Below are 71,500 nucleotides of genomic sequence, written 5' to 3'. Positions count from 1 at the left end.
AATACCTAACCTACACTTGGATTTTCCGCTCCAAAAGTTGGGCTGGAAACTCCAGTATTTGGATGAAACACTTGGAGCAACCCTGTACTAGTTTAAGGAACAGCTAGATGATTTATTATGCTGCTCCTAGCTTAAATGCAAATGAGATTATAATGCCATAATACAATGATACCTTATACATTATGGTTCCGTAACATCTTTTATTCACATAAAGTAAAAAGAACTCTATGGTAAGCAGAAGTCAAACATTTCATCTGCAGCCTTAGTGGACTGCACATTTGAAGGTACTTATTACCCACAAAGATGCAGGTATATTGTGATTCTTCTCTGCAGGAAAAAGGAACCAAGACCTTCTCTGGGGATTTTATGAGGAGTTTGTGAAAACCACCTCTTTATCATTTTAGAACAGCAGTTACTAAACCACCTGTATTATCGAGTACCAGCAGCTGCCTACCTTTTTCCTGGAAATGTTAAAAGTGCAAAAAAACACTAGAAAGATCCTTACAAAGCAGCTGTGGATTATTTATGGTGCCTTTACTACCCACAGTCTCAAATGAACTGTTTCACATTGAAGGAATATGGCTGACCTGTGAATGATCTATGAAAGAGACAGTCCTAGCAGCCCATTGCTGAAAAAGGGATCTACTGAGGGAAAAAAATACAGTGAGAGTCTGTTCCAAACAATAAAGTGCATTCAGGACGAATTCATCTATAAAGTTACCATACGAACAGCCTGGCTAGATCCTCTTTGGTTATTGTCCTACATGCCAACGCAGTGTTATTCAGGGCTGCCGGCTCGGTTAGTTAAGTACGTAACAGTGTGGTATATGACTACGTGTCCTGGGGTTAGGTACGCGCTTCACTTTCTGTGTACAAAAAATCTAACTCAAGCCTGTGCTAGGTTTGCGATGCCATTCTTCTCATGCATTTCTCACTCGTGTTTCAAAAACCTGGCTGAAGTTTTAGGTCTGCAGATTTTCCTTCAAGGCAATCATTTTGCTACCCATCACACCGTTACTGGAAAGGGACAGCAACTCTTTCCTACCCAAGATGAAGTAAGGGGAAGAAATAGCCTCAAAAATCAGACCTGTTGTCATGGAAACCACAACAAGGATTTTTGAGGCCAAACTGGACGCATTTATAAATCAGAGATGAGGAAGATCCTACCCATTTATAACAATAAGTTAGGTGGAAAATGTCTTTATTATAGGAAGTCAGATATTTACTGATTGACAAATGCTGCAGTGTAAAGCAGTACATGAGTAATTATTTTCTATAATACAACACGGTCTCATCAGAACCAATGGTACGTGTGTTTGAGAGGAAGGCAGTAGTAGCCATAGAAACAGCCTGCTCTTCTGAGCAGCATGAGGTACCGTGTAACACACAGTTTCGGTGGTGGCTTCACGCTCCTGCCAGCTGTGTGGCTGCTTTTGTGTGTGAGGGGGTTTATGGCGAACCTCAAGCCACTGGAACCAGCACGTTTTATTCTGCACAACTTTGCTTGGCAGGTGCGCCGGCTCTGGATGGAGGTACCCAGGGGAGGGGGCTTCCTTCTGCAGAGCGAGACTGAAAGGTGGTTCCAGGGGTACTTGTAACAACAATATTGTTTTCTCCCTGTGTTGTTAGGACATGTATTGCTACAGCACTTGAGTAAAATCAGGGCCATTATGCCCTGCACTCTTTCAATACTTGTACGGACATTCTCTTCCGCAGCGCACTTGCAGCATGACTCCAACGAGCTAGAGAGATGTACAAGAAAACAACTAACCTGCCTGAGGCCATGCAGCAAGACAAGGACAGACCTTGGAAAAAAATGTTTTTTTCATTTTTCACTCAGACTTTTCCCCACCTCCTAGTTCAGGAACTTATCGTTTTTCCCCAGTGGCTCCCAACCATTCGCACAGAGTGTTTCACCGCTTCACCTTCTTTTCCCCCCAAACTTAAATCTCCTCTTCCCCACTTCAGCTGTGAGCACAGAGCCCAACCTAAAGGCCTGGCAGAGTTTGTTGGTTTGGGCTCTGATCTGTGACATACCTCCTGTTTAACGTTGGAAATCACTGCTTTAAACTGCAACTTGAGCCCTGTCTGGGGATGCACACGCTCTGAGTCACGTCCAGCAGCAGATGACTTACACGGTAGCCCTTCAAAGCTATTACAGCTTTCTGTTATGATCTTGATCTCACTGGCACCTTACTTAGTATAAAAGCACATTTATCCTCTTGCTTGTGTAATGCATACTAGGGCCCCAGCTGTAAAAAGCCAATCTGACCTTCAAGACAGCTCATTATACTGAGGAGAATAGTTGGATTTACAGTTTAAGACTGTTTGTTGTTAACGATGTTTTCACTCTAATGTAATAAAGTGCAACTTGAAAACAGAAAATAAAGAGAAAGCTGGTATGTTCTGCTCTGGAGAGCATCTGTGAGAGACAAATCTGCCACACTTGTTTTGTGAAGGTACTGGACTACCCACACAGGGGATAAAGACAGAGATAGAAGCAATTTACTGCCTTACCTTCCTTCTAGAGCCTATAGCTCTGGTAGGCAGGACAGCCGGACCACTCAGGAAGCTGCTTCAGGACCAAGCTTTTATAGCCCAAAGTTCTGAAAAAACCACTGTGACGGATTGGAGTAATCTGGTGATGCTGAGATGTACAGGGATGGGGACACATACTATTACTGCAGCCATGGAGGCAGCCACCTCTGGGAAAGGCATGAGGCAGGAACAACTTCATCTCTCACACTTTAATCTGGTGTCTCACCTTTTGCCAAATACTCTTGGAGCAGAGATCCCAGCAATGAGCAGTCAGCAACAACTGGGTGCTCCCATAATCTGCACTGGTTTCGCAAGTATTTCTTTGGGCAATAACCATCCCATCATGGGCACTTGTGTACTGAGTGAAAGGTAAGCCAAGGACTTCGGACTCAGACAGACACACTCCACTTAACCTGGACAGAAATATGGGAAGCAGTCAAAATGATGAGCTACGGTGGAAAACAAACCGCACTGCACAAAAAGCAAATTAATAGATAACATCCAGCCCAGGTGGTAGGGAAGAAGTTAGTGATATGGGGAAAGAAGCTGCAAGTAACAATTAAGCACTACCATGCTAGTTGCAAGGAATTTATTAGTTTACTTAATGGCTATTAAAATCACACAAGCCCTGATCACGTTTCCATCGCTTCTTTTCAAAACCTAAGAGTTTACCATACAGCAGATGACAAAACACTGGTTTCTTGTTACATGGTGGGTGTAAATACTGTACAGTGCCAAGAAACGCAGCTGTCCTGCTGAAAAAGACTTCCTTCACTAGTAACTACAAATCTAAGATGTTTGTACGGGGTTTTCTCCCACTGTTTGGAGAAAGAGGGAGAGCCTGTATGCATTAAAGAGGTGAACAAGGGTGAAAATGAGTTCAGGAATGTTACCAAGATTTTCCCATCTCCTACTCAAACATGTTTTTGTTTGCCAGATCCAATGCTTTAAAACTGTTTAATTTTTTTCACTGTATTTCCACCTTATTGTCTTTGCTTGTTAACACTTCCAGGGTTTTGGATTGGTAGACCAGTCTGGCCACAAGAACGCAACTGTGATAGCACACTGTGAGACTGTGTTCATATCCAGTTCAAAAAAACTGGGCCACAGTGCTACTAAGCGTAATATTGCCCACATTACAATTGAAATAGATGAAATAAAGGCTGTGCTCTGAAGAAATGAGATCTCTGTTTCCCTCTGGAGCGAAAGGATCCTCTGCGTTTCATCCTGAAGTACTATATATGGTTAGTTATATATGGCAGCTAAGGTTACAAATTGTCAGACTCTGTGGAAAACTTCCTTATTAGAACAAATACCCTGAACAAATTCTAAAATTCCTTCATGGAAAGCAGCGTTTTTAAAAAACAAGCCAAACCAAAAACAAACAAAAAAGAAAAACAAACAAGGACTGTTGATATTCAGCGAGGGACAGAATTCTCCCATTTGACTCCTTTATTCAGTTACAGACTTGCTCCACTCCTCTGCAGTTTTTACTAACACAGATTACAAACCGTCGCAAACATACAAAAGAGTTAGGTAATGCAGTAAGTAATCAGGCGTATTTAATTCAAACCAGGCCTGGGCTAAACAGAAAAGAAACAGAAGTGTTCATGTACAGTTTCTAAGCATCACAGACTGCATATTTCATGCAGAACGTTCCCTTGTTAAGGGTTATTTGCCTTGTTAAATTTACTCTAGTTTATATGAAGATTATAGCAGATGGTTTCTTAAAGTAAAAGGTCTCATGCTCCATAGGCCTTGTTATGAAATAAGTTATAAGTGCTGTATATCAAACTACATTAAAAACATGTTAAAATGGCCGACATAAGCATCCCAAAACAGGAAAGTGCCAGAGCTCAGGACAGCTTGTCAGCTAGTCTTATCACTGGATGAACCAGGAACTCCCTCTCTCCGTTTCAACAGGTACAGCCTCAGAGCAGCACAAACCTGACACCTGGGGCACGTGAAGGCCTTATAGTTTCCACCATGCAGCCTGTAGAAGTGGAGAGGACTTCACTCGTGTATCCTGGCTAAATTCTCTCTCCCAGGTGAATCCTCCTTCAGTCTGAAGTAGATGGATAGTCTTCCAGCTTGATGCACAATCATATTTCTCAGTTGCATGAACAATGACAATTTTATGCAGAGCAAGAGGAGCTGTATAAACAACTATACTGCTTACGTGCATATCTGGTGAACATCTGACCCAGACTATATTCTCTCATATTTCAGCTGCCCTGCACTTCCTACATTTGATAAACTGAAAGCAAGTTGACTTGTAAAAGACATTGGAATCAGCTTTTTCTTTATGTAAATCTCTTCTAAGAACAACAAAGTAAATCCTAGTTCAACATTTTTGATTGTTAAACTATATATGTATTTAGGCTACCTGATAATTTGCAGTGTTTTTTTACAAAGACAGACTGGAAAACAAAGGAGTGATGTCTTCCTCCAAATTCTACCAAAGTGGAAGCAACAAAAGCATCTCTTCTCCTCACTCCAGAGAGCTTGGTTTCCATTTCTTTTAGTTCTGTGGAGTCCAGAAGTCAGCATGGTCAACATCTGCTATCTTCATTAGTGCTCCATACATAAGCCCTAGAATGTTTTTGCAGCTTTCGGCTATTTGATCTAGCCATGTAATAATTCCACCTAGCTCTTCCCATGAAACAGCTCTGAATCATAGAATAATACAGAATGGAAAAGATCTCTGGATCCAACCCCCACTCAAAGCCCATGCTACAGCATTTTAAGGAAGACAAGTCCAGGGCAGCCTAGGAGAACTTCATATTCACATTCTCCTCTCACTATGGATCATCTGTTTCTTCCAGTCACCAGGATCTAGTCCACAGCCCAGAGTAATCCTTATGATCTATATGCATGCAAGACATACTACAATTTAATTTAGTGAAGTTAGGCGTTGCAGTTTTACTGTAGACGTAGAGGCTGCATCTTGGCAACAACATGTGAACAGGCTCTGACAGGAGGCTTTTATCTCACCTGTGAGTATGTTTTCTAAGATACTGCATATTACCATCTTTCCCCATAATCAGATTCAGCTCTTCACTGCACCCTTTCTTTCTCCTTTTATAGGAGGGAGTTGCTTGCCAGCAGGCAGAGGTGTTTTGTAAAGGAAAGTGCAAAGACTTGCAAAACCCAGAACTTCCTCGGTGACTACCCAAGGACGCGGTTCTGATTACAGTCAGACTCTTTCTTTTAGCCATATATGGCAATCCCATAAAACCCAGGAGACCAATCGGGTAAGTAACTGCAAGTTTATAGCTGTCACAGCAGCCAATTAAATGCCAAGCTGAATAATACGTATATAAAAGGGCATCGGTGTGTAGCTTTGGACTATACATTTTCAAGTCAAAGGGCTGAGGTCACACTACAAGACAATCAGTGGGCTGAGCCTACAACCAATTTCATCAAATATCAACGTTTTTGCAGGATTTCACTTACTGTGACTGTAATTGGCTTGTAAAAACTCAAGTCTACATCAAAACAGGAAACACGGAGCCTAAAGGCATTAAAAAGAGGTACGATGACTTTTGCGTTCACTGGACCCTAAAACACGAACAAGGGTCTTTTATAATTTAACTCCACTGTTTTCAAGAGGTCAGGTTTGACCTCTTTTGCAAAGGCCAGAGTTCTGCAATATAAAGTAACTAAATTGCTGAGTAATAACTGGGAATTAAAAGTATCAAAGGCATTTCCTCCATGTTACTTAAAATACTGCTTATTTAGGCTATGGGCTGGAAGAGAGTTTTGAAGCCCAATGGCTTGTTTGGAAGTATAGTCCCAATCTCCCCTTCCCAAAAGGGGACTATACCCCAAAAATACCCTGCTGAAAAGTGCCACTGATGTGATATCACCATTCTTTGGTGTTTGTGCCCTGAGAGGGCTGGTTTTTTGCTCAACGCATGTGTGAATGCAGCTAACTATAAGCTCTTTGGAACAGAAATCATCTGTATCTCTCTGTCTGCATAGTCTTTGGCACAGCAGGGTCCCATTCTCAGCTGGTCTTTAAGAAGAACACAGGGGAAGGTATGTATGATATCAAAGGTGAATCAGAACGATTCTCTGCATCACTGCCACCAGAGAGTAACAACCTTAATATATGTATACAAGACTGATGAGCAGCAAAATTTCTCTCTGTTCTAACTCAAGATAGGAAAAACAAAAATTTAAAGAAATTAAAAGATAAACTAAGTAAAACAGATGTGCTTCATATAAACACACAGCTGCTCAGCTCATCAGAGCATTCTAGGTTGCTACCTTGCAATAATTTCCTTTAACTGAAAGAAAGTATTATTAGAATTACATGGAACTAAGGCCATTTAGATTTTCTATAGTCTTGGCAAACTAATAAAACTAAACCAACTCCATTTTATGCAAGTCAAAAGTATACAGTGTTTGAAATAAAACAGTTTGGGGTTTTGTGGGTTTGTTTTTTTCACCCCGCAAACAAATACACATCTATCACTAGTGCACAAAATTAGCCACAATTGCTTCCAGAACCCTCTTGTGTCTTCTTCCTCTTTTTCATATACCAGTGTATTCTTGAATGTCCTTAAAAGGCTTCTTAGCATATTCTCTCTTTCTTACTGGCAGAAACAAAATGAGACACCTAACTAGCTCAGCTAGAGCATCTGAAAATACACGTGAGGAAGTGACTAGTCATTTAAAGAGTGTTGCAAACTATTACCCTCATGGACTAAGTTTCTAGCTTGACTTTATACACTCTCAGTGCAAAAAGGCTATGCAAAGGTGTTAGGCTGTGACCTGGAAATTCCCCTACAGTAGGAGCATAATCTATGTGATTTAGTGTTAGTATCTTGTGGCTTTAAGCGTATGTATACCCTGCAGATTACAGCCTAGTGTTACAGGCAAGTGACAAAACGCCATCCAGTAGCAGCAGGAAGCTCCGTTTAGATTGACAGGCAGGGCAAATACACCCACAGTTCATAGTGTCACCTGTTGTTGCAAATGGGCAAGACTCAAAAGAAAGAGGGCAAGCAGCACACGACTTCTTTGCAAAAGTGACTGCTTGGAGCTAAGGAAGGCCAGGTACCCTTCAGTAGCTTTTGACTGGTTCTGAGCTCAATAGTTAAAGTCATGAAGTCACCATATGTTTGTAAAGATGATACTGGTCAGTCAGTCTGCCAGTCAGTCTTAGCACAAGGTCAGTTAGACTAGAACCTCTAGTCCTGTATTTCCAGACTGAAAAGATATCCTACAGACAGAGCTACAATATGAAATGCAACCCGTAAAAAAACCAAAAAAACAACATCCAATTGCATATGAAACAATATGTCCACAGAAATATTAGTCTTTAAAAATAAATTAAAGAAAAAAACTAACTACAATTCAAAAGCTTTGTTTTCCTTATTCTGTATATTTTAATTTTCTCCTTAGGCATCAGCTGGAAATTCATTAATACCGAAACCAAACCATCACAGCAGACTTTCCAGGACCTGCTTACATAGCCTAGGGAGGAAGCCTCACCAGGTTTGTCCTCGTGGTCCATATTATGTTTGCAGAGTTAATGGGAAAGGGATGAAACTAATTTCTTATACGAGTTTTACTTTACACACATGCAGTCTATAAACGTGGCCATCTAAACACACCTTCAGCAGTGTTGAAGCACTCGGTGTAGGACACAGCTAACTTTCTAAACATATGATGCCACCGTGTGGACAAATCAATCCCAAGCAGTTTCCGGATGAGCTTTGCTGAATTTGTGCTCACATTACATAAACATCCCATTCATTTCCTCAGGTTTTACTTGCTATTTCCTGATCCTGCTCATACAAGCTGGTTAACTTCTGTAGCTCTAGTGATGACCATAACAAACCTGAATCAGTATCCTTTATTCAAACGTGAACACCTTGGAATTCTGGTCAATGCGTTTCTAACTCTGAGAAGGCAACAAGGAGAATATTCTACAGGTGTTTATAAAGTTTTGCATGCTATGAAGATTTAAAAAAAAAAGCAAAACACAAGCAGGTATTTTTGTAACTTAATCAGGATTTTTACTCAGTGCTAAAAGAAAAAAAAAATGGGACCTCTGCCATGGCTAGTACAGATCATTTTCTTTCTTTTGCATGTATGAAGGAACATAGGTGCTTTTTGTTGAAAACACACTGATCAGACTATTATTGAAAATTAAATGCCAAAGCTGCTAACCTGTTCCATGGTATCTGGTTGCAGGAACACGAACAACGCCAGCTTTGTGAGAACCCGCAAGTCTTCCCCCCTGGCTGGAAGGAGGCTTCATTCTGAGCTCTGTCTGCAAACAAACCAACCAGAGTTAGTCAAACCGTGGGCAAAGGAGGGGTCACTGCTATGGAGGCAAAGGCCTTGATGTACTACAGGGTGCAAACTCTGTGGCTGAAAGCAGAAGGGGAGTGCTGCTCAAGTAAGGTAAATGATATGGGAAATTGTTGATCTGAAAAAAGCGAGTTCTGGGACCAGTTTTGCAACCCACTGAGGCTACAATTTTTTCCCATAAGCATTCACATCTATCACTTAAGGCATGGTCGATCCCTAAGCGCTGTCCCTGTAACCTTGTGTTTGTCCCTCAGCATTTTTACTTCTCAGCCTGCAGACTGGCATGATTCTGCTAGCCACGAGATAGACATTTAACCTATTCATTGAGAAGCCTTCGTGTTTTCTCCCCACTCCCTATTGCCATGGAAATTCCCCAGAGCCTGACTGTACACCTCGAAAATGACATAGATGTGTGTATATACATTACACACAGGCACACACATCTTTTTCCTTCCCAAAAGCCAAGAGCTGTTTCCAGCACAGACCAGAGCCGACAACACCGCCTCCCACAGACCCTTCTGGGACCTGCCCCAGCACTTTCTAAAAACTGCTTCAGCGCCGGGTACCCAGACACTTTATCTCTCTCTGACAGGGGCCGCCGGCGCCGCTCGGTCTGCCCCAGCTACAACTCTGAATTTTCACCCTCTTTTTGAACGACATTTTAGGACCAGGGGGGCCTGAGGGAGGAGGGTCTCCTCGGCGGGGACAGTCCCCTCAGCGTGCAGGGCCGCCTCGGCGAGGAGAGGAGAGGCCACCGCGGCCTCGCTCGACTCCGGAGCTCGCAGACGGCCGCCCCACCGCTTTCCACAGCGGGCTCCAGCACCGCCCACCTTCCCCCTTCGCGTGGCGGAGCCAAGGGCGCCGGTCCCTCCCCTCCGCCGCCTGAGGGGCGGCACCGCGCGGCGCCATCCCCCGCCGCGGCCCAGCACCCGCCCCCGCCGCGCTCCGCCCCAGCCGGGCGGCCCTGCCGGGCTCCGGGCCTGTTTGTCCGGCTGTGTGTAAAAGCCCGGGGGCGATCCGGGGGGGGCGGAGAGGGGTCGGGGTTTCCCTGCCGGTAAGCAGAGAGGTGGGCCCGCTGTGCCGCCCCGCACCGGGGCCGGGCTCTCTCGCCTCACGCTCTGCCTCGTCGCCGGGATCGGGGAGGGGGGTGCGGGGCACGACACAGCAGGACTGTTGACAGCCGGGTGGGGAGCGATGGACTAAACGTGCCGGGAAATAAACCGGCAAAATGGCAAACCGCGAAGCCTTTTGCCCGGCCCTGTACCCATCCCGCCTCGGCGGCGGTGCGGGCAGCGCGGTGTGCCAGCGGCGGGCCTCGGCCCCGCTGCCGGGCGGCCCTGTCACGGCGGGAGCCTGCCCCCGCTGTGCTTCGCCGGCTGAGGGAGGGGTCAAGGGCCGCCTTTCTCCGGCGTGCGCTTTGGCTAACAGTGTTCCCGGTTTGTCTTCCAGGTTACAGCCGTTTCCATTCGCCCTTTGGTGTTTACTCCACGATCGACGTCTTCCTCACGGGCAAACAGGGCTTTTGGGCCTGTACTGTTCAGTGAAGGTAAAGCAGCCCAACCCAGCCTCGTATGTACAGTTGTTTATCAAAGTCAGCACCAGTGAATGGCAGAAAGATTGGATTAGGCTAAGCAAAGAGGCCTTCTGAGGCCACTGAAGGCTGACGCGCTTAGATGTCTGCAAAAAGATTTCTGTGGAACTCAGAATCCCGAACCAAAAGCGAGGTTCCAGAAACAATGTGGAATTTGTGGAAAGAAAACCACAAAAAGGATGTTTTATTCCGCTTCTCATCTTTTTTATATTGTCACGCCAGGAGTGTGTCTACCCCAGGTAAATGGGAAGCCCATTTACAGTGGTGACTGCCATTGCGGTCGTGGTGGAATTTGGGATTTTAGGTGTGCTGGAATTTGGGATTTTAGGCACTATTAGGTCTGTGCCGTGCTGCTCCAGGAAGAAAGCCAGATCACATGGCCCAGACAACACAAAAAAATTAGTCTCTGTAATGCAGGTGTATCCTGGGACAGTGAGAGAAATCGTAGCTGTACCATTAAATGTGTAAAAGGAACAAAAAGACCCCAAACCAACCTTCCCCGCCAACCTTAATTTTGTGTGTATCAGGTCTCAACAATCTGTTGACTTCCTCTGAAGCTGTGTGTTTTTGATGTGTCTTGAATAGTCATCTTAAATGTTTTTGTTACTGTGTTTCTTGGCAGCTTTTTGAATGATTTTTGTTATTGTGTCTTTAGAAAAAACATTCTCATGTCATCTGCAGACAATTTAGTGATGGTGTTTTAGTGCCACATATTATTGGCAGATTTCGCTTCAGTCCATTAATGCATCAGAAAGATGTAGCATAATCTGTCATAAATAATCCATAATCAGGCTGTTCCCTTCATGTTACTGATGTATTCCAGCTGACAGACTCGTGGTCACTTTGTACAAGCTAATTTAATCATATTGGTTTTTCCATTTGATAAGACTTGAATGAGGTTTTAATTGGTAGACAGGGTGGTTTTAGCAAAGAGCTGGCAGACTGTCGTTTTTAAAGTATGGTTACCGTTCATGGATGTTCTTCAAGTTCATTTAGCCTCAGTGAATACAGAGACTAAACAGCAATATTATTAGTCTTCCAGAAAGCTCGTAATTTGTTCTTTTAAAACTTGCACTGGTATGTTAGTCTGATTGATATGTCTTTCATGGCTATTGTGATACCTTTCCATGTTTACTGGTTTTTTTATTCCTTTGGTTCAGGTTGAAAAGATGGGAAATGCAGAAAGCAATGCCTATCAGAATCACCTTTCCAGATTTCTTCCTGAGGAGCAGTCTGACATTGATGGAGTATTCGATACTTTATCAGGATCAAGTGGCTCAGCTGGAACAAAAAATGGCAAAGCTACAAAGAAAACTGTGACTCTGGAAGCACTACAGGCAAGACAATTTTCCTGATATGTCTGGAATGTAGTACATTGAACATAATTCCAGAAAGAAACTAAAGATGGGGCAATAATTACTTTTTAAAGATTGCTCATCTCCATTGAATAGTTAATGTTTTGGGGCAGGATGGATATTTAACTTTTTCTTACAGTTTAACATGAGTAGCGACTTTCAGGTTTGTATTTATCTCGTAAATTGCACTGTTGGGTCAATTTGCAGCTTTACTGATTCTGGTGGGGACATATGAAAATATTTTTACAGAAACCTGAAAAATGGGAAGAATGTTCATCCCTCTGGAGTCTATAGTGTGTGATTATTTAGAGATTTTCTTGAGAAGCTGTCAGAAAGTCAATTTGTATTTGCTTATATCTTTCTTCCTCAGTTACATCACCATCTCTAATCTTTTCACTTGCATTAAAAGGAGAGAATTCAATTTTGCTTAATTAAGCTGTGACTCCCTGTTTTAGCTAATTAACATACCTTATGCTTTCTCTGATTAACTTTGCATTCATTTTCTAATCAAGAAAAAAGAGGAAAATGATTCGTTGCAATACTTGTAACTTCAGTTAGGCAGGAACCAAGTGGCCAAATTAATGTAGTATTAAAAGTGTAAGTTTATATATATTACACAGTTAATGGAATCAAATTAAAACTCGACAAAAGAAGCAGGTTATTTTAAGGTATTTAGCAATGCATCTGCATTCAGACCCACTTTAGACTTCCTCCAGCTTGGCTGTTTATGACCTATCACCCATTCAGAAACAGTGCTCCTCAGCTTTTCAGCCCTAATACATCCAAGAACCTGGTCCTTGGTGTCTGTTACTTGATTGGGACCTGGAAGAAGTTCTCTTTCTAACTTCACCCCTAGATCACTGTGAACGTTTGTCTTTTCCCTTCCTGCCTTTTTGTTTGCCAGCTTAAATTAAAATCTTTTGAAAGACTGCCTGTAGGTGCCTAATTCCTTAGTGCAAGGACTATTGCAATGGCATGCCTGACCTGCATTGATATATGGCAGATTTGATCTAGCAACAGTCTGGTAAAATGGACGAGGCCCCCAACATAACCTCATGTACCCTGCTTAGGCTCAGTGCTTTACTAGAAGGAAATTACGTAGCTTCTGGACCAGAGCAGGCTGTACTGCATAGCTTGGAAAGCAGGTAGAGCAGGTATCTCTAGGTACTTTCTTGAAGCCAGTTTAAGACAAGGATTCTAAACTCTCAGAGTTGTGAGTTTGTTAGATGTTTATTAAAGATTCCCTTTTTACAGTCCTCCTTTTTCGCACACCAGGTCTACTCATTGGAATAGCTATAAGCATAACAAACCAGTGCAACAAAGTTAGTGGTGGGTGGGAAAGGGTAGGGAGTAGGTAGGTAATACTGTGAAGTGAAAAGCCCTTGAGTATGGTCTTTTAAATTATGTTCCTTGCTGCTTCAGGCTCATGTAGCAGTCTTAGAAAGCCTCTTAAAGACAGCTGTACCCCCTGTGACCGTCCCTCCCTCAATATGATGGACTCTAATGTGCAAGACTGTGACTCCTAATTCTGCTTCTACTGAAATCAATGGGAATTTTACCACTGACGTCAAAAAAAAGCAGAGTAGAGCTTGGCATATTGGATCTCGCCCTATAGGCACAGCAACAGCCATTAACATCAAATAGGAACAGCCCCGGCAGCTTCAACAGGAGTGGTATTGAGCCGGCACTAGACTGGTAATAGCAGCTCCAGTGAGTAGAGCTGGAGTGCTTTTACACAGGTGGAGCTCCAGTGATTTCAGCATGGTCCCCACTGGGCTACACCCCTGTATGTAAGAGTCAAGTCAGCTGTTCAACATGTTATGCACAGTGGTTTGCGCAGTGCAGGCACTGTGGAATCATGTCCTAGTGTATGGATGTATTTTAGATGATTTATTTTTAAACTATGTAATTATTTTGAACAGTGAAAGTTTTTTGGAAGTTTTTTTATTTGTGAAAGTTTCTTGAATCCGGAGTCAGATCTTTCCCACAGTGTTGTGATGCGTGATGATGTATACCAGTTAGATTTCAGTTCAAAGGGCCAGTCATGCAATTTAGATGAGTAAGTTTTGATTTTGACTGTCTTAACATCAGGGATGCCTTATAAAAATCAGGTGGTCTCAATTTTGTTCTGTGCTTGAATTAGATGTTGCTTTGCAGAGTGAAACTTCTCAGAATTGTTTCTGTATATGCATGTAGGGTTAAACACATTGCCTGCATTGTTTTGAGGCCAAAACTGAGATATGGGGAAGACTTCACTTTCTCTTTGTTTTTAAGTAGCTGTGAGCTCGACTATCAAAAGCAAAGTTGAAACACAATTTTAAATGTTGGACTGGCAGAGTTATAAACCCTTACAGAGTTATACAGAAATCCTTTGCTAATATCCTGTTAACACTTTACAGTGTCGGGTTTTTTTTAAAGTCCATGGCATTTGTAGAAAAACAGTATCAACTTAAATCACTAAGTAGTATTGGGAAGGAGATACTATAAAAACAGGGAATTTTTTTTCTCTTGGCAAACCAGTCCTTTGACAAAAGTTTGTTGCTGATAGTAGACACTTGGTATTGAAATCCTTCATTCATAGCAGTATATCTCAGCTCAGATTAGCTGGGATATATTAGTTATTCTGCACTTGTAAAATATGTTCTTTGTTATTTTTCTCATCGTAGGTGTATATGCGGGAGCCATTACCAGAGCAAATGACTGTTCGGTTATACAATGGAATGAAAAGTATTGACCTGACTGGGAAATCATCTAGGCTGAGTGAAGAGATTGCTAAGGAGCAGTTTGTAATTTTTATGTCAAACCTCTTAAAAGGGAATGCAGATGAGAAGATTACCATAATAATGAGAATGATCTCCAAGAGAGAAGGGCCTGTGAAGGGCAAACAAATCCAAGAGGTAAACAGGCAGTTAAATGTGTGTTAGGGGGGCCAGTGAGAGAACAGAGTCGGGTAGGTAATTTGAAAGTAATTTTTAGAGCACAAGATTCAGAAACGGTATTCCTGACTTTTGTACATTTAAAAATCTCTTTACCACTAACTTTCTGATCTGGAACAAACAATGCAGGCACACCAGGCTATATGGGGTGACCGTTTCAGCTGCGGGCTTTTCCATGCTGACTTGCCTACTACCAGGATCTGGATTTTGCAGAGTACACTGTCTGTTCTGTCTGATGGTTCACAGGCTCACTCTGAAGGGTGCAGAGACTGTCTGTATTTAAGAGCCAGCAAGGGTTGTGGTGTGGCTGGTGCTTCTGGGAAGTTAGCAAAATACTTTCTAGAGCTTTAGTTGCAGGGTAGATGGGTGAATCAAATACATAGCTTGCGAAGTGGAAGAGTGGGATCTCACAAAACACTAACTCACTAGCAGCTCCTACCACTGCAAAATTTGGACCTCCCCTCCCTCTTTTATGCCATATTTTATGGAGAAGCTTTGTGAAGTAACAGTTACAAAATGTCTTGAAAAAGGATACTTTTCAAGACCTATGACACTGAAATACCATTTCTCTTATTTCTGACTCGTCACAAGAAGACATGTTTCTGCCATTGGGATTACAGCATCAGTACTACTTTATTTTCAGAAAGTCCTTTGAAGCTCTTGGCAGTTTTATTTAAGAAAGGCCAAAATAGTGATGTTTTAACTTTTTAAGTTCACAGAGGATCTGATCATGTCTGTAGTCCATGTCCTGAGCTACAGGAAGGAACTCAAAGGTTGGAATTCAGAGAATACTAGGGATTCTGCATGTGGCATAAAGGCTCTGGCTTCTCAGCTGCTATCAGAATTGAAGCTTGCAGGTAAGCAGCACTGACATAGTATGTCCCAGAATAGCACAGAGCTCATGTAATCATTGATCTTACAATAATTTTACTCAAGTCACACCTTTGAATTTAAATGTTGAGGCCAGTATTTCAAGCCTAGTGCTTTGCGCATGACTTGGGAATTTTATTTATTTTACCTTACCCTCTTTCTCCCCTAAATTCAGGAGAGCTTTGGTTTGGAGTCCCAGATTAAGTGGAAATGCAAAACTGTTTGTGATGGAACATGTCAATTTTACAAATACCTGACTTGCAGGCGACGGGCATTTAGATGCATATATTTATGACTGTATGCTTTCTAAAAGCATGGGCTTATCTTTGCACTGTTGTAACAATAGATTTTGCTGTCTTGCAAAGAACATCTCATAAGTTGTGACTAGGAGTCCATGTTGCTTAATCATGACAGCCAAACCAATGGATGTCACACACAACTGTTTCTCAGTTCTGTGTTAAGAGTTAAGCATCTGCTTAATGTAGTTGACACTTTACTGACACTGGCTCCTTTCATGTGTGGTTTCATGTCCATAAAAATACTGTGTTTACGGAATACTGTGTTTACACTTAAAAATCAACTGATCATTTTCCAGACTGGGAGACTTACTACTGTTCCCGTTTGACTTACTATTTAGATGGGACAAAACCTGTGGGTCCTCAGCTGATGGAGACAAATTTTGATCGAAATGTCATTGAGGATTGGGTGTACCAAGTTCCACAGATCTCAGTTTTCCTCAGTGTTGTTATCAGGCAAGGTCTCCATGTTCTGCATTCTCTCCCAGACCAAACCAAAGACATACTCAACCTGGTTCCAAGCTGCAAAGGCATCAAAGGAAGAGGACTTGTCAGTCTGTTTGACATCCCATCCATCATATACATCAACTCCCATCTGCCTGCAGAGCTACAGCACAAGTGGCAGCTTGTATTTTCTTCTAGGCTTCATGGAGAAAGCTTTTCACAGTTATGTGGGCACATAGTGAACAAAGGTCCTTGCATAGTGATCTTAAAGGACTTAGATGGTTATATCTTTGGTGGGTTTGCATCTCACTCCTGGGAGATGAAGCCACAGTTTCAAGGTAAAACTCGGTTTTCTTTTTCTAGTATCTCATGGCTCTGCTAAACATTGCCTATTCTGTACAGGTACAAGAATCCTGCCCACTTAATGGGTACTGCCATTTTACTTTCATGACACACAGTATTTCTTATACTTCCAAGTATATTTTCCTGTGGCAAAAATAACACTAATTTTTGAAAAAATATAAAATACATGCTAAGCCATTCCTGCTTTGTACCCAGTCAGGCATATTACTGATTAATGTTAATAGGTTGTCTGTTATTTGATAAGACTTTTAAAATTGCAGGACTTATTGATCATGGAACGAGTTTTCTTTTCAGTGAAATCTATCAATGCCTGTAGCTGCCTAGGTTGAAAATGAAATGAAAATGAAGGAAATGCAGCATAGACGATGAATTCGAGTTTAGATAAGATGTCCAGCAGATGGCAATCTTCCATCTCAGAACAGCTGAGCCAAACACCAGGTTAAGCCTCCTGTTGCCTTTTGTGCTCTGTCTGTCTTTGTTGCCCTTTTAAAATCCAGCAGCAAAAGGGTCCCTTGGACAAGCTGAACTTTTTGTTCCCTTGAAACCTCTGGGGAGAAGAGAGATGTTTTTCATAACTCTTTTGTGACGGCTTTCCGAAAAAGTTACGGATTTTGAATAATCTGTCCTGCTGGGAATCCTCACGTTTGCTACATTAAAAACTCAATTCCTATACTTAATTAGTATTTGGTAATTACCACTTCAGTCAGTTAACATAATGTAATGTTACATCGATTGCACATTTTCCTTGTATTTTTTCCCGATAAAATAACACATGTAGCATACTAGACAATCATACCACAGGTCTCTCTGAATACCAAACTGGGCATGATGAAAATTGTACCCTAAATCATTGACCTTAAACTGATCCATATATCAATACAGTCAGAACTAAGGGTGTCTGCACTTGTACAGGTCTAGCGGCTGGCCAGTTTTAGATGATACAATGCAAACCTGTGATAGGTGTACCCTTACACAGTAATGTAATGTACTAGTCATGCCTCTGACTCTGCCCTTGGTCACAGCCATATAATCACATTGATTTCTGTGACCCTGCACAGAGTTAACTGAGAATAAACAAGATCTAGGTCTAGATCTTGATGAGAGACAGGTATTGGCTTTCTGAGATGGCAGCTGCTGTCTTTGATTTATTCAGCTGTACTTCAGTATCTTTTTTCCTTATCCTATTTGTAGGCAAGTTATTGCTTGGCCAGTTGTCTGACTTCAGATGTTTTTCTGTTTACAGGTGACAACAGATGCTTTCTGTTTTCTGTTTTCCCCTCTCTTGCTGTATACACATACACAGGGTATAATGACCACTACATGTATTTGAACCATGGCCAGCAAACAATGCCAAATGGACTTGTAAGTATTAAGAAATTACAATTTGGAAATCGGATTCGTGGCTGGTGTTTGAAAATGGTTTGTGTTTTTTGATTCTATTACTGTGAGCAGATTTTTTTCACTTGTTATTCGCTGAGGAAGTTTTCATCCCTTCTCTGTGAACTATGGATAACGATGGAGAACTGCTTACAGTACTGATAGAGTCTATAATTTTTACAGCTCATACGTATATTGAAGTGCTGAATCAGCTAAGATGGAATTTATTTGTGTCTAACCCAAGTAGGTGGGCTTTATGTAGGTTAGATTTATGGAGGTTCTGGGAAGAAATCTTGCCAAGTTTGGTTATTACGGAAGCCCTTCTAGCAGTCCTCACTGTTGTGTGGAAGAATTGACTGCATGTATCCACATCACTGAAGCAGCACAAGCTAGCTGATCTATGGAACTGAGGAACCTTCCACCGTCTGTTCTCACTGCCACACTAACTGCTTTTTAAATTATGGAAGGCTGAGGAAGCCCAACAGAATTGCAGTACAGGAGTTCCATGTAGGCTGCTGCTGTTGTGTAAGTACAGTGGCAGAAGCTCCTTTTACTCAAGTCCATGAATGAGCTCTCCAGATGCGGAGGCGTTTCTACAGAACTACAACACGCTGCCTATTTTGAAAAGTGCCTTACAGTTTTGTGGCATTCTATGCCCATAACTTTGGGAATCGCAGCAGCCTGGAGTAAATTTGCTCTAAAGAAAGCAAACAACATCAAATTACATTATTTGTTTCTGTAGATACTTTTCTAAATGGAAAAGAGGCAGCAAAACCGAGCACTTTCACCCTGTTTAAAATGGAACTGTTACTTAATAATCAAAAGGCAGTCAGCTAAATTTCTGGCAGTTTCTACCAGTATCTGCAGCTGAAGAGCTTGCAGATACTGGTATCCTGTAAAGTGTAGAGGGAGGGCAGTATCACTCAGGTAAATTCTTTTTTGGCTTCAGGAATAGTGGATTTTGGTACAGAATCCCAGGTTCACTCAGAATACCCTTTTTTATCTACCCATAGAGTGTGGCAGAAACACTGAAATAGCAATTTATACTCTAGGTTTCATAACTTGCCCAGTCTATTTCACATGTGCAGCAAGTGTTTAGTGTGCTGCTTTGGTTCACAGGGTATGGGAGGACAACATGACTACTTCGGACTCTGGATAGACAGTGACTATGGGAAAGGACACAGTAAAGCAAAACCTCGATGTACCACCTACAACAGCCCCCAGCTGTCAGCTAAAGAGGATTTTACACTGGATGCCATGGAAGTTTGGGCAGTGGGAGACCTCCCTGAAAGTGCAGGGGTAGGTGAACAAGATTGAAACCTGTGAAATTGTGTCCTGATTGGAATGGGAGATGCAAAACCAAAACTTGGAGCTGCAGTTTTCTGATTAAACACTGTCTCTCCGTTGTAATGAATAATGTTTTCTTTAACTGGCTCTGTGATGCCATATATTTTGTAACAAGTAAATAGCAAAACAGTAGTGGAATTATTGAGGGTGCCAACAAGAAATAACATCAGGAGCCATGAGGTGATAGAGTGAGAAGAGCCATACTTTATGCTGAATTTCAAAAGGCTTTTCTGATATTGAGAATGGTTTCCAGAAGGAATGTCCTTGGAGGGGTTCATTAAAACCCAGTATTGTAAAACAGAAAGCAAACTCTGGAAGCTCACAAGTAAAGCCTAATCTATAGTTCAGGAAGAGAGCCCAAAAGATTTCTTTATCAGTAACTTATAAATTTACTATAGTTTTACAGTAAATTGATGTCAATAGATTTATGCTAGCCTTTCTGCACCTGGTTTGTTTCTGGGAATGAGTGAGAGACCTCTTTCCAGTCTCCTCTGTCCCTGTAATTTATTCTCTTCTTAAAGTGCACATTCTGGTGTTTTTTTTTTTTAAATAATTTCTTTCTTTTCATACTAAATTCATGTGCTGTGTCTGCTCAGAGGACCCATACCTCTAAATAGAAACAGAACAAATTGTTTACAAAAAATACTGAATTGTACTTGAATCTCTTCTTCATAAAAAAGCTCAAATCTGCACTTCAAACTGAGGTCAGTTTAACCAGGATGTTCTGGCTGGCTTGTAACCTGAATAAACTTGAAGTAGTTCGCTGTCATCTTAGGAAAAGTTTATGACTGTTTTGCGTACCTGGAGCAATAAAAATCATTTGATGTATCCTAGTGAATCTTAAATGCCTTACTTGGAAAGTGTATGTGCTTCATTGTGACTAGGTTGCAAACCAGATTACTTTTGTGTATGTCTCTTTCTTGCAGCCTGATATTGATTCATTCATAATGACATTTTAAATTGACTATATTTTATTTTGTTTTGAAGACAAAAGGTAAGAAGAGTATCCTGGATGCAGATCCTGAGGCTCAGGCCTTATTAGAAATGACTGGAAAAAGTCGTCAGAGTGAAGGTCTACGAGAACCCATTGAAGAGGATGATGATGATAACTAAAAGAATCACAGTAACATGAAAGTCTTTTTTTTTTTTCTTTTTTCTCCTGAGTGTTAATGTTCCTTGGATGGAATATTTTTTCCTCTTTTTTTTTTCCTTACATTTGCCTAATTAAGTGGGACAAAGCTTGAGCCTCGTACTTAGGTAATATTTAGGTCCAATACAATATCCTGCCGGAAGGATATTGAACCCAAACCAAGGGTTTTGTTTGGGGAGGACAGAAAAATTAACCTGGTACTTAATCATTAGACATCTCTAAGGTCTAGCTGAATATGAATTTCCTAGCATTCCTGACAGATCCTGCCTGCATACAGAATTAAAAACAAAAGACAAAGTTATTGGGAGTACGGCTTATTGACTGGGAGAATTGATATGTATTTATATATAGACTGTTCAAGACACTGATTAAGGCTCTTATACCTCAACTGCACATATTTATTTGCATACAATGAAATTAGTCAGTGAAGCTTGCAAATTGTAATGATGTCTTACGTTGGTAAACAGAATAGTCCACATGATTCCATATGAAGGTTGCTATTAATTTGCATTGCTCCAGTTAAAGCATTAAATATCATGTTTAAGTCAGATTTTCAGGAAGTGACTATATGGGCCGTAAGATGTACAGAATGCTAAGTATGCAGTATCCAGTTTTATACTACTACACTACACCTTAGTGCATTTCACTTAAGAGCTTTCTACAGAAATTTTCTTTTTAAACTTAGTGGAACAGAGCCGTTGGGAGTCATTCAGCAATATTTATCCTAAGAATGGGCCATACCTCCAGCAGAAATTCTCCAGGGAAGGTGCCTTTTTTAGTAGCCTCACTTGAGAATGGAGTAAAAGATCAGGCTGTAAAAAGGATTAAGTAAGAAGCATCCACAGTTAAGTCAGAATAGTATCTGCAGATACCTTGTAAAAAAAAAAAAAAATCAGAGCTATGTCTGTAACATGTTTAAAGGAGACTGCTGTACGCTTTATTTCCACACAATTACTATATTATGGAAAAAAAAGTGAAATGTAATTAGTGAGTTGGGGTTTTGCTGTGGTGTTGGCTGTTCACCAGTCAATGCCAGTTTTGTCAGGTTTATACTCAGGACTTTTTCTACTTGAATCCGTTTGCATCTATCAGTAATTATTAGTTTGACCTTGCTAATTCTGTGTGTAATTAACTTGTCAAAAATAACCCTAATTTCTACCAGGGCCTGTCATTTCTACCTCAGCAAATTGTCTTTGGTTATTAATATGTAAGATTGTCAGTCTTTCTCCTCTTAAGGAGAAGGACTGTATCAAGTCCCCTTTGTCCTAGCATGAGTTCATCTGTGCAGCATAGAGCAAAAAATGTGCTGTAACAATCTATAAATGCAATTCCTGATCATGTGGCCTTCCTTCAAATTCTTTCCCTTAGAATTTTCTTGTGTGTGGTCTTTTTTTTCTACCTGACCTTTTTTGTAGGGAGACAGATTTGAATATTGTGAATAATCTGCACCTGTGCCTTAATGTAGATCCCATTTAAAAAAAAATTATTAAGCAATATGAATTTACCCTTGAAAGGAGAGCATGAAGAAATCGCTACAGCCAGACATCGTAGAACTCAACTGTGCATTGTGCATGCTACCTGAACTAATGATGGGGACATATATGCTATTTGTTTCAGCACAGGGTATGCTCTGAAAGCCTGAGATAATGTCCTTTTATCTTGTATTTGCTTAAATAAACCAGATAGTGTCCCAAGTAAGTAACACATAGAAAAAAATGTAAGCATTAAAACAGTTACACTGATACTTTTGTATAATACACATGATGCTCTCTGTAAGTGGGGTGATGCTGGCTTTTATTTTAACATTCTCAAACTCCCACCGTAAGTCTCAGAGGTATTCTTCACTTAGGCATTGACTAAATACTTGAAGTGGATGGCATACAGGGATGAGATATAGTTGAATTTCTGCAGTTAGAAATAAACAACTAGACTTTCTTTTCCTTCCATTACAAGGCAGTGACTTTTCTTTGACGACTGAAACTATTTGCAAGGATTTAAAAAAAAAAAAAAAAAAAAAAAGGCGAGCAGACACCTTTGCAGACTGTATCTGGGGAAGGTGAATTGCACAAAGCTACTCTTGACCAAAAATACTTCCATAGCCAGGTTTTCTTTGATTTAAAATAAGTATCAGTATAGCTGGTTCTTTCTAGGCTCTGAATCCAAAATGTAATCCTGTTTAAACATTATCTTGTTAAGATCAGCATAGCATTTTGGCCTGTGAAATTGTATTTTTTGACACATTTGTATCTGAGACTCTTAATCTTCACTTTGAAGTGAAGGTGTTTGTTAAACTGCGGCAAGAAGAAAACTGGCACTATGGCGCTTTCAGCAAATGTATCAGTGAAGCATTACTTACTAGGACACTAGTGATCCAGCCAGCTGGTGGGATTATTCAATTTTTTTCTTTAAATGTAAAAGATTGGCTTGCAAGGGATCCAGGTTTTTTTTCCCCTGAACCTAATGATTAAGCAGTCTGTGCTTCGTGTTCATGCATCTAAAAATGCCCAGAAAGTGTTGGTCAGCAGTGGGCTTAGCTATGATCTAAACATCTCTTCATCACTGTTATGTGCTGTTGATCCAACTGCAAAGCTTAACATCCCTGCTATGTATGTGAGTCATCTTTATTCTCATGCGCTTGTGAAAGTGAGTCCCTTCCCTATTAAATCCATCCACTACTGTGCATCAGATCAGCCTTCCCTTCGCTCCTATTAATCATATAGGTACGAAAAAAATCACTGCAGTGCTCGGCAAAAGCTGAGAGCTGAAGGTTGGCACTTTAGCTCTCTCTGCTTTTTTTTTTTTTGATGTCTCCCCACAGTTTTCTTGAGATTCTTGCTGAATCAAGGCTAGATATCTGGGATTCTAGAACCACTATAGATTGACTATAGGAAAAGAAATGCTAGGGAAAGCAGGTCCTTTCCATTCTTCTAATCTAATATAAAAGGAAGGGTCTAAATCAAGAGTCTTATTCAGATACTTGTCAGTAGCATTTTAAAATGTAGATTTTATTAATAAAAATCATTTTGATTTAAATAAATAAAATTTCAGTTTACACACAGTACATTTTTCTGTATAGGTATGAAACACTATTATTTTATCTGGGACTATCACAGCATTTTTGACATATAGATCAATGCTATAAAAATATACCTGATCTTGGTTTAAAACAGAAGCCGCTCCGGAGGTTTCTGTAGACAGCTCAAAATAGTTTAGGTAGAGCGTGTAGAAGGAACAGATTGGTGTAAGGAGGACTGCCGGTACAGATTCACGCGAGTGTCTTCAGAAAGGATGTGTGGTGTCAGAAAATGGTGCATTTGAATTATCCAGCATTGCAGCTCCCTTCCAAGTATATCGTTAGAGGAAGTTTGCATCAGTTATGACATCTCTTTGTGTGCTTTGGTCGACAGCAGCGTTTTTCACAGAATTTGACGAACTCGGACACAATGAAAACTGAGGAAGCCAGTCCGGTGAGAAACAGCAGGTCTGCCGAGAGGAAACAGCGTGGAGATGAACATAGCGGGCCAGGATTTTGGATTTTGTGCTGGCCAGGAATCCCCAGTTAAGGGCCTTCCTGCAGTAGATACTTGTGCTGGTGTATCTCCATAGATCTATGGCCTAGCTCTGCTTTTGCTAGCTGTAGAATTAAAGAAGTGACTGCAGTAGACAAGGAATACCCATAGTTGGTGTAGTCCTCTTGATGCATGGAAACCTCTATGTTAACCATTCGGGATCATTGAACCCTGCTTCTAACAACATGCCTACTGTAGATGCAATACAAAGCCGTGGGGTAGAGTTTGCTTAGACAGATTCAAATGGTAAAATACGTGTTGCATTTCATCTAGGAAACATTCGCCCTGCTTTTTCAAAATGGAGTGACTGCATAATCATCCTAGATTTATGTAGAGAAATAATCATCATACAGAGCTCATGGAAAATCTTGGCATGTCTCCATTTACTTGCATTTTATGTGCAGTAAATCAAAATTTAAAACCTAGGCTGGGATAATTAAATACTACTACTATTTGTGTATAGCTATGTGTATGTATATAGGTATAGGAGCTGTTAATTGATTTCCCCTACCAGCAATCGGTTGAGAGCTATCGTGTAACAATTTGGCAATCGCATCTGCTTTTTAAGGTAGATTTAATGAAAAAAAAACAAACCCAAAACCGAAACACATTCTTTATTTTGCAACTTACCCAGCACTCCTAAATTCTCTGTCTGGAAGATCTTTTGTAATGGAGGGACGTATATAACAGCCAGCTGTCCCAAAAATGACCCAAGCGCAGAATACAAGAACATGCGGTTTCGAAAAAAGCCTATTTCAAATATCAACTTTGTCTAGACAAGGGCGGGGGGGAAAGAAAAAAAAGAGAAATTTAACATTTCCCAATCTCCTGTTGGTACTCAAATGCTACACTGTTTTTTTGCATGTAAAATACATTACTTCTTGAAGTTACATGAATGCTAACTTAGGCAGAGCTACACAGTAAGTGTAGCTGCAGTTGAACTATGATGGATATCTTTATTTATAAAGATGATAAAAATCATGCTGCTTTAAATGACAATAAACCCCTTCCTGTGCAAAATACTAGTATTCTAATGCTTATGTTAGTGTTCTGAGACAAGAAATTATTGCTGACAGAGCAATCTCACCTGAGAGCGGCATGTCAGGGCATTGAAGAGGTCAAAAAACACAAAACAGGTAAAAGTCATTGTTGTGGTTCGAGGAGTTATGCCACTTTTTGGATTCTGAAAGCACATGTAAAAATTCAGGGGTTAGTTAAGCCTTACAAAAATATGTCAATTCAACAGATGAATTAAATAACTGCTTTTAATGATCCCAGTCAACTCGAAGGGTAGTAAAACAAAGGAATGAATCTAGTTCTAACCATTATAGATAGCATTAATTTCTCTCTGCTAATTGTTGAGTTTATGATCTTATCAACTATGTTTTAAATTCTTAAACCGATGTGGAATTTGAGTAAAGAATATTCTAAATTAAATTACTTAAACTGCTGTAGTCACTATTTACTAGCAGCAATTCATACTTGGCATTTTCTACTTACGTGGAAAGCTAGAGGTGAAAAGTACCTTAAAGCATAGAAATCATATCAAGTAATAGATTTCCCATTCTGGATAGGAAGCTCCAAACTAGGGGGAACACAGGAAGGCAGAAGCAGAGCTAGGAGCTGACCCTGGTTTCTAAGCCCTCTGCCCGTACTGGTCCTTCCCCACTGGGTGTATTTCGGAAAGTCCTGGCGTGTACTTCAGAAAGTGCCCTTCACTTTGTCCTCCACCCTGATGAAAACAAGATATGACTGCAGATTTTCCTCACCTCTTTCCAGAAGACAAAGAGGGTTCCACTGATGATAATTATAGCTGACATGAAGATTTTCAGGATCAATGATTTGCTGAGTATAGTATCTGTGATGCATCGGGGGGGCTGTTTGATAGTATCCCTATCAACAGGTTCAACTCCCAAGCTGCCTCAAAGAGAAGCAGAGGGACGCGTTTAGTTAATGCGGATCATCCCGAAACGGTACTGTTGATAAAACAGGGTGGATCTGGAGGATAAAATTCTTTGAAGTACGGCAGGAGAGATACCAGTATTTCGGCAGGGTTACATAAGGCCCCAGATTCGTCCCAGATCCCTACGCCAAAGCTCTTTTTTGCATAATAAGCTGCTAAAATGACATATTAAACTAGTGCATCACATCAGTATCCCATCCCAGCGGGAGAGCTAGCTGTGAGATTGTGGCCAACATCTCTTCCACGTTGCGGAAGCAGTAATTGTAATTAGCAGTTGGATGAGGTTCCTAAATCGTGTGATTTTGGGGCATATACCCCCTTGTATACCCAGCATCCCCTTGCCAGTCAGACCTGCAGGGCTACCAGCAGGTGATGCGCTCAGGATAACAGACCATTCCTAGTCAAAAAGTGGAATAGCTGTTAAGTGATTCCACCACAGAAGAGAAACACATAAAACCTGAAGTAAACCTGAAGTAAATGCTTTTGGAGGGACCAGGAGGGAACAAAATACAACTTGTTCTATCTAACCAACAAATGTTTGACACGTTGATAAGAAATCGTAACAGCTTGTGTTCCTAAGCCAAATTCAGACAAACTAAAACCAAGAATATTTTTCTCATTTGACCCTTCCCTACCTCTGGGCTGGTGGCCCATCCATGATGATGTTGATCCATAAGATCTGCATAGCATTGAGTGGATTTGGTAGGTTGAGCACTGTCGACAGAGTAATTAGGCTCAAAGCTGAAATGCTCCTGCAAAGCACAGAAGAACATTAATTCTTCAAGGCCTCACCCAAATGGTGCCTTCACTGGAATCGAAGCAAACGGGAACTTACGTGCTCAACTGGAACCGGACAAAATTTTTTATGTTGTAAAATATTCCTTTTCCCTCTTCTATTGCATTCCTGGAAGGGACAGGAGAGTTTATTAAGTAACTAGTATTCACACTATTTTACACTGAGCTCTGTGTGACACTCAAAATACAAGTTGTCTTCTCTAGCACTTATTTCAGTTGAAATTCAAACCCCAGCTTAGGAGGAGGACATCAATGCAGCTTCTCAGTTAAAATGACTTTATCAGAACTAGTAGATCCAAAGATGTGGTTCAGACGTGGTTCATATGGCTGGGTCTTGGTTCATAAAGCAGGCATGTGACCTATTTATATCCGCACTCTACTCTACCTACTCCGTTGTTATGAATCAACAGAGCATTGCAAATTATGTCTTTCCTCTGAGCTTCCTGGATGAGGCAGAGAGCACAAGTTACGATCTACTCAGACTTCCAGGCACTTTCAAATCCCCGGTTAGCTATGACAATGAGAAACCAGGGCTTTCGGATGAAAGGTAGCTTTGTCCACTTGACTACTTGAAACAAAAAAGTCATTGCCGTGTATGCAATTGAAAATGAGCCAGACCCACACCAGGTAATCTCCACTTACTGCCTGTTGACTGATATGTCCTGCGTCTTGTGTTATTTCCAGGACTAGTCACACAACAGCCAGAAAGTATCTGAAGTAAGAAAGTTTCTGATAGCAAGAAAGTCACTAAACCTACATTACTGTTGAGAAGTCGTCATCCACGAGAATCATGTTGGCAGCCTCTTTGCTGACGTCTGTACCAGCTTGTCCCATTGCAATCCCGATATCGGCAGATTTAAGGGCCACAGCATCGTTAACACCATCTCCTGTCATTGACACGATGGCACCAGCCCTCTGCAAAGCCTGCGAGAGTGGAGAGACCAGAGACTCTGAAGCCAGGAGAAGATAAGTAAGTCCTGTTGGCAGTCACAGGACTTGCACATAATACTGAAAGAGAGGAATTAGACTCAGCAGCCCACTGAGGACAAAACTCAGACTGAAATCTTAGTTTATTAAGATTAATTAAGAGACTGGATTTTCAGGAGTACAGAGAATTTCACAACTCCAGCAGGAGTTAGAAGAGGGGAGTAAAGTCCTCAGAAATCATTCTCCTGGTATTATGCTTGGTAATATCTCATTAGTGTCTTTCAAACGACCCAGGCCAGATCTGCAGAAGAAATGTTAATGCCTTCAGTTTAAATAATGCCAATGGTCTAGCTGGGGTTTTATGGTCCTTTAGCTTCAGCTGATCCTGTCTTGGAAGACCAGGTGGTCTAGAAAACCAAGGGACACTCCCTACACCTTGTTTTTGTGAGGCAGAGAATGGATTCGAAAGGCTCTCGGTACCTTTATGATTTTTAATTTGTGCTTTGGACTTGTTCTGAAGAAAATGGAAACCTGAAAAACAAAAAATACAATCTTGTATTAGACTGCTGCTATTGGAAATGGAACCAGGCCTTGTTTTTGTAACCAAAAGCATTACATTTTTGACAGTGGATGATAGTTCTGCCTCTGCCAGTTGGTCCAGCTCTTCCCCAGACATGGCTTTCAGCTTCCCATTGCAGAGACCAATATTCTGTCCTGCAAAGAAAAGCCCAAAATAAGATCTGCCTGTCAGCTCTGGAAAAAGCCAACTATTTCCTGACTCAAAGAGTAGAGGCAGCAATTAAAGAATTTACTGGGAAATACTTCTGAACATGGGGCATCTGACAGGGCACACAGCTCTGTCGCTGAGCTGGGCCGGTCACCCTGTCCTTGCTCAGCTGGAGTTATGGAAGCAATAAAACACCCAGAACTGGAGCTGATGCTAAATCTGTTGCTCTCCTCTCTGCTGCTTGCTCTAAAGGCAAAATGCAGAAATGGGAAGCGCAGAGATACTCACACTCCAAACGTTAGCGGAGTCTACAATCCCGGCAATGCCATCTGTCTCACTGAAGGGTCTTACACTGAGATTTTGCCATTTTTGGTGCTAAAATAGTGGAATTAAGTTACTGGAATTTGGCCCATAGTCCATAGCTGCTCTATTACTGCATTTAATATGATTTGTTTCGATGGAAAAGCAAGAACTCAGTGGCATTTAAAACCTCTATTGCACACACAAAAAGATTGATAAAGTTGATTATTAAGCGACATAACATGTGACTGATCTGACAGACAGAATACAGACCCACAGGAAAGAGGCTAAGTTTGCTACCTATAGCCACAGCGGTTTCCAGGGCATCTCCAGTTACCATCTTTACTGATACACCAGACTCAAAAAGGACTTGAACAGCTTCTCTCACTCCAGCCCTTGGGGGATCAATTATTCCAACCAGACCTAAAAATGTTAGTTTGCCAAGTTCTGGACCTGAAGCCAAAGCAAGTACTAGAAACAGAGGGAGAAAAAAGACGACAAAACTAAATTATTAATAATGTGTTTCCATACATGAAAATGAATATTTAGAGGAGATATTAACTTGCTAGTTTTACAGCAGAAAAAGTCATTAAAACCAGATCTTTAGTCATTAGATTCAGATCTTGTATAGACATAAAAATTTGGTCCATGCAAACAATACCAGTTTATCTGAATCAGAACATAGCTGTTTCACATGTTTCTTTTAGGATTTATTTCTGTCTAATTTAAATCTGTCTACCACATCTTGCCTAAATGCAGATGGATTAAATTGGGACAGTGCAATGTTAGACCAGACTGTGTTAAACAACAGTGCTCCTGTAAAAACTTCAACTTTTTTTTTTTTTTAATCTAAAAATGTGAAACGTAAATTAAGTGAAACCAGTGAAACTTTCATCGCGTAAACATCAAGGCTCTGAACGTTTTGTTTCTGTTCTTGGTGGCTAAGCATATCATTCAATCACTCTTAAATCACTCAAGGATATTTTGCCAGGGGTTCATGTCAGCGTTGCTTTGATGATTGGATCACAAGCTCGCAGCAGCTGCCTGAGCTAATCGCTTTTCTTCAGAGCAGTAATTTGCCGTTCGCAATGGCAGATGATTCAGATATTGTAAAGCAAGCTCCGTACATGAGTTACTAACTGCAAGACGCAGGGCTGGAGAATATATACATTAACTATACCATCTTCCAGACCCAGCTGCCAAGACTTCTTCTCATCTAATTACATCCCGGGAACACGCACAGGAGATGGTGTCTTTGTTATCGTGTGAAAGTCTAAGAAGCTTCTGGAAGGATGTTTCTAGTGATGAAGGAAACGACACGCGTATAAAGACGTCTGTGGGCTGTGCGCTGACATGAAGTCAGGATCAAAAGGAGATCATTAGATTTGGTCCTAATAAAGAATTGAACCAAACTTCAAATAAAAACCTCAGTGCCCAAATCCATGTTTTGAACCCCTTTCAAAGTTGCCTTTTGTTGCTCTTGAAACAGCTCCTCTAAAAGCAAAGCTTGGCAGAGCAGCGCTCAGATCGGGTTCAGCACGAAGCTTTTCAATGCGACATTCAGACCATATCCCAAGCAATCACAGTGCTCCGTGGAAGAAAAACGTTCACCACTTCCCGTGCTTATTTTCAGCTCCTTTCAATCTCACTAATTTAAACCCAGCACAAAAAGGTCAGTGGAAGGCAAGCCTCCAGCAGCCCGAAGAGAGACTGCTTGGCAAACTCTCACGAGTATTACGGAGAGACCGTGCAAGTGATGCTGAGGATTGAGCCTTTGTCCATCCTGACCAGAGCGGGGAAGTACTGGGGCAAAAAACTGTAAGCTTAAGTGGCACAGAATGTAATGACTGACCCCGTAGACCCGAGGAGCCCATTCTTTTTTCTTCCTGCTGGTAGAAGGCTTTCTGCTGGGGTGTAAGGGATAATGAGAGGCCACCAGCGTTATACAGAGTGCAATATCGAATCACTTCTTCAAATGCTCCTTTCATAAAGTAAGTATCTTCCTCAGCCTTTAAAGTAAGGAGATAATATGCTTTATCAAAAACAAGAAAAGAGGACATTTTAAAAATACTAATAATGCACAAGTCTTTACATCGTAGGTAAAAAAGATCTTTCGGTTGCATTTTTACTCGTTTTGTAAAGTGCCCAGGTGCACGTATTATTTATAGGATGCCATATTTTTGCTCTAGCCATTTGCCATGTTCAACCATCACGGACAGAACAGTAATAAAAAGGTTGGTGAGTTTTTAAACCAGAGTACAATATTGGCCAAAACGAGCTCCTTAACTCGGTAAGAGAAAAATGGGCAACATTTTCTTCCAAATATCGTACTTCCCCTGTCAGGTATCTCTGAAAAGCTTTTGTTTTCCTGCTCAAACCACTGTATGAAACGTATTATCTTCTCCCATTCCAGCACAGCTTCAGAAGCTAAAATTACACCCAAGTTGGGCATTTTGAGGTTTGTTCAGTTTTCTCCTGACATAGTTAACTTCTGAAAACATTATTTGCTAAAGAGATACCGTTTCATGCCCATTGTTGAGGTGCACAATTAGAAACACGAAACCAGTCAGCACCTACTGTTTGCTTTACCTGATTTTTCAGCGTGCATTTCACAGCCATCCACTTCTGTTCAGAGCTAAACGGAATTTCCTTCTTTCTTACATAAATATCTTTTATGTCAGCTAATTCCATCTAAAGTAAGGTAAAACAAAAAGAGCATTGTAATGCCGAACAATGCCAAAGCTTGCATATATTTTCTATATCACAAGCGTTGACTGTTGACCATTTAGTTCCAGGCAGCCATATACCATAGAGCTCAAGAGAAAGCATTCAAAAGAATTTGAATTCTTTTGCTTTACTCAAAAGAAGAGTAAAACTCATTTTTCAAACTCATCTTTGCCTTTTGGTGCCTGATCTGGGATAAATTAAACTGGAGTTTGAAGCTTGATCCCTGTTGACTTTTGCAAGAACGAGGGAGCTGCACTGCTGTCTTGGTGGGGCTTTGGGTCAAAGGGGGCTCAAGTCCTTTCCCTAAACCTGCATCTAAGGGGTGGGAAGAGCAGGTTTCTTCCAGCCCAAGCTCAGCCTTCCCCCACTTCAATTACTTCCCAGCCACCCTACTGGGAAGAAAAAGGGAAATTGCAAATAACTGAACGGTCAGTCGTGGATGTGGTTTCAAATTATTTCCTGATGGGTTAAACTCAAAAAACGATTCACCACAAGAAGACCCTTCAGCTATGAAGTATGATAGTCCAAATCAATACACGCCTGCTTGAGCAGCTCCCGTGGTGCACTAGGCACAGTGGTAGTGATCAGAAGTAGCTTTCATCCCTCTCTCCCTTGGCTCCCACCAAACTAAAAAATTAAAAACAAAGAGATGCCCCCCTCGTATTCTGCTATTGCTTGGCTGCTGAATGGTGGAGCAAAGGAAGATTTTAATTTAGCATTTAGGAAAAAAAAAAAAGTCATTGTTTTATAAAAAAAAAATTGTGGTTTCACTGTTAGAATTACAAACTTTAAAAACTGGAGGTAAGAACAGAGGTTTGCAGGTGCATCATTTCATCAGGCACCTTCTGTGCTTTACAGCCCACCTGAAATCTGTGGGTCACAGGCTGCGTAATGTTGATTAGATGATACCCTGAGGTGTTTTTCAGCCCTCTGCCTATGGGCGTAAATGCAATATTAATGTAAAATTCTTGTTTTGCATAACCAACTAGAATAGTGTAAAAAGCTAGCAGATGACCCGAGTCGATGATAACCCTCTGCCATGCTTTTTCATATGGCCTGTTGCTCATTTTTCACTCTCTTGTCTTCTTCCTGAACTCTTAATTGGCATGTGCAGAAAATATAAAAAAGGCAGTCTGGTCTGAGCCTGAAAGAAATCCATTAAGCAGCATAATTGCACAGATTAACCAAGCAAAACAATTATAGCTGTTAGCACAAGCTCAGGGAAGGTGTTTGTCCATGACAAGAGGTTTACGTGGGAGAGCTGTACATCTATGACCTTGGGGAGAAGAGACAAGGAAAGAATAAAGCTAGTCTGGGGACTTTAAAGAAGTCCAAGAAGTCTGATCACTGCTCTCAGACCTAACAATTCCAGCTTTTTTTTTAATTTCTGGAAAGTTTTAAATCTTAACAATCTCACCTTCATTGCAAGGGCAATGAGAGCTCCTTCTGTGGGCTGTCCCATCACACTATTTTTCCTGATAATGGCATTATTGACTACACAGCCAGCCTAGAGAAAGGGACATATTTACATGGTTTATTTTTCCATCACTAAATTCACAGCTTTTTCATCTCTTCAGGTGAAATAATGAGAGATTGGAGAATGAAAGCAGCCACATCCCAAAAGATGTGCTATTCCCCATAGCGGCATCTCTTGATATCAGTTCTTGTGCTTTCTAAACCCACTTAATCCATAGGCTACAATGATATTTTGGTAAGATGTTACATTTTGGATAAATTAACATCAAGCAAAACATGATCTATATCTACTCAGCCTGATAAATCACAACAATGAAAACTTACTCTCTCCTACTATTGCTTCTAGCATGCAGTATGGATAGAATAAAACCTAACCTCCATTTGAGATTCCAGCTCAGATCTTTTCACAACCCAAACACTCCGCTCTAGCCTACAGTTTAACGTGCAGGATTTTATTTAATGTTATCACGAAGCCCAGAGACCATCACAGCGTGTTTTTATATTGACTATGTTGCTCACTGAAGTCTAGAATCTGTCTACATTAAAAACCTGAACGTGGTAAAATTTATCAGTCTCTCCTCTGCCAGAATTGTATTTTTATCCAAAATGTCATTGACACTTTAAACTGATGACTCTGGTCTCTCTTTATGTGCCTTACGATTGCTACCTTTCACCCATAAGTTTCAGGTATTATATCACAACTACTCAGAGCTTTTCTACAAGAATGCTCTAGCAAGACAGTTAATTTTAGAGTTATAAAAGTGGCTTTTTTGCACGCTCATAGCCCAAAGCGATCTGTGCAAAGGAAGCTGGATGTAAACAGGACAAGCTCGTTCATAAATTATGCTTACCTCCACTAGTTTCCCAACTGAGACATTGGCAAATTCTTTGAGAATCTCCTTCGATGGCAGAAGATAAACATTTCCTTCTCCATTGTAGCCCACCCCACTGACCTGAGGAAGGGAGAGACAAAGAGCAATTCCCCAGTGCCGGGCAGGACTATACTATGTCCGTATACATTGGGGTGCACTTGAGCAAATTTCTGATTTTGAAGGCCTGCTGGGATTATTCTTTCTAGCTCAAAAAAATGCTTCTAGGAAAGGCTGCAGATAATGAAAGTATAATGCTACAATCGCTGCATAGGAACAAAAAGAATCAGCTTGTCTCATACTGAACTTGCTCACCATGAGTTCAGAAGTCTCTTGCAGCTCAGTCAAGAGATCCAGCCCTTTGGCAGCAGTGGGTTCCCTGGTTTTACCCTGCTGATGGCTGGCCTGTGTCTCCGCTGCCTTACATTCTGCATGCCTGCATTTTTCACCCGCTTTGCACGCAGGTAAATGAACCAAGTGGAAGGATCAGGTCACTCGTATAGTAAATATTCCTACAGAAGATGGGCCCACAAGGGCCAGTTGCAGGTCTCAGTACTTACAATAATTGTAGAGAACAGCAGATGATGTCAATGAACGACTTTGTTTATGGCATCTGAGCAGCTTTAGGACACTCAGCCCCACCTCTGACTGTCTCCAGCACCGCAAAGTCCCTTCTCTTTAATGGAACTGGTGATGTGCAAGAAACTGCTTGTTTTGGGACGGACTCAGCGTCCCTGGCTTGGGCCTAATTGAACTAAAAGCAAATTGGTCCCGCTGAGCTTGAACGGGAAAGTCCATATTACTGCCTCGGCCATACCTCTGCCTGGAACCCATCCGAGGTCACGAGCTGAGTCACCGTCATCTCGTTGGCTGTCAGGGTGCCTGTCTTATCTGAGCAGATGACATTGCAGCAACCTGACGCAGGAAAGTTTTAGTCAGAAGGGGTAAATAACGCGACTGAACGATGAGATTCAGGGCCCCAGAAGAGGGAGAACGTGTTTCCCTCGCATTACTCAAACTGCACCGGTGAGTAAAGGGAGAAAGTACCAAGAAATGGATGAGTTCCCTAACAGGGTGTTGTAAGGAAGGGAATTGAGTACATGTCAGGGTATCATGCCCATAATTTGGATGTGAGATGTGGTAGGAGGCATCTGAAGAAGCCCACATTGTCTTGAGCTCAAGATTGTCTTGAGCATCGTGTGGTGGGCAGTCAGAGAAGGCGCGGGTCTCCAGAGCGTTGATCAATGCTTCCGAGCTGCAATATCACACACAGAACAGCTGTTATATTCTGAAAAGACCTATCAAATTCCCACTCTGCCACACGCTTCCTCAGGTGGGCTGTTTAACCCTTGCTTCTCTAAATCAGGAATAACAGCCCTTCCCTGCCCCACCATGGGATTGTGAGGGTAGATGTGTTAAAGGCTGTTACAGAAAATACTTAAAAATCCACGGGTAAGAGCAGGAGCTGCCTCACTCTTGCTCTGCTCTGTGACAATACTGCTTCAGAAAGCACGTTTCTTCCAGGGCCCATTTACAGCACAATACAGCAAAGGAGTGAATTGGCAGAGTCACCGCATGCAGGCTAGTTTCCACTCCCAAGAAGGGGAAAAATTACTTTAATGCAAAAAAGTGTGAGACTCCAGCTCCCTCCTAAGTCTGAATATCTTCCCTGGCTCTGGAGATGACCACACGGCTTGGGCACAGACTCCAGGTAAAAGCCTGGAGACAATGAAGCAGATTGGGCTGCGATTAAATTAATTACAGTTTTAAAGGATTAGAACAGAGCAAAACTATCACCTTCAATATTTTCAGTTATTTACGATTAAAGAATCAGCAAGAGAAGAAGGATTGTTTTTCTGCTTTTCAAGTTTAACAGACGTGACGCAGTTAATGCGTGGGAGAGTTCGGTTTTTGCCGTGCTTAGACTGCCTTGCAGAGTACCCGGGCATCTGGCCGTTACGCTTATTTGGGCACAGCCCTACCAGAACAAAATTCTTCATGAGATAAGACCGTTTCAGATGTCCTGGGTCAGCGCAGATAAAATAAAATAAGGGTGATAAGATTCCTTAACTGCAGAACAAACAAGACTGCTCAAACAATAGCAGCATTTCCAAGGAATACAGATTTTAGCTGAAGGTTCTGGCTGTGCAGCAGATATTTGCAACTGCACGGGCCAGGCTTAGCATTTAGTGTGCCTTTTAGTGAGTGGTACTAAAAGCACAACGTGTCTTCTCCTGCACATAATGGCCATACTGACCGAGGTCAGGGTACCAACGCCTGGAATACGGCGACCTGGGGAGAAGGGACAATTTGAAGACAAGGGGAGGTGGAAGAATAATTTCATTACAGTTTGTTCTGCCCTGCAGTTGTGAGGATGGGCTGGATGCCTTTCTCAAGCTCCTCTCTGTCCCTATTTTCCACAACCCTTTGGATATCCAGGAGATGGCCACACAGGCTGTGGAAGGACAAATGGTTTTGTTTACGCCACCAGGCTCAACTTGAGGGGCTGCAAGGTTTTTTAGCCAGACACTGAAGAAGTGGACAGGATGGACCTGCAGGATGATCCCACAGAATGGGGAGGAAGGAGAAACAAAGCCTTTCAACCCAAGCTGGGCATGTATGTCTGCAGAGGGGCTCTTCTCCCCATGGGCTGATGCCATGGGTTGAGTTGCACCATTCCTAGCACCTGCCTGTGTTAATATCACTAAAATAAGAGAAAAGGGTGAGAAACACAGGGTAGAAAAAATATTTAAGTCTGAGTGGGTTGCTCTGGCCCAGTAAACATATTCCAAACTTTTTTTTTTTAATCAGACCAAGGCTCACTTGGCCAGCCCAATATTAATCAGTTCAGGTTTTGAAGCCTGGCAGATGACAAACCCGTGTGGCCCCTTCGCAGCCGTACCTAAGGTTTCTACTATGGGCAGCTTCTTCACAATCACCCTTTTCTTGGCCATCCGGAGAACGCCCAGCACCAGTGTTATGGTGACCACAATGGGAAGACCCTCTGGGATGGCAGCCACCGCCAGGCTGGGAACAGCGGAGAGAAAACAGCTTCAAAACAGGGACAAACTACAAGTACTGACCGAAACATGTCAAAGGGGGGTTTCCATGGGGTGAGTTTTCCTGCTTATATGTGCAGGAGCGTGCAGTGCTAACCACTGGGACTCCCAGCGCACCGTAAATACAAAAGCAGGCTATTTATTCAACCCTTCAACCTTTTTCTGGATAATTTTGACAGAGGAATTACTTTCCTTCTTCACATTGCCAAAGAGCATTAATTTCTGGCTCAGTAGGGATTTAGGGGTTGGATTTTGATTTCATTTCATTTATTTAACTTGCTGAGGATGGAAGTTGAATACTCCTTGGCATCACGGCTCACACGTTAGCTACTGGCTCTTGGCCACACGCAGCCCCTCATCTCCTCTCTTACCTGGGGGCACAAGCTACGGCGGGACAGAATCGGCTCCACAGATGCCCCCATGCTTCTCACACTGAATCGGAGCAACGTCAAAACCTGCAACACCTGACATGCTAGAAAAATCCACACACAGTCTGTATCTGTCCCTTAGTTATTCCTTGGGTAACCCTGAACACTTCTAGGCATGTGCAAAAAGGAATTGAGGGGGACTTTCTAAGCCAAAGGCTGCTCTCCAAAACTCAGGCTTAACCACTTTTCTTTACTGCTGCATCCTCCCAGGAGACAGGAAGGTGGGCACCGGGGCAGTTTAGCTTCTCTGTTATCTCCTCAGCTGTGGTTTTATTTTTATTTCTGTAGAAAAATTTTTCTTTTTTTTTTTTTTTTAAAGGATTGATTTTAGAGCCATGACAACACACCAAACAACAGGTTTTATGGGTACTACTAAAGCCACATGGTTTATTATGTTTGATTAAGAGGTTGTGCATGCTTTTTATGCCACATAAAATGTGCATTCCTATCTTTAGACGTAAATCCAGTAAGAACAGCAAAGACTAATATTTGCTGTTGCTACACTTCCACTAAATTCATAGTACAGGTAAGAATGGACATTCACAGCAGGATGAAGTGGAAATGCCAATGAAGATTTTCAAAATACCAATTTCCAAAATTAAATAAACCCCCAAACTTGTTTTTTTTTTCCATCCTAAACTCTGTTGTAAAGCTCACATTAATTTCACCAGTGCAAGATCAATATGTATTTATAAAAGGTCTTACTCAAGTTCTCTTTTGTGAAATGTCCATTGTTTGGAACAAGGAATTCCCTGGGCCATGTTTCATAACAAATCAAAGAGAAAGGTCCTCTCCAGTCCTCACCTAACTCCAATTGTGAACATGCTGAGGAGATGCTTCCCTTGTAACCAGCCAATGAGCATTATTAAACCTGGTGGGGAAAAACCATCCGATTAAAAAAACTTCAAGAAATTAATAAATCTCTGACCTGCTTTAGCTGCTGTTGGAGAACTGAGCACGCGAGTCCCCCAAATCTCTCCTTCAGTGGTGTCTCTGCTTGAACCCCCAGAGTCCACATCAACAAGTACTTTTGGAAAAAGTGGCCCTAGGGCACAGAGGGCTTTTAACGGCTGATGGTGCGAGTATGAGCATTGCGTCCAACTCACCGATTATGCCAAAGGAGAAAAGAGTGAGTTGCTTCCCCAGTCTGTCCATGCTTTTCTGGAGAGGCGTCTTGGGAGTCTGGAAACATTAGAGAACAGCTGGTTTTCTTTGCTTGTTATGTGAGATGACAAGATGACGGTCAGCCCCACGCAGTCCTGGTTATCATTACCGTGGTCCCTACAGCTGCCCGATATACCCGAGTGCTTACCCACCCCAGACCATCAACGGGGTCTGCTGGGCACAGATTATCCCGCAGGGAGAAAGTCTCTGCCTCAATGCACTCAGGACAGGCAAAAAAAATGGGAAAGAGAGACTAATTAAATTTGTTTACAACTGGAGACCCAAGGTAGAAACAGAGTAAAGGGCTAAATCTGGAAAGGACCTTAGCGATTGAGTCCAGGACTGGATAATGTGTGTGCAAAGCCTCTGGGATAGGGATGTTTTCATTGTCCAGAAGTGTCTACTTCTGCCTTGTTGTGATTTCTTGCATTAATGGATTAACTAGTTTCTAGAACCTCAACTGTGTTAGCTCAGAGCTCTGGCCCATGCAGCGTTGGCACGTATAGCAGTAAAATTTTATATACGTAGTGGAAAGAGCGTGAGGGGGTGGAAAGAACCCATGATGTTTAGGTGACTACCAAGTTAGACACAAACTGAGCATCACAAGTCTGGATTTAGAAGCCTAAATCCGGCTTATAACCTTCCTCTTTGGACACAGCACTTTGGTGGCCCTCAGTCACACAGGCATTTTGTAGCAGAAACAGAAATGAACCCAGTGCATTAACTCTCGGGACCACTCCTGCTCACAAACTTTCATTCTGGACATCACCATTTCCACAGACATAGACTTCTTTACCTCTTCAGCTTGCATCATTCTGAACACCTCTCCAAACTGTGAATTTTCACCTGTCCCAATAACTATGCCCTGAAAAGATGAGGAGAAAAGAGAGGGGGAGGTGAAAAAAATCTAGAGATTCTGTAATGAACATCGAGGAGAAGGTCAAGGCTGACAGGACTCACTTTTCCCCTCCCGTATCGCACCAGGGTCCCCATGAAAACAACATTGCTCAGCGTGGTTATGTCTCCGGCTTCCAGTAATACGCTGTCAGTCTTGTTGCAAGGTTCAGCTTCTCCAGTAAAACTGGATTCATCCACCAGCAGATCTGTAACCTAATTAAAAAGCCTCATTTCTGGCACTGCTAAGACAAGACATTTCCAAAACAGGCTCTTGTATGTGTAGCTGTATTTACCTCTATCAGCCTGAGGTCTGCAGGAACCCTGTCGCCAACAGACAGATGTATGATGTCTCCAGGCACGAGCTCTCGCGCTAGAAGATGTTGCAGTTTTCCTTCCCTTAGGCTACATGAGACAAATGGAAAAAGAAGAAAGGAAACCAGGCTGTGAGGTTTTTATTCCTTCTGCAGGCTTGGGAATGTGTGGCAAGAAAGCAGGAGCCCTGCCCCAAAGAGCTTCCAATGTAAACAAGATGAAATCTTTATGACGAGGAGGAGAGATGATTATGTTCAGTTTGGGCTCAGTTTTAATTCATAAACAGATGGCCAGGCTATGGGAGACTTACGTTTCAGCAATAAATGACTTAAACAGTACTTATGCAGTAGACAGGAGTGACAAGAAGGTGTGCTTTCCCGTGGCTTACGCTTTAAATAATGAAATGCAGATTCCTTAACCTAAAAATAATTTTTTTAAAGCTAGAATTACTGCTGGCATTTTGCTATTGTACTAAAAGCCTTCCAAGTGGTCAGATGCTCATGAAGTCGTATCACAAATAAAGAAGGAACAAACAGCGGCGTTTGTAAGATCCAAGCCTGGGTGAAGTTTGGACCCGAAGAAAACCCCGCGCTTCTTTCGCAGCGCACGCTTTCTCCGAGCCTCACAGCTCAAGTTTCTGTTGGCCGTGACAAAACTGATTTGCAAAGATGTAAATAGGAAAAGCATTTCCTGTAACCTAAAGCACGGGTACCAAACATCAAAGCAGTGTCTGCGGTGTCTGATCCAGGGTGGTGGTGGAGTCACCGTCACTGGAGGTGTTCAAAAATTGTGTGGACGTGGCATCTCAGGACATGGTTTGGCGGGCATGGGCATGTTGGGTTGATGGTTGGACTTGATGATCTTAAAGGTCTTTTCCAACCTTAATGATTCTGTGATACACCCTCCAACTGCTCCACGGGCAATGGCGTGGCTGCGCTCGCGTGCGGCCGACCCGCACCGGAACGCCTGGTCGGTGAGCCTGAGGCCGGCACGTTCGTACAGCGGCAGGCGCGGCGGGGAAGCCCGGCCCACGTGCACCTCTGCTCGTGGTCCGTTTTGTGCCAGTCGACCAGGGGCAAATCCACCCTAAAGCCACAAAAATAGGCAGGTGGGGTTTTCCCTGCGCGGGGAGTCGGCGACACGCAGGAGGCTGCAGGGACCCTTATGCAGGGTGTGGAGCGGGATGTTTCTGGGAACCTCCCAACTCCGCTGGGTGCCTTACTTTAAAAAACGGAGTTATTTCATCCCCTTTCCCCATGCCTTACAGCTGCACCCACGGACGTGCCACCCCGCCAGAGACCAGGTTCTCATTGCGTGGACGACAGCTTGGAGCCCTTTCCTCCTCTGGTGGGTCCCTGCCAAAGCCCACCGAACCACGCACGCCTCACCAGTTGCACTCGGGGGGCACCAGCTTGTTAAGTTCTTCCAGAGATTTTTCCGAGCGGTATTCCTTTTCAATGAGAAAGGAGGAGAAAGCCAAGTTACGCGAGAGGGCTCGCTCGCGCCGGCCCCGGCCGCAGCGCCGAGCTCCGGCTGACGTACCTGGATGAAGGCCACGGTGACCACGATGAGCACCGCCTGCGAAGAAAGAGGCATTTCAGGCGCCGGCACTCCGGCTTCAGGGGGCGAGGGGTTGGGCTGCAGGAGAGGTACCACCTACCGTGGCGATGCTCGCGGCGTCCTCGTACTCTTTCGTGACGACGCTCACCAAAGCGGAAGCCAGCAACAGGAGGATGAGGGGATTTTTAAACTGAAGAAAACAAAACCAAATTGCGATAGGGAACTAAATGTGGGGTCGCTGAAACCGAGCTGGCCTGGGGTCTCACCAGCACAGGGATTAGAGGTGCGGTTGGGCCGCAGGGACGCGGCCCGGCCCCGCCGCGACGCGGCCCCGCCAGGACCGGCCAGAGGCTCGCACCGAAAGACACCAGGTTCCTCTTTTCCCTCTGCTTGCACAGGCCTTTGCAGACAGCGCGGGCTGACTCTAAAAGCTCCTTGGAGGCACAGGGGGTACAAACAAAAACTTCATTGTCTTTTTAGAATTTGAAACCAGAAATCCTCTTTTTTTCTTTTCTTTTTTTCTTTTCCTCAATTACTCTACTGAACTCTGCACTGTACCCAGTGCTGCGGGAGTCAGATCCTCACTTTTTTCAGTTTTAAGCACATATTTTACGGACCTTTCTCCTACCCGGGAAAGTTACGGCTCCGATGAGCTGACGTGGAAATTGAGGGAAAGGAATGAAGCCGGGCAAAGACAAGACTGTTTTGGGTAACAGCAGCGCAGCGATGCCCGGTAGGAAAGCCAAGGTTTACATTTATTCCCGGCTGGAGCCAAGGGTGAGAGTCCCCTTCATTCCTCTTTAGGAAGACTGAGCCGAAGGGGTGGTTTTACAAAAACAGCGGCTGGAAGAAGACCCTTCAATGTCTGCGGAGGGACGGTGCTCAAGTGCGGAGGTGTGAGTGGGGTGGGAGCGCGAGCAGCTCTTCCAGGGAGACCGACAGAAAGATCAGAGGTGCACAAAGGGTTCGTTTGGTGTCCCCACAGGGGACACAGCTTGTTAAGGGTGAGTGGAAAAAAAGCACCGTCTCACTTTTTATTAAGGATAAAAGAATCCTTGAAGGGGCTTAGTGGCAATTACAAAGTGCTTAAAGAATATTGATCACGTAGGAAAAAAGGGATAATCCATGAAATAAAAACAAAGTCTTTCAAAGCAACCAAGGTCTTCGTGATCCAGCTAAGCAAGAAGAAGAATCAGTCAAATTACTAGTTGAAAATAAACAAACAAACAAAGACCATTCTTGTTTGCTTAAAAGCTCTAAGAGAGAGGTGAAAGATGCATTAAATACTGATGAGAACCATTCAATAAAAACAAAAGTCCGGGATAACTCAGCTGGGGAAAAACGAGATAGCAAATACCACCTTCTGCCTGGCTTTTTGAGGGCAGCTGGTTTGAAATCACAGATCTTCACGCACGTGGCCCCGTGTACGAACGGGTCCATCGCTGATGTATCGCTAAGAGAGACGCTAACGCGCGCCTGAGCCTGACAACCCCCTTTGCTTTTGCTGGAGGCTTTAGGGCTTTCCTTCACCGGGGTGACTGAAATCAGAGAGGTCGTCAGCTACTGCTGCTTTTCCTCAAACCTTTCATGATTTTATCGCTTGCCTTAATATGCTCCAGAAATCAGGTCACCGATCTACGGCTTTTGATTTGTGGGCTGCGTGGAGATAAAAAGGGTTTTTTTAATTTTATGATGTTCTCTTCACATTAAGTGACCCTGCATCTGAATCTCACATGGCTTTCCCGGGGGGACAGTTTCTGTATCCCTGTCCCAAGGCTGAATCTGTGGAAGTAGAAACCCTGAATATTTCAATGTAGAGGCACGCTCAGGCCAACCCAGCCAGGGGTTTTTGCCAGGGAATGAGAATCTGCGCAGAAAATCCTTACCTGGTCTAGATATTTCTTCCATATCGGCTCTGTATTCTCTACTGAAAATTCATTCCAGCCATGTTTTAACCTGCGCTGTAGCACAGAAAACTCAGAGAGTCCAGTTTGTAAGTCAACCTAGAGGGAAACATATATATAAAAAACCCAGAACAAACAAACCAACGAAACATTACATATTGTAGAATAGTTATAGAAAACTTCTGAAGGCAAAGTTGTGTTAAAAACGTGTGAGTAGGCTGGGCAAGATGTTCATGGTTCAGTTCTCCCACCAAAAAAAAAAGTATCCACTGTGTCTCTGTTTGGGTATTTATTTTTGTTAAGCTATAAAACTTTACCATCAGCTGTCACAGAAACACATAAAGTGAGCACAAGTCAATTTAAAAAAAAAATTTTACAAGTGAGATGTCATATAATAGATGACAAATTAGAAACCTAAAATAGTAAAGGAAAGAATCGATTTCTGGTTTCACCGCACACTTAAAGAAAAAACAAAAATAAGAATATCCTGACAAAATTCAAAGAGAACAAATGGAGAAGGAATAAGATGTATTTTGCCTGGGTTTAAAAAAATAGTGAGGTCAGACACGAAAATATTGCAGCGTTACAGCTTTCCCTGCTCACGGGGACTCAGCCCCTCTAAATTTCCATCTATTTTTCATACACGGGGTTAAGCGTGAGTTGTAACACCAGATTGTTTCTTTTCCCAAGGGCAAGCTCCAGTCCAGACCAAGTAACCGGCGTTTCCTTCCTAAGCCCCCGCGTCCCTCCGTCCCTTCATCCTTCCGTCCCTCCGTCGGGCAGCTCGAGGGGGCTGGGGCAGAGCGGCCGGCGCCGCCGCCGCGAGCGTCCCTGCGGGCGCTGGCCTCCCCGCTCCCCGCGGGCAGAGGGGTCTCGGCACGAGCGGAGCCGGGTGACGGCTCCGGCTTCGCCGTTCGCTTGGGCGGGGGCGGCGGGGCGAGCCCCGGCGGTCCCGGCTGCGAGCCGGCCTTCGAGGGGTCAGCCGGGACGACACGGGCGATGGGCTCTGCCCCGAAGTGACACCTGCTGCCACAAGCCGGGCGAGGAGCGCTGGGCGCGGTGCGCCTCGTCTCCCCAGATCTCGAAGGCGGAAGCCGCGCGGCCCGTGGCGGAGCCCCGCGAGCCCGTCGCTTGCCGGCCAAACAACCGGGCCCTTCCCCCGGCGGCTGAGAGCCGCTCGCTTCGCTGACGCCCTTCCCCGGGACGAAGGGAAGCGGGAATGCCCAGTGCTGAGCCTCGAACACGGCCCGCGTGTTCGTGAGGATTCGCCCCGCGTGACGGCGGAGGAACCGGGCACGCCAGCACTTTGCGCGTGAAACCGAAGGCGTTTTGCTGCTCAGTCTCTCCGCAGAGCCGGACTGTGCAGGCTGCCCCGCTACGTCCACCGAGACGTGTGAAACCCTTACGTTCAGAGCTTTGGCCAGGTCTTCTTTATGGCATTTACACGCGTCCTTCGGCGGCAGAACTGTCACCTCCTTTTCCTGCTCAATTATTTTCAGCTCACGCTCCTCGCGGCTCTGAGTAAACGAGATAAAGCAGTTGTTAGGAAAGAGCACAGCTAATAAAAGCATTTTAGCATCTCTTTGCCTCTTCCCTTAATCCCATTCCCCTCCCTCATCTGGCCAGCTTGTGCGACTTCAGTTAGCTAAGATGCTCCCCGAAGCACGGCGCTTTGTACCGTTCACTAATTAATCCTTTCTACAGCCTCCAAGCCAGGTGCACGTGCTCGTAGTGGAAGAAAGGCCATTTATTAGGAGCTGGATTTCCCAGGAGAGGAGCACGCGCCGCTGCCGCGGTAAGAAGGCCGTGCCGGGCGCTGCCGTGTGCGGGCGTCCTGCCCAGGAGCAGCATCACCCCATGCCAGTGCCTCGCAGCCCGCCGCGTGCTCGATGCTCGGAGCACGGGAAAAACCCCTTTTCCCTTGTTAAAGACATAATAAATGAACAGAAAATGCGAGCTGGAAAAATCTCTGAGCCAGTGGGAGAAAGGAAAGTTCTTCTCTCCCGTCTCCACTGCTGTTTTCCTCCCGCCCCGGCTCTGCGAACGCCTCCGCGCAGGACAACCCCCTCCTGCGCCGTGCAGGTAGCCCCGGGGCTGCGCCGAGCTCCCAGCACCCAGGTACTCAGCACCCTGACCTCTCTTCCTTTTCGAGATCCTTTGTCTCCTTTTCCAAAACCCTTTCCAGAGCAGCAGCATCCCCTGAAATCTCAGGCAGGGGACGGAGGCGGTGCGAACGCTATTGCATGGTAAGTACGGAGAGGGAGGAATCTCACCCTTCCCAAGGGACAGGAAAATCCGTTCCCACCGGCGTTCCTGTTCATAAAGCAGACGAGCACACGAAGAGAGGGATCCCCGGAGAGCATGGTGCTCAGCCCAGCCCCACAGCCGGCTCTCGCTCGGCGGGGCGAGAGGAATTCGGCACCGGCTCCCAGCACCCCGGGGAGTTTGCTGTGGGGGACGTTCAGGTCTGGCTCCTCAGCACCTGAGCAAGGGTCTGGAGGGCTTCAGAGGCGCCTGAAGGGGTGTGTGGAGAATTAGCCCTTCTGTGAATATTGAGGAGGTTTCTAGGAACACCCAGTGTTTTGCAATCTAAAGCCGGAGATAAACGCAGAAAAACCTCTGTGGCTGGTCGCTCATGTGATACACAGAACTGGTTTCTGTCTCGTGGCTTCTGGAGAGCTCGTAGCAGGTGAGTTAGGAGCATCTCTAAGCCCTGCTCCCTAAAAAGACCTCTGCCACTTCCAAGTGCTGCAGCCCTCTTCTCACCGCCGCTCGCTGGCCCACAGCACAGCTGCTAATACGTGGGATACCGGCACCGGCCCGCGCCCCGTGGAAACACGGAAGAGTTTGCTGGGATTCCTTGGCCTGTGCAGTGCTCGTGTAGAAGCCCCAGGAACAACCTTTTGCCTTTCCAAAACCCCAGCAACTTGCCCAAGATTTCCAAGGGTTTTCCTGCTTCCAGGCGTCCCTCACGCTGGTGACCATGTTCTGCCCGAAGAAGCTGCGGTATTTCTCCACTCTTTTGAGGTGCACTAGCACCAGGCATCTCCCTTATTTCAACATTTCCTTCACAGACATTCCTGGAAGCGACAAAAATTCCTTCCATGTTTGAAACCGATTTATTCCTACTTGTACGAATTCATCAGTTCCCTGTAACTTTGCTGACTCCCAGACCCTGCAAGACCAAAACGCACCCATGCATCAAGGAGGTGGACGGACTTGCTGGGAGGAAAATACAGGGCTGTCACATATAGAAACATACCTTACATTCATTGCTGTGCTGATTTGATTAACGCGGTTTCTACAGGCTCCCCCGGGCGGCTGATGGCACATGCAGGCGTCAAGGCACAGCTTTGCCTCCAAGGAGTTTAAATTTTAATTAAAGGAGCTGGAGGGTGAGGAGAGACCCGGGCACAAGGGTAACACGCACCCCACGTCTGTTAGGCACCAGGTAGTGTCCTGAGCAAACCTCTTCATAAACCAACCTCTCCTTGTGCATTACTTTCTTTTCTGTTTACATTGTAAAACAGATGTGGGCTATCGACATTATCCATTTACATTTTTAACCTTTAGCCTTTAGCCATAACTCAAGCACGAGAGCGCACGACTCCATACAGCGGGGCAGGAAGAAGTAAAAAATTAAAAAAAAAAAGAATTGTTAGTTTATCTATTGCTTTGCAAGATCAGGAGATACCGGAGGCTGTAAAGAGCAGCTGGCGGTGGCTGGGAGCCCGCCCCGGCCCCCCTCGGCGCCGCTGCCGCCGCAGCCCTCGCCCCGAAACGAGCCGTCAGTCGCCGCGCCGGGCAGCGGGCGCGGGCAGGAAGCGAGCGGGGGGCTTTCTGCAGAGTCCGCAGCCCTTCCTGTACACGCTGGCAAACGGCCCCGAAGACCAGTCCTCGGGATCTGCCCCCACACCTCTGCCTCCGCGGAGCGTCTGCAGGGGCTTTTCCCCCTGTCGTACATTACTTTGGACCAGATAATATATTGTAAATCCGGTCAAAAGCGGGCTGGGTTATTCGGTCGAACGAGAAGCCCTTTAAAACGTTCGGCAGAAGCACAGAAACAAGCCCAGGGCAACCCGCGGCCCTACGAGCCCCGCCGGGCTTCGTGGCCCGAGCCCCCCAGCCGCCCCCGACCCACCGCGGTGGCTCCAGCCCCTCTCGCCCCGTTTCTCGCTCCCCCCTCGCACGTCTGTGGCAGAGCTGCGGGTTTGCTGCAGGCAGTAAAGCCTCCGGTCTCCCTGCTTGCAGATACGAGCCTCAAAATAGAGGCTTCAGTTATTCAGAAAGCCAAAAAAAGCTGCTTTAGAACTATTCCCTGGGTTTTAAGTTGCCCCCGGGGGGGACTGGAGGGCTGACGCAGGCTGGGTGGGCAGTGCCCAAACCTTGGGCTCATTGCCCCCGCCTGCAGGACCCCTCCCGTGTCCCCCACCGCTCTCTTGGTCTTGTTCCTGCTCAAACCTGGCTGCCTTTTTTTTTTTTTTTTCTCCTCCTCTTAATTTAAAAAAAAAAAGCTCTTCCAGCTCCCTTTCGGCTAGAGCAAGGCCCCGTAGCTGAAAGACGGCATTGCCATCCCTGCCGGAAAACCCTGCGCCACAGGCGACCGCGAGCCCAGCTGAGGAGCCTCCTCACCCCCCCGAACCAGCCCCACCCAGCCCCAAAACCCCCCCAAAACCAGAAGTTCAAGGCAACTTTGTATATAAGGTCTCCTAGGAGGGAGGTGCTGCCGCCCTCAGCCCAAAAACCTGTGGGAGCGGGAGGGAGGGAGGGAGGGAAGGAGGGGGTTAACCCCTTGCCTGCTGGAAGCTTTTCAGAGGCGAGGAATTGGGCTCGGCAGCTCTGTGAAAGCTGAAATGGAAAAAAGCCTCGGCCCGGCCCGGAACAGCAATTCAGCCCTGAGTGTGGAGCAGGGCTGGGAAATACCCGGACTCCGTCCCAGGGCTGCTGCATCTCGAATGGACCAGGTGTTGTGGGGGAAAGGCTCAAACGGGGTTTCGGTGAGGAGAAGTGGAATAATTGCAAAAGGAAACTCCTCGCAGCTCCGAAGAAACTCTGACGATCTTAATGCGCTAAAATCTACTACCTAGACGTGCCCGGGGCAGGAGCCAGCTCTGCCTAAAGCTGGCAAGAGAAAAAGCCCCTAAATCACAGCAGGTCCTTGGTGGGTCGGCCGTAGTTCTGCGTGACAAACTCTTCTCCCATCCTGATGCTCTCCAAGATCTTAAAGGTGTTTCCATCTTGCTCTGGGGTGCGGTTATTTTGGGATGAGGGAGGCCCGTGCCTGCGCATACGGCTGCGTCCCGCTGGCGCCCGCGGGACCGGGGCTGAGCATGGCCGGTCCCAGCGGCACCGCCTGTGGAGACGGAGGCCACCCCGCAGCGATTCGGAACGGGCCGCCGTAGAAAGGGAGTCGAGGCTGCCCATCACCGCGCCGCTACCCGCGCCGGGGCCTTTCCTCCACAGCTCGTGTGTTTATCCTGCCTTCGGTCCCGTCAGATCACCCGGCCGCGCATCCTTAAGGTGAGGACAACAATCTTTAGGGACAGCCCTTTGACCAAAATGCTCAAGATCTGTAAGATCGAAAGTGCTCTGTTTTAAACTGACGAAGAAAAACACCATCCTTAGCGGAAACGTGAGGCATTTACCAGCCTAAACCATAACCTGAGAATACGTTCTTGATTTATCAAGTTCCCGTTGCCATTGCTGCCTCCTGCGAGGTGCGACCAGAACTCTCAGCGTCCCACCAAAGCGAGATTACCGGCACTTTCTGTAACCTCAGCAAGATCTTCCTTTCCTGGGATTTTGAGCTATGTTTGAGCAGTGCGGAGCAGGACCGTGCAACGCACCGCATGGCGCGTGGGGTACGAGTTCAATAGCTTATTTTCTTCTCCCTGTGGCACTCACCAACCCCCATACTGGGAAGACCAGACTCAGAGCAGAGGATTAGCTGCAATGACATCTGAGAAAAGGCCTCGCTCAGATGGTCACGGAAAGAGAAGCGCGGATGGTGCTTGCTGGGATGGGATCCTGCACTCCGAAGGAATTAGACAAATTGGGTTTATCTGGGAGGGCACCCAACCAATCTGTCGTGTGGGAGTAAAAAGTGGGGCTTGAGCAATGGAAATCCCTGTGCTGAGCAAACGTGATAATAAAATAATCTCAGACCTAAAGGTTTTGTGGCAAAAAGACAAGAACAGCAAATGTATCACCCAGAAAACGACTGGCCACGTTTTGGTCCATCTGCACCGAGGAGACGTCGTGGAAGCAGGGAGTGGGAATCGTTGTTCCCAGGTCGGCGCCTTTCCAAGAAAAAAGAGCCTTATTTCGACGCGGACGCGGCAGGGCTGAGCTAAAGCTCCTCTCGGCCATTCGCTCCCGGGAACGGCCGCAGCAGCGGCAGTGCGGGGGACAGCCCGAGGGGTCACGGCCCACCCGCCCGCGACCGGCACCGCCGGCGCGGGACCCCGGCGCCGGGGTTCGCCCCGCTCCTCTTTACCCGTCTGCTGAGGCACGCGCTCTGGAAAGCCTCACACAGCACCCACGGGCGCACGGCGCTCACTCAGCTGCGCCTTTTGTTGATTCTGAACCTCCTTGGTGCAGAGAACGGTGTTCCCAGCCAGGACTTTGGCCTGAGCTATACGAGCTATACGTCCTGGAGCATTGCATAGGAACAAGTTATTCCCATCTCACCTCGCTGCCTGGCAAACACCACTAACCCTGTCCCTGGAGGTACCAGGAGCGACGCGGCTCAGCGGGAGGAGAGCACAGCGGCAGCGATATCAAGTTACCGGTGGGACAAAGCAGACAAAGTCGAGAAAATTAACCCCAATTATACAAACTATTTCAGCAGCTCCAGGCAAGAGGCATAGGCAATCCTCACCTCCTCTTCCGGCTCGTCGCTTCCGAGGGGCTGATATTTCTGCGCGAAGCGGCAAAACGACCTTTTCTGGAAGAGTTTGGCGAAACGTCCTTCTACCATCTTCGCTGCGCAGCGGCGGGACGCGCCCCGGGGGCCACCGGCAGCGTCGCGCCCGGTGCCGGCAGCGCTGGCTCGAATGCCCCTGCAAGCGCGGGGCTGCGGAGGCTGCGGGCAGGGACAGGCAGCGCTTACCTGCCGCCAAGTCACGCCTTCGGCCGCGGGTGCCGGAGGGAGGCTGCGCGCCCGTCGAGCGGCGACGCAGGGCGCTTCGGCCGTGAAGCCCTGCCAGGGAAAGCCTGCCCGTGTTTAAGACCGCGGCTGATACGGGACTGAGGTGGCCCTCCGTGCGTGCGTGGCTGGCACCCGAAGAGCGGGTCGAGGTCTTGCAGCTCTATGTTTTCCTCCGCCCTCTGAAAAATTGTTGCGGGAGGAGCGTCGGCGGGTGCCACATCTCGGGCAGGCAGATCGGGAGGTTGTTTTGCCGAGGCCGCTGCGTGCAGAGGCAAGACAGGTTACGCACACTGCCGAGCCTGTTCGTAAACTCCCAGGCTGGGGAAATCCTCCGTGAGAAATGCCCCGGTCAGCACAACACCGGTATTTATAAGTATTTACATCAAGGAGAGGGCATAAATGCGTGATGTGTGAATTTGTCACGCTTATTTATGGAAAAAACACGGTCTTTCATTCGCTAGAGGGGAGCGCTTTCATGGTGGATCTCAGCATATTGGCTAAAGTTAACCAGCTGTACCTTTTCTGAAGATTTATAGCTGCCTGTCAGGGAGCATCGTGCTCTGGTTTGCACCAGGACACCGACATCCTCCCCTAGGCATCATGACTACAGGGTTCACTGGGGCTTAAATTGTCTCTAAGGTATAAACTATGCAATTAAAATTCTCCTTTGACAGTAAAAGCTGCACTGAGGGAACAAATGTCATTCCCAGTCAGAGAGAAACACGTGCAATTTTCTGCAGGAGAACGTTTTTTCCTCCCATGACACCCAGGTGCCACCTTCCGAGCTCTGGGGCAGCGCAGGTGGTGACACCCAGACCACGATGGGGCCAAGACCCCAGACTCTCACCTGTGTGACAGCCCACGGTGCCCAAAACCTGGCCAGCCTCCATCAAAGTGGTGTTTTCCCATGGAGCCTTTCAGTGCTGCCCGTTTGCAGCTCCCAGGTCCCACCAGCTCTAGCAGAGGCTGCTGAGCCCCGTGGGACACCCCGCCAGCACGACGCAGCTAGCGGATAACACACCGTGTCCCGCTGATGCGGTGTGGAGGGAGGGCTTCTTCCCAAAGACCGAGGGGAAAGCAGAGCGGCTGGGAAACACCCTGCAAATAGCCGGGCTCTCCTAAAACACAGCTGGGGCTTCCGAGCTCCCTCAGCTCCCGACCGAGAAAGGCTTTCGTGATGACCCGAACTGGATGCGTCAGGCGGATGAAGGAAGCTCCTGCATCGCTGCAGCAGCGCTCTTTCCCATGGGAGAAGCTCCAGGGAAAACGCTGGGCACTGGTTTTCAGGCAGGGCACATCCAGGCCCTGCCCAGGGCTTAGGTAAGGCGCTTAGCCCGGGCTCGAAGGCAGCCCAGGCTCCCAGAGGTATTTAGAGATTTAGACCTTATCGAAATGTGTGGGAATTAGGTGGCAAAACATCTCCGGGCTCACATACGCTTTTGAACCGGTCCCCTCCTTCTGCCGCTTTCGTAAGCCCCGGGAGCCCAGCCAGCTGGCTCTGCTGCCGTGCTGATAAGGCAAAGCAGGCACTGCCTGGCGAGGAAATACATTCTTCCCTTCACTGAGCGTGTTTGTAGTGGCCGTAGCCTTGGGATCACTCCGAATCGCTCCTCCTGTCTCTGATAGAAAAGTGGTGAAAAACACCTTCGCCCTCTCCAGGCAGGCAGGAAAAAAATTTTCCTTGTTTTTCTCCTTGCTTTTCTCATCCCCAGACCCATCACCCGGGAAGCCGGCACACGGCACGGGGAGCCCGGGCGTCCTCTGGGGCTCTGCTGCGTGCAGCGTGTACCTGGACCGTGCCGTCCCGAGCCTGGCTCTCGTCAGCCAAGCGCTGCTGACAATTTGGCTAATTGAGCAACAGGCTCTCGCTGTCGGTTTCCGTGTTTAACTTCCTCCTCTTGGCAAAAGGCCGCTGCTTGTGGAAACACACGTGGCTCCGTGCTGCATACACAAACCGGAGGAGGACGAAATCCAGAATCCGTGCAATGTGGACACGGGCCAAGACGCCACATCCCGGGCTGGCGTGGAGGCACTCCCTCCCAGCCTGGGTCAGGCAGGGAGAATGATACAGTGAGGGGGACGACAAAAATACCGAGACAAACAGGACACAGAACAGGAGAAACACGAGTTGATGAGCATAATGTGGTTTATTACTCAGCAGACCTGCAGCTCGCGAGAAACAGGATTGTTCGAGCTCAGGACCATGGCTCTGTCTGTCATCTTTATGTTCAGTCCTGTAACATGAAATTACGTTTTAGTGCTACTGAAGTTGAATAAACGCAGAAAGAAAATGTAGTTGTTGCTGACTGTTCGCCACGCATTCTGCAAAATTGCTGAACGGACTGAAGTTTCATTTTCTTGCTGCTTTTGATTTCTGCCTGGTAGGAAATCTAATGGAAAATTCATGTGTTATGCTATCTCATGGCTCAGAAAATGGTGGGAATAAATTGAATCAAGCCTATAATGTAAAGAAAACAACACTAATACAAGTGGTATTTCTTCATTCTGGTATAAAACATAATTTTCACACTAACACACAGCCCAATTACAGTACCTTTATAGTATTTCCTATTTAATTGGATAATACAGCTCAGGGTCAGACTCCAGTTCTACGTAGGCTATTTGGGAAACCTTTTATTTATTTTTTTAATAGAAAATATCTGTTATGAAGACTCATACAGCAAAGCAGCTGTAACCGAGATTACGTGAGCCCAAAAGGCTGCTGCTGTCAGGGCAGGGCGCTGCTTCCAGTTCAAAACTCACGGCTCCTTCACCTGCTTCCCTCGCCATAACCAGGGCTTGTCACACTTCTGCTCCTCTTGTGCCACCTTGAGGGAAGAAAACTCTGGTGCATGGGTAGAATTTACTGAGTTTGTTGCTACCCAAAAATCCAAATTCTCTGCTTTCAGGTCGGGTTTTTCCCAGGTCCCTGGGCAGAACACCCGCTGCTCCTGGTTATAAAAGCAAAGAACAAGGTTTTGGGCCACTGTTCCTTTCCATCTTGTCAATGCTACTGGTAAAGGCGAGGTACAAACCTTAGGTCTGTCCCTCGGTGTGTCACCAGGAAGGAAGGGGGGATTTATTTAAATCTCTTGGTTTCCATTTGCACAGCCTCCACTGCTTAAACTGGGAGACTTACCTGGCGGGTGGCTCAGGCTGGGTGACAGGAGCCCCACCATCCACATCTCCATCTTGGAAATTGTCCTAAGGTCTTTTTTGTTTTGCACAGCTTCTCCCGTGGTTCTACATAGGAAGGTAACAAGAAGGTGAAAATAATGGGCAGGAATGGGACTTACCTCTGTAGACTCACCAGCAAAAGGTGTCTTTTTTTTAATCTTTAAAGGATGCTAAATGATGCTGTAAATCCTTTAGCCATAGGCAGACAACCGTCGCTCACCTGACACCACGTCCAGAGAAAAATCTAGCCTGCGTAGACAGTGTGAGGTGGGAGACATGAACAACCCCCTGCATGAACAAATCCCTGCTACACAGTGGTCTAAGAGAAACTGTCAATCTCCAAAGACTCTTCTGTGGATTGTCTCAACCTCGTAGGCTTCTTCACTGCTCATGAAATGATGGAACAGCTTCCTGGAGGTAACCAAACCACTTCTGCACCATAAAGCTTAATGGAGCTCTGAACTAGGCACGTCAAAATTACAGCAATTTTTTTTTTGTTATTCTCATATTTACGACTTCTGCAGATTGCTGACCTCGAGATGCACGCTGTGGTTTTAATGTAGATCCCTGACTTCTTGAAGATCTATTATCATGTTTGTCCTTCTGTTGATTCCAGCTGTTACGTTCATGGATGCACGGATAGCACTTCACTGTCATCTGCAGATGATGCCTTAGGTCACACAAGGTTTTTTCCACAAAGACTGTCGGCCAGCTACATCAACAGAAACTCCATTTGTTTGCATTAACATGGAAACAAGTTGAAATCAAAACATAATTTTGTGGGGTTCACCAAATAGTCCCTTCTCTTGAAAGCCAAGGTACTCAGACCACCTCACGCTTCACAGCAGGAGGCACAAGTTATGTACACACATCCCGTAATCTCCCAATCCAAACAAGTCATATGACCATTGCCATGAGAAGTTCAAGTGATCCCAAGGATAACTTTGCTGCCAGACTGAAGAGCCACCCTGACACCTAGTGCTAGCTGGCGTCTTCTCAAAGCCTACAGAAAATGTTTCCAAAGCAATGAAACCCACTGCTGTTCCCTCCTTGGCTAAATCGCAGGCAGTTTCTCTCTCTGTGACTCCTCTGTTACGGTTTCAGGGCAGAAGGGCAGCAATGCAGAAGGATTCCTGCCCACTCCTGATGAGCAGGTAGAGCAAGACCGGCGTGGGTGGAGCTGGTGGGATGGTAAAGTCTTGCCTGCTCCTGGAAACGCAGTGCTCAGCAGCCCAACCTCTCAGCACCAGGCTCCTCTTTCAGCTCCGGTATCCTGCCGTGGGCACCAGCCCAAAGCTGGCCTCTGTCTTGGTTTGCTTTTCTACCTTTTGAGCAAGCCTTGGCCTCCTGCAAAGCTGTCTGAGAAGCTGCTTGTGCAGCACAAGCTGCCTGAGCTGACAGCTGAAACCCATCCGGCAGCGAACAACAGCTCTGAATCACCATGGAAAACGCCTGGTCAAATCAACAGGGTCACCTTCTACTTGGGTCGCCGTCACTATCCTCTTTACAGTACTGTCCATCAGCTCCTCTTTGGGCAATAGAAATGAAGGCGCCAAGAACTGAGTGAGCATCTGACCCACCAAGGTGGCCCCTCTGAAAGGGGACACTGGTAGTAGCTGTGTTTTGGGGGCCTGTCACCTCCCCTCCAGTGGACAAAATGACTTTTGTCTCTCTGTGCCTATATTTTCTGAACTCTCCCAACAGCTAAGGTTTAAAAGACTTGCCCTTCTTTTCTTAATTCGAAGCCAAGCATATGTCAAGAACACACAACTGACACTAGGCAGAGTTGAAAAATATACTGGTCACTTTTTATTGAGCACCGAAAAATGGCAGAACCTGTACGTGTCTAAGCACCAGGGGCACAAACCGGGAAGGGTCTGCCTGGGGCTGCCGCACTCAAGCAGCAGCTCCATGGGCAGCGCCGGCAGTGCTCGAGGATCCGGAAGGCCATGAGCATTGCTAGCACACAGTGATACACGTAAAGTTTATTATAGCACCAAACATGCTTTAAAGTGTACATGGAAACATTAAAAACAACCTACATCAGTGATTTCCTACTGTGCTTCACAAGACTGTTGTTAAGCCATTTGTCTTTGGAGGGAAGACAAGCTGAGGACAACTCCTCGGTCTGTGTTTTCGTTGCAGCGTGTGATGGATGTCAGTGTGGAAAACACAGTATTTAGACCAGTCTCTTCTGTGGCTTTTGTTTCCGAGTTTGACAATTAATAACTTGAAAAGAATTAACTTGAAAAAAAACCCCAAGCATTATAGCACCATGAGGAAGGGTGATGTCTTTGATAACACCCCGTAAACAGAAATTCATCAACAAATCATTAATTTGTCAGTTTTCTTTTTTAAAAATTCCTTTTGCAAGTAGAGAATATCTTTCTCATACCATCCAGCAAGGTGGTCAGGTATGTGCTTTTGTAGCTACAAAAAAGCAGCCACTGAAGTGAATGTGTCCACTCAAATTAAGCATATTTTTGGATGCTTTGCAAGATTAGGTTGAGATCTGAAGTTTTAATCTTGTGAATTTTTTAACACTCAACGCAACTTTTTCAACTAGATCCTCACAGGTTTTTAGGCACTGAATTTTTCATTTTAAAATAGAACAGTTTGGCATTGTCTTTGAGACTTAGCAGTCACCATTGAAGGGCTTTGCTCGTTTAATCAGAATTTGATTTTTCTGCAAAAAGTAATGCTGACAAAAAATCAATCCATTTCACTGAGCAGCACCTAGGACAAAGGCTGCATTAAGACTTTCATTATGAGCTGCGTTGCTTTAAGTTGCCCAGTAATGTCAGTGGCAAAGCGGCAAGTTTCTGGCCTGAACTGAAATTGGAGCTATAAAATATGGATGGACTCCTGTCTCTTGGCAGGAGTTAAGACATCACCGTATGAAGTTGTATATGATAAGATTCCAGAAATAGATCTGTCCGAATATGGTGTTGCATTTAATACCTAGAACTTGGAACAAAGGCACAAAGAAGTGAATCGAGTTCAACAAATGAAGATCTTTAGGAAACCATGGAGCCCTTCAGCTATTCCTTTGCTCTGTAAAGTGTTGAGGACTGTGCCTGTTTATGATGGGAACCAGAAGAGCAGTTCGGCTTCTTTCATCTCTCCAGCTGCAAATGTCATATGCAAAGTATCAAGTGTTTTATAGGCGTCTTAGCTTTGGCTTAAACCATTTAGTGAGTGGAAAAAAAATCCCATAGTTTGTGGGTAGAAGCAGGCTATTTGTGAACTGGGTATTTATACACACCGCTACTACCCTGCATATTAAAATGCTAATTTTATGCACGCAGATGGGACACGTACTAAACAAGGGAGCAAACATGGCTTCTTTCGTCTAGCAATTCGGTTAGATTTGTCAAAATGAAATGCAACTGTCCCTTTAGGACTGGCACAGAAAAGGAAAATGTTCATAGAAAACGCATTTTCCATTTTATAAAGCTGAACAACTAAAAGAAGCTGTAAGGCCCAAATACAAATAACTTGACCTTAAGGATTTATGGAAGTCAACATAAAGGTACAGGGCTTCTAAAAAGCAGTGGCCCATCTGCCAGACAATCCTTTTAATCATACAAATTTATCCTGCTTTTGCTTTTCTAATATGTGCAACAAATAATCCAGACTTCAGCTCTCTTGCTGAGGTTTTGCAGGTACAAAAATGCAGATGTACATTCTGTGAGTATTAACTGTGCCGGCTAAAAACAACGTAAAAATACTGTCACGTGCGTGTGTCTGCTTAGATATTGTAGAAGGAAATCTATTCTATCATTAGCTCTCGATCTGCAGCTCAACAGACTGAGAGGCTAAAGGAAAGTAATTTTTAAAAAAAATGGATAAAACCTGTTTTGCTCCTAGCTCAGAGTTCCTCAAATTCTTAAGATTTCACAGTTAGGCTTATAGACTGGGTGTCAAGCCTGGTGAACTCTAAGTATAAATAGGAAAAGAAGAAACCTACAGGTTTCTTCGAACTTTAAGCTCATGAAAAGGCTTACTTAAAGTAGTTGTTCAAGATAGGCACTGGATTTGTTCCAGAATGCTCCTTTAGTCTTACAGTCTTGCCTATTTTAATGTAACTCAGATATGATATCTATGTACAATTCTGACGTCACTTCATTTTTATAATATTGACTTACGCTCACGGTCGTGAAATCTGAATCGGTCACGTAAGACGCACATAAGGGGCAGGCTCTGTTCCAGCAGCCTGATAATAGCACTGTGGCTTATAGGGATCCACTTGGAGGTATTTGCATTTCATCGGTAGAAGGGCAGCTCATAAACGGTGTGGTTTCTTTCAGGGGATCACATTTCTCCCCCTCTTGATAGGCTTAAAATCTAGACTCATCCTGTTCCTTGAATTGTGAAGTCATTTTATCACTGATGGGCAGGGAGCGGGGTAATGCTGGAGACGTGCTCATGGAGATTTGGGACCAGAGTTCTTCCAAACCAGAAAACTGTTGGGTAAAGCATTCCTTGACAGCTGCTTAACAGAGTGGTTCGGCTGGGTGAAAATCAAACAAAAAAGAGGAATTAAAATATTGATCCTTCCTGGGATGTTTGCACAGAACTTGTCCTTATGTAGCTGTGTAATCTTAACAGTCAGCCTGACGTAGGTACAATAACAGCCACACTGAACTGCTTTGTTTTCATAACTGCCAGTTAAGCTCAAGTTATTTTTAAAGTGAAGCTGAAAGCGTTGAGAAAACCATCTTGGGACAGAACCTTTGGTATAATAAATATTTTCATTCTTGCCTGATAAAATGGTTGGAGCTTTTTCAGTAAGTTTTGCTCTGGCCAGATACATGTATAGTTACTCACATAAGTGGGTCACGCTGGTCAATGCAACTGTTCCCACACATAAAGTTATCCCTCAAAATCACCCATGTGCCTAGGTATTTGCAAGACTGACCCTTATTGGAATCAGTCCAGAATAAAGAGCTTTTTAATTTGTCTTGCAGGAACAGTTATACCTGCATTAGAAGCAGCCCCTAAAAGAAATTTTGAAGTCTTAAGGCACACAAAGTTTTGCACCATTTATTTTTCATCCTGAAAAATCACTCCATCCTCTAAACACCCACAAGGCAAAGGTTCTTCAAAGAAATCAGGTGCATCTTGTGAAATTAAAATAAAAAGTGGGAGGGGCAGAGTAAGAGCTGGGATAGACATTGACTTCTCCACCAACAGTTTGCAGAGCTCACTCTGCAGTGCCACAGGTTCTCAGGATACGTTTACAGCACCATTTGTTTGTTGGCATAGGTGTTTCATGGAGCCTGAGGTATGCACCTGTAGGTAGTTTTAAGTTGCTGTCCTTATACTGGTGTTTTGGTGAGAGGTAAATTCACCCTCAAACAACCATTTCTTTAAATAATTGCATACTAAGCACCAACTATTTTCACTCAGCTTTCCCTTTATTCACAGGACACTTACCCAGGCACACCTTTGGTTAGCCTAAATGCTTCTGCTGGTTTTTCACATAGCCGACCACGTTGTTGGAATTGCTCCCTGTAAAACAAATATCAGCAAAATTAGATTTTAAGTTAGTCTGTAGGAAATGTTTTCTCAAGATTCCCTAAGCAGTTTTACTGGTCTCATTATTTAGCAGTTCTCTGGGAGAGCTGTGATAGCCTGCTGGACAGAGGAAAGGAAACCCTTTCATAGTTTTATCAGCTAAACTGGCCAAATTTGGCTGTTTGTAAATCTTATCATATCAAAGGTGTTGTCTAGCTATGTCTGAATATCACTTCCAATCCGACCTGACTGTCCCACCCTATATCCAAGAGTTAGCAGGAGCTTTGAAGCCATGAGAAAAGAGATCTGGAAGATCCTCCTGCTTTCTTCTAGATACATATTTATCAATTTGTGCAAGGGACCTGGCACCTCTTGTGGTTGCAGATAACAAGGGACTGATTCATTGGGCTCCAATCATCTCTTATCACATACCACAACACAAGCTCTTGGCAAAAGACCCTGCTTTTGACAGAGTTCCATGTTCATCTGCAAAGGGTTCTGGACCATGAGCAAAGTTCCAAAAATATACTTAAAATAACAAAGGGTTATTGGATTGAGTGTTTCTCACTCTTTGGGTGGGAACCCCTGGCAGAAGGTCACACCATTTAACACATAGTGTCACAGCTGGAGATACTGATTCTCAAGAGTCCACAGTCAGGCCATTGCAGATCTTAAAATAAGAAGATCTTTTGACCAAGGCATAGAGAGTTGAGGCTAAAGAATGTCTTTTTGCTATGTACAAACCTTCATTTCAGAAGCAGCAAATTCCTTGTAAGCAATGCAATAACTATAAAGCTTAATAATTGCGAATACTTCATGCCAGCAGCTTACCAAAGTATTCCTTGTAATACTTATGCCTCAGGTTGCGGCCATCTGAAAAAGAAGGTACGTAATGAGAACATATCCAGTCAGCCTTCATTCTGTGTTAAACTCTGGCCTTCTGTGTACAACACAGAGAAATGGCAGATATGCCAATAACAACCTCACAAACAGGAAAATAAAAGGTCCTGTAGCTGAAGTAGTGTAGGCTGCTATAAACCTCTTATAAAACTGTTCAGATTATTACTGAACAATGTGGACACAACTCCCTTTTCCTGAGAGTGGTTGACCGCTGGCCACTAGCCATGTTATGTTCTTTTCAGTCGCTAGGAGTCAAGGAATCACAGACTTTCTCAAATGAAAGAAAATTTGTGTGAAATTTCTGACCACCTATTAGTGTTTTACATAATTCAGGTTCCAGCTAGGTTCTTCTGTTTACCATTTATATAATTATTTAAGCTCTTAGAAACACCTCATGTCTAAGAACCATACAACTATACATTACCTTTGTTACTATGGATGTTATTAAAGAAAAAGCTATACAAGAATAAAAGAGATGATCAAAAAGCCCTGGGAAAAAATCTTAAGTCTCTTATGGAAGCAGTTTAGAGATCTGGTTTGATGCTTCCCCTGGCATTTACAGTGACCAAATGGCAAAACTGATGTCTCATGTCTCTACACTGAGATGATTTGTAGCCCAGTGCAGACATGCATACCCTACTATTCAATGAAGTTACACATACCTAGGTATGTTATGAGCTTTCCTGGAAAATAGCTTGGCCTATATAAGTTCCTTTATTGGGCAAATGTGTCAGCAGAATAAAGGGAACAGTGTTTTGGATGCAGAGATCAAATTCGGAAGTCAAAACTGGAGTTTGAAACTCATATTTATTAGTTAAGTGTGTAAATATTTCTATTTTTTGTGCATTACACAATAATGACACATGCAGGTTACTACCTGCTCTGCTTACACAATCCCAGAGGACACTGGCATACAGAGCAAACAAGAAGTGTGTCCCCTGCTTTGGGTATTTCACACAACTCAGCCAACACCAAGGGCATTAGAGCCTTGAGATTGCTGCAGAGTGGGGGCTGCCTCCCAGCCCAGCGGTCACACACTGCCTTGGGGCCTTGGGCTGCCCGGAAAACCCAGGAAGCCCCTGAGAGCAGAGGTACCATCAGATCTCTTCAAAGCCAGTGAGAGTGCGCCGTCCCTTACTGGTGTTTGCATGACAGAACAAGAAAGGAAGGGAGATTTGCAGTCAACTGACCTGGATTTCCACGGAGCTTGATGCACTGGCCCCTGTTTGGGATTCCCTCAGCCGTGTTACCTGGGTTGATGATATGGCATTCATAGCCTGTGGGGCAATGCAGAGGCTCATCTCCATCCTCAGTGGTACTGCAGGCCTCAGCTGCAAAAGAAGCCTGCAGGTCATAAATCATGGCTTTAACACTCACAGGTAACCAAAATATGACAACACGGCTATCTTCCTCTATATTTCCTTCCAGACAGGATCTCAGACTACTTCCCGTGCAAGCGTACCAAGGAGCTAACACCTCCAAAGAAGCCTGGCAGAGCAGGTGATCCAGTTCATACCTTGCACAAAAACTGACGTGTCTAGCCCGATATGGGGAGTGCAGGTCAGCCCGGTTACCTGTAATGACACCCTCCCCACAGCCTGTTGTGCAGAGTCTGTGTGAGGGCTGGAGAGCGGTGAAGACAGACCACCACGGCACACCACGCTCGCACTGATGGGTGGTCCCTCCACGGGGATATTCCCCTCAAGCAGCCGTACATCTGTTCCAGCCAGCGTTTCCAGTGGGTGAGGAATCGGGGAAACATGACCAGGAAGCTGGCAGTTTGCTGCTTTGTTCTTTGCTCCACGCCCTTTAACTTACTGATGAATTTAAACCTCAGATGTGACTCACTATGGAGCAAGGCAGTACCACCCCTGTTACAAATGGAGGCTTTAACCGCCTTGACCCTGGATATCCAGCAAGTGCAGAGCAGAATAAGAAAGTAAAGCAGGACTTACAGGCAGTGTTTGTGTCCATTAAATGTACAGACTATGCAGGGACACTCCACCCTTTCATTTGCCAGGATTTTAATTTCACAGACCTCTGCTGTAATTCTCATGCCATGACTGATAGTTCTTATTTCACTAATTACTCCCTCAAGCTGAGATGAAGGTGTTAAGATAAGAACAAATAAAATGAGCATGACAAGGATGGATGAGAAGTAGCCTATTTTATCTAATTTCTAGCAGTGCAACTCCAATGAGCTGGAGGCAGAATTTTCTCTTAAAGAACTATGATTTTCCATAATAGATGAGAGTCAAGGCTCGGTGAGTCTGATACCATCTGTGTAAGACCAAAGAGGGTAATTTATTGGCACTACCTGTGCCTGACTAAAGCTGATCAAAAGCTGAAATAGCCTTTCCATGAAGAAATGAAGAACTTCAGGCATACATACAACTGGGAATGTCTCGTAGAAGAAAACTTCTCTTCCCACCTCCCCACTCCCTCCTTTGTTTCAATTTGAGGTATTGGAAAAAATTAATTAAAAGACCTTTCTCCATGGAATTAACTTGAAAAGCCCAACCTCATTAGCAGTCCCCAAGCTTAGATGCTCCCAGCTCCATGGCAGCTTGACACAACTCTGCGGCAGTTTGCCAGGGCTCTTGTTCAAAGTGGCCTTCAGACCCAAGAGCCTCAGCCCCAGCCCAAGGCATCTGTGTGATGAGGCTACCTCTGGATTAAAAGATCTCCTAATCCAAGTCCGCCCACAGTCTATCAGAAAGAAGGCAGAAAATATGTGTATGCTGTCAAAGGCTTTTTCTAAAAAAAGGATATATTTCTACTGATTTCAAGAATGGATAGAAATCCAGTTCCCTGCAGTATTCCTAGTGCTCTGCTGGATAAGCCATACCCATAAAAAGCAACCGATTTACTGCACCAGAAACTAGCCTCCAGCACCACACAGGATTATTCCTACAGAAACTCCAGTCAAACACCTGCAGTCCCAGCATCCCAACATCCCTAGCAAGTCCTGTGTATGACAAATATGTTAATATGCCTTTGTATAACTACTGGTATCGCAGAGAAGACACTGAAACTGTACCTTGTAAGACTTCCTCTGGACCATCCAAAAGCCACCCATTTCCTCCCAGCCAGCGGGGTTTAGGCTGAACCAACCAGTCTAAAACTGTAGAAGACAGAAACAAAGAAACACAGGGTCAAGGTGGAAGTAGCCATAGGGCACACAGTTATGGAAAAGTCACAGATTTCCTCTAACAGCCAGTGACGAGGCTGCCAGGCTCCTGAAAGAGATGGCTGCCTCGCTTCTGTGAGCACTAATTCAAATTGGGATTACTTCTTTTCCTGAATATGTAATCCCAGGAAAAGAACTGGCTGCAAATGACTTCTAACGTTTAGGATGGTGGGAATTTTGCTGACCAGCTGACCAGCTGACCTTAGAGAATTTCTTGATTCACACTCAAACTGTGCCTCCCACCTGAGACCTGACGCACCGGGGGATGACTACCATCATTCCTGCATACTTCTCTCTACCACAGTTTGATCGCGGCATCCACTCTACCTGGTGGCGGCTGTACGGACTCCAGGCAGGCGTAGATGCACCCGTTGTAGCAGCAGCGCTTGTGCCTTTCACACTCTGAATCCGATCGGCAGCTGGGCACCTCGCAGGCTCGGTCAGGCAAAGTCTGGGGTGGTGGCGGGCAGCGGTCATTCTTCTGGTAGTGGGAACTGTGAGAATGAAGAGGGTACTCATAATCCTTGCAAAGAAAAGAAAAGGAAACAAAGGTTTGGCATAAGGTGGATACCAAACATCCCATCAGTTGAAACAGAAGGGAGATTTTCAAGTATTCATTAGGGAGGAGAATTAACCATTCGGCTCCCCCAGCCCTGTCTCCAGCACACTGAAGACAGAGCTATGTGATCACCTTAGCACACTGCTTTGGAAACACCGAACCACCAAATTATTGTGAACTCACTTCATAATTAAGGTTATTGTAATGACAATGAGAAGGTAAAAAAAAATCCTTTAAAGTCTTTTATACTTGTATGGGAAGCAGAGAGAAAGACTCCAGGCATACTCATGATGAGCACGCCAAAACACTTTGATAGCAAAGCAGTGGAAATGATGACACTGTATTGTTTTGAGGTTATGTCCCCAAATGGGACTTGGAACTAATGTCCCAGGTAGTACCTGTCTCCTCAATAGGGTCCTTCTACCTTCATCACCTTCTTGGACCAGAACTTATGGGGAGTCTTTCAAGCTTATCCACTGTGGAGTCCTGGGTTGCTAAATTCAAGACCATTTCTAAACCATGAGATGATCTGGGTGCGATCTGTGGGGGGGATGTCAGTTTAATCCCAAACAAAAGGAGGCTGTGTATGACTATGGCAGAAAGCAGCCCAGCTGCTCATTGCACACCGAAAGGACGAGGGAGATTTAAAGTGGATTAACAGGCACAGGATTTTACCAGAAACATTTATAAGAGGTAGCATGCAGATATTATTCATGCTGGCAGCATTTTAGCAAGAAGCCAACTCCCTCCGACAGAGAGGTGAATCACCCAAGCCCACTCCTTTCTCACCTATGACTAAACTACTCATCTCTCGGCTTGAGCTCAGCTCCCCAGAGCAGCATAAAGTACTCAGAAAGGGCAATCAGTTCTCAGATTTATTAACAAAATTAACAAGCTCTAATCAAATCAAAAGATGGAGTCTGGATTTGCACTTTTAAAAGAGATCAGCATCTAGCCAGAGGTATGAAGTGAGCACGGCCATGCACTCACCAGCAGGCTGTTGAGTTTAAGAGTCCTATATATACTCGGCCCTGTCACGGTTATGTTATGAAATCAGTGACGAACAACTGGGATTGTTATTCCAAGAAACAACATGGTGCAACTGTCCCCGAGGGGGCCTCTAGGAAATTTCACCATCAGGCTATGGAGAAATTTGAGGTGAGACAAATATCCCTCTTTATCTACATGCTGCTACATCCTCATTGTCGAAACCTCCCAACATGCCTTTGCGAAACGGGATGTCCCCACATGTACTGTCAAAAAAATGTCCTAGGAGAGGCCCCAGGAGGTCTGTTGCCCTGGGGACTGACCGCTGGCCCACACGGCCTCTGCTGCTACAATTATCCGTAACGCAGCAATCAATTATCCATAATTGGTGAAAACATCACCTTCACTCCCTCAGGATAATTTGTAATGTAGAGAATGAAGGGAGTCCCAAGGGACACCAAAAGAAATAACAATGCACATTGTTTGTGGTACTGATGTGAGAAATTTTACTTCCATATCGTACGTAGCATAGAATTGTATTGATTTGAGGGGTTTTTTTGTTGGTTTTTTTTTTACACTAAAGCTGACCTCCGTTCTTTGAGCCATAGGTAGGGGGAAACGGAGAGCAGTGAAGTTTCTCCGTTGCCTGGCTGCACAGAGATTGGGTGTCAGCGAATGTAGAACTATAGAGAAAAGTCAGGATGATTAAAAGTCTTAATTTCTGTTACAAGGTGTATGTTAAAGAAAATCCATATCCTGGTTGTATCTATAACTGGTTAAATAATGTGTGTGTGTCCGTGTGCGAGAGACAGAAAATTCTTAATATTTCCACAAACGACAGCCTCCTGCCCTGTTCCCAGTATCAGCCTGCCCTGTTCTCAACATCAATAAACATTTATCTTCTGCTTTTTCCTTAGTTGTTTCCATTCAGTGAACAAGAAACTGCCCAAAACCCCTTCTGTGAGGTTGTTTTCCCATGAACTGTTAGGCTGCTTGAACTACAAAATAGGTTTGAGAAAAAAATTCCCTAATTTTGATGATATTTTCAATGTTAAAGTGTAAAACAAGGTGTAAGCTATCACATCATCCCATTCCTCAAAAGCTGAAAACACTCCAGCTTTGAAATAACATGCTTTTGAATTGAAGATATTGCAAGTTCAACTTTTTTTGCTGTTGTTGGATTTTACACAAAGAAAATGCTTGGACCAAGTATAATTTTGAGATATAAGAGAGCATGTATCAGCAAATCTATGCAGTTCCAAACATTTAACAGGTCTCCTTGTTGAGGGAGCATTCATCCTGAAAGGTCATAGTTTGCTATTCTATTATTTGAAATGTCAACTGCAGACTGAAATGTGACCAAAATAATACTGGCAAATAATGGATACATTTAAAAAAAACTCAACAACCCCAAACAATTACTGCAATTGCTTCACAGATGATTCAGAAACCAAGAAGCCAAAATTGCAATGAACAGTTGGCTCAATGAATGAGATTCCCACTTGGGAACAATACAACATTTTTAGCCAAATAACTTTGTACCTCATGACCTCCCTGCCCATTTTCTCTGTTCACCTCTTGCTCTGAATCTCTTTCTTTCAAAACCTCACGGTCAAAAAAATATTTTTTACGCATTTGATCTAATAAAACCATTGCTACTGGTTTACGTATGCATAATCCATCCCGGTGGGAAACAGGATTCCCTCATTCCCAAAACAGCCTGGATAAGGATGTCTCCAGGTATGAGTTACAAGGTCTTTTTAAAAACTCTCCCAGGACTCACAGTTTGGCTCTGAGCGTAGCTCGGATTTATTGTTTTTACAGATTGTGACAATGGGCAAAATTTCTTCCTTTAAGAATATTTTTCAATGCAGGAGGTAAATTGCTGTTTCCCATGGAGACTTATTAAATCATTTTAATGATAATATCTGCCTTAGAGAGATATAGAAACAAAGTAAGGGGAGAAGTTCAGAGTTCAGGAACTCTGAACCCTGAGGAACCCTGGAGGTCAGTAAAGATGGCTAGGACAAATGTGAATGCAATTTCTCGCTCTCAACCCGTATTTTCAATAGTAACTGTGGGATGCAGTCTGCCTCCAAAAAATCCCACATCTGTTCTATTATTTGTGCCTGAAACTGGGCCCTGGGCTTGTGTCAAAGCACAATTCTCTGCTAATTCATATTCTGCATGGCCACACCCAAGACCACGCCTGAGGTTTATTCCCAGCCTCTGGTCACTAGTTCTGCCCCTGGCAGATTATTTCCAGACACTGGCCATAAACCACCTTTTTGCTAAACTAACAGGAGGAATTTAAAGCTCTCCAACCTTTCTGTCAAAGACCTGGAAAAACACAGATCATCTGTCTTCAAAGTTGCAAATATCAGACTGAAGGATATAATAATAAATAATCTGAAGGACAAGACCAAAACAATAGGAATAATATTCTCCCGCTATTTTTCTCTGGATTAGTAGTTTTGGTTCTGGTGTCTGCAGTACTGGAAGATTATAGCAAAATTGGAGTGGGCTCAAAGAAGATGGACGATAGCGATTAGAGGACTGGAAAGCAGGGAATACAGCACCAGACTTCTGTGTGCCTACGCAGGTTCCAAAGGGGAGCCTGAAGACTCTGCTCATGCGTTACTGAGACACGTGTGGGACAGAACTCTCATGGGAGGTGTGCTAATCTGATCGACAAAGAGGGTATCTCAGTGCTGATTTATGACAGCTAGCTGGAGGGTAAATAAATTGTTGGAAGAACATTAACATTACAGCAGCTGCAAGGAATTCTTCATTTCTGGAAATCTTTAAAAGGCGGCTGGAGTTTTTTCTAAAATGCTTGATGCAGTTGACACTGGAATAAAATCAAGACTGCCCCAGGTTTTTCCAATAGACGTGTGGGTTTCTTGAAAATGAATTGAAGAGCACCCCCAAGTAGTTCCCTCCCTCTGCCCTTTGGGAACAGCCCACAGCCTGTGCAGGGGCTGCAGAGCACCAGCTGCACATCACTAAACTTGACGAGTGTCCCTCTGGCTGTAAAATCCATGGATTTGCTAAAAGCTGGAAGTCCAGCTCCTCCACCCCACTGTGACTGCCAGTTTTCTCTTCTCACTGCATTCCCTCTCCTCTTTCTCCCTTCTCCGTTCCCACTTGATGCCACCTTGCCAACCAACACCCTTCCTCAGAGACTTTAATGAAAAACTCCTGGCCAGACCTCAAGCCAGCTCCTCATCCTAACACCTGCTTATCATTCTGCAGCCAGCAGTTTGGTGGATGTGTTGCTCCTACTGTGGACTCAGATTTTTTGGACTCAGTTTTTTTGGAACTCCCTACCCCTCACCGCTTCTTCCCCCTACAGACCTTGACCATGTCCTTCTGAGGGTCCCACAGGGATGTCTATGGCCCATCTCCTGTACGGCTGGTGAGCACCTCCATCTGTTACCCCTCTATCCAGGTGACTCACAAATCAGCTATTCCACCCACAGCCTCTGATTTTCAACCTGTAGGGAACAAACAGCATTTGGAAGAAAAGGAAGCATCTTTTTGAGAAACAAGAGGGGCTGCCAAAACAGACGTCGTGGATAAGAGGATGGAGAGCGGATGCCTTCCTCCTTACAAGACTTTGAGCAGAGGGAAAAAGAAAAGTATTTTCTGTTTTCCCTAGATAAGATGTTTCTGTCAATATGAGCAATTCTAGCTGAGCTTGCCAGATCAGTAGCACCTGGATTCACAGCTGCCAGAAAAAACAGTCCTTTGAAGAACTGCAGATTGAAAGAAGAGGATATATCCTCAGGGGAGCGGGCTTCATGCCTCTACAGAGCACATTATCTGAAGATCAACATGTAAATTCCTGTTCTACTCCTGTCCCATCTCTCTGGGTCATTTACTTCATAGCTCCTATTGAATTTGAGCTTTGTATTGAAATATGACAGAAGAACAAACTAAGAAACATACTTTCCAGTGAGTGACTTTGCAGGAAACAGAGCTCTTCACATCACCTTTTTCCAATTAAAGTGAAAAACAGATGATACCTGTCCCAAGGGAGGCTACAATGAAGAAAATTTCTTGTTGTAAAATAGTGGGATGCCTTTCAAATATTAGCAAATTTTTTTCTGCAAAATTTCAAGGAGGCAAGAGCATTGTATTTCAGTTCATCCAGCACAGGCAAAAGACATGTGTCACACTTCTGCGTCAGCAATCACACATACCAAATGTAGCTGTCCCCAGATATCACTCTAGATGTCATGGCAAAGCAGCATCCATTTTAAATTAAAAGCTTTTATATGTGGCTGCAGAAGACAGGTGGAGGAATCCCTCTGTGACACCAAGGAGCTGTTTATGCACATGCAATGGCTGCAGCTGCAATCAAACCCAAGCATGAGAGAACAGACTGGCTGGGGCTTCCACCTAAGTCGTTCAAGGGGCAGAAGCCTTGGGTCAGTGCTGGCTTCTAAGGGGACTTTAATAGAGTAAGTCAAAATTTCAAGCTAAATTTTTTTTTCTTTCTAAACAGTAGGTCCTGAAAGTCAAGCTAATAAATAATTTTCCTTTTCTTTCCTCCATGGCCATCTCTGACAATCTTTTGGCCCAGGCACACCAAAAGAAGACCCAGCACCACTCTTTTCTCCACTCACAGTAACTTGTTGCTGCTTCAAGTTACTTCAAGAGCTGCTTTGCTCTAAGTACGACTGCCGATTTGGAACCGGTGGTTGCGCTCAGTACCCCGCTGGTGAATAACCACATGCCTCTTTTTCCCCCTAACACACTGGGCAGGCACAGCAAGTGCTCCAGTGCTCCCTGGGCATGCAGGGGACACTGGAGCCTCCTCATCTCCACGCTGTTTTCTTGCCCAGCAATTCTCCTGCCCTTCCCTGGTTTGTTCTTACTTGTGATGGCTTGGGGATAAGAAGGTGGCTTAACATGCGATTGGCACGTTACTGTGACACTGTGGATCTGGAGGTCTCTGTGCTCCAGTGGTTTACAAAACCCTAGGCAACACCACCATCCCTCTAGTACACGTTATCACCAGGAGTTGGAGACATTTACCAAAAGATACCCCAAAAAGGCAGTGGAGACTGGGCAGGGAGCCCTCCTCCCTGCTCTATGCAATGAATAACATTATCTTCTTTTCACTAAATGTATCCCCAGATGCACAGGTTTTGCATTCCCCTTCTCCTCATTCACGCTTCCCTTGCTGCCCTATGAGGTTTCTAGGGACAGCAGTGACGGCTGCCGTACCGATGTCTTCTCACTCTTCCACGCGTGCTTTACAAGTTTCCCACTGCAGCAGCTAGGTGGCAAAAGTTTAGCACAGCCTGGGAAACTTAACGCAACCCTTTTATAAGACAGCCTGTTTTAATGTATATTAAATACTTCTTATTCTAAAATGATACACACACTAAAGAAACCCCCCCTTTCGCGGTGAGCGTACCCAGATCCCCCAGCATCACCCCGCCGCAGTTTACTCACATCATATTTCTCCGTCATTTTCAGATGTAGAGCACGCTTCCAGAGATTCCTTGCACAGCCTGAATCTGGCAGCAAAACTAAGACACACAAGGCTGCAGTGAAGATCTTTATACAGAAATGCATCTCTGACAGCACCCTGGAATCCATCTTCCCAAGGAGAGATCAAAGAAGGGACCCAGCTTTCGGGATCCAGACGATTCAGAGTCTTGGCAAGGAGGGAGGGAGACGGGGAGGGAGGGAGAGCGAGGGCTGATCGCTGGTGAGAGCCGCTTTTCGCTGCGCAGCTTCTGGGAAGGGAAAGGGGAAGAAAAAAAAAAAAAGGAGCCCACAAGCAGAAGCCAGGAGCTGCTGTTGAACTTTACTCCAAGTTAGATCAGGTTCTCGGCTCACATGTTCACACAAAGCACATGCTCTCCTTGAATGATAGATGGGAAGATTATTTGGAAAGATTATTTTTAGACCTTTGTTCCCAACATCTGGCATCCTCAGAGAGCCCCATTCAAAGCCAAAGCGTGGGATCAGATGACAGCTGCCGCAGGGGGAAATAAAGGTCTTGGAGGGGTGGGCTCGGCAGCTTCTAGCAAATAGCTCACCCAAACTTCCCAAGCTACTCAGCTCTCCCTTTGTGTGCTTCCCACTGTGCCCTGAGCTGTGGTTTTGGATCATGTTTTGACAAAGTGATAATTTCATTTTAAGATTGCTTGAAGGAAATGATTTAAAGACATGATAAACATGCAGGGGCTTTAATTAAACCAAGTTGACATTAGGTTTCTGCAAATGATTTCGAAGAAGGGGAAGACGTGGCCATTGGGGAAAAATAAATCCATATGCCTGGGTGGGAAACAGGGAAGGAAGGTGGTTTAGAAATGACATGACCAAATGGAGAGCAAGGAAGGGGATGTGAGTCAGGCTGTGCCTGACAATGGGAGAGACGGAGAGACTGGACGTAGGGTATTAGACACCTACATGGACAATCAAGGAGAAGAAGGACAAGAATGGACTTATGAAATCAGGCTGAAAGCATCCCGGCATCCTGCCTGGGACAGAGGCAGAGGCAGGTGCCAAAGAAAAAGTATGCGAACACGGCAACTCTTACATGTACATGAGTACAGATACGTACATACCTATGTATACATATGCATGCATATACTTTCACAGCCTTCAGTAATGTTGTTCAGGGCTTCCTGAACCAAATGTGAGGGATGTTTATTTTATAAACCATGAATTTGTCCAGCCTCCACCTGGAACGGAGGAAGAAATGGAACCACAAAGCTAGTCGA

The 71,500-nt window shown here is 44.6% G+C and overlaps 3 protein-coding genes across 3 annotated transcripts; 1 reads left to right on the top strand and 2 right to left on the bottom strand.

Annotated features, from left to right (window-relative positions):
• Window positions 1–11,625: 11,625 nt before the first annotated feature.
• On the top strand, window positions 11,626–21,853 carry MEAK7 (MTOR associated protein, eak-7 homolog; the record flags this gene model as incomplete). Its single annotated transcript, XM_082005758.1, has 7 exons — window positions 11,626–11,793; window positions 14,478–14,708; window positions 15,460–15,604; window positions 16,255–16,695; window positions 17,964–18,082; window positions 19,217–19,396; window positions 20,432–21,853. The coding sequence occupies 7 exons, from the start codon at window positions 11,626–11,628 to the stop codon at window positions 20,555–20,557; spliced, it is 1,410 nt and encodes a 469-aa protein (XP_081861884.1). The 3' UTR covers window positions 20,558–21,853.
• Window positions 21,854–23,964: 2,111 nt separating this feature from the next.
• Window positions 23,965–50,250, bottom strand: ATP2C2 (ATPase secretory pathway Ca2+ transporting 2; the record flags this gene model as incomplete). The annotated part of the gene is made up of 27 exons (XM_082005688.1): window positions 23,965–24,077; window positions 24,794–24,935; window positions 25,251–25,346; window positions 25,933–26,080; window positions 26,762–26,878; window positions 26,962–27,030; window positions 27,679–27,845; window positions 28,329–28,379; window positions 28,465–28,562; window positions 29,176–29,346; window positions 30,728–30,884; window positions 31,465–31,566; window positions 33,020–33,109; window positions 33,930–34,031; window positions 34,765–34,862; window positions 36,850–36,974; window positions 38,239–38,305; window positions 38,541–38,616; window positions 39,395–39,463; window positions 39,559–39,708; window positions 39,789–39,897; window positions 41,196–41,257; window positions 41,350–41,385; window positions 41,468–41,557; window positions 43,254–43,370; window positions 44,678–44,788; window positions 50,152–50,250. The coding sequence occupies 27 exons, from the start codon at window positions 50,248–50,250 to the stop codon at window positions 23,965–23,967; spliced, it is 2,832 nt and encodes a 943-aa protein (XP_081861814.1).
• Window positions 50,251–59,053: 8,803 nt separating this feature from the next.
• On the bottom strand, window positions 59,054–70,753 carry WFDC1 (WAP four-disulfide core domain 1; the record flags this gene model as incomplete). The annotated part of the gene is made up of 6 exons (XM_082005867.1): window positions 70,221–70,753; window positions 63,536–63,731; window positions 63,059–63,142; window positions 61,209–61,349; window positions 59,950–59,991; window positions 59,054–59,112 (listed from the first exon to the last, which is right to left on the bottom strand). Exons 1-6 carry the CDS (start codon window positions 70,365–70,367, stop codon window positions 59,054–59,056), a joined length of 669 nt encoding a protein of 222 aa, XP_081861993.1. The 5' UTR covers window positions 70,368–70,753.
• Between the last annotated feature and the right edge of the window lie 747 nt (window positions 70,754–71,500).

The sequence above is a fragment of the Phaethon aethereus genome, assembly GCF_964289735.1.
Source record: "Phaethon aethereus genome assembly, chromosome: 13".
NCBI classification, from domain to species: Eukaryota; Metazoa; Chordata; class Aves; order Phaethontiformes; family Phaethontidae; genus Phaethon; species Phaethon aethereus.
The sequence above is the reverse complement of the archived record's forward strand: the minus strand, read 5'-3'. Positions and strand labels throughout refer to the sequence as shown.